Here is a 60,948-nt window from a genome sequence, read left to right as displayed (position 1 = left end):
TGCAAATCACCATAGGCAGGATAACAGAAATTAGCATAGATGTTAGGGTAACAACCAAACCTTCAAACATTTTATATTGAAACACCAAAATGTTGAACAAAGTGTCATTCCGTGAAAACAAAAAATATACTAGCTAATTGCTAACATATAAAACACAATAGAAGGGCTAATGGAAATTAGCATATGTGTGTTTTTAACACGTGGGCGGCTGTGTGTGCATTTCAGTTTTACAGTGTGCCAGTGGGTGGAAGAAAAGAAAGTGCCTCAATTTCATCTTTATTTTCAAAGCATCCTGTGTGCCCAGCGGTGGTGACGGTAGGGGTGCGAGGGGGTGGGAGGTTCTCCTCTATCCACCACAACCCCACATAAAAAAAAAAACAGCCTAAAAGAAAAGTTACTTGCCGACTTACCGGAGGATCAACTTACATCAGGCAGCTTCACATCCTTGCATTTTTCTGCTGCTGACGACCCGTCAATCATCTTCTCTCCTCGTACTCGCTACCTCATACCCCACGACAACAACACGGCTTCATTATCGTCACTCCTCACACACCAGGAGGAACACATAATTAATGCACAGTGTGTGGAAAGTTGTGAATAAAACCCGATTTCCCCCCCTTCATTTTTACTGCCGCCGCTCCTGCTGCTTGACGCTTTAGCTTCGTTCCAGCTTCAGTTAGCATCAGTGGCAGTTTGTGGCATTTGCAACATGTGCGACCTCACGGGGCATGTAGCAGATGAATTATTTTATACTGTTTGTTTCCATAATGGTCCAGAACAGTTCCACATATAACAAACCTAGCACTAACAGCGCAGTTGCGTCTGGAACAATTGCTTACTTAGTTATTATTATATCTTTTTTTCTCCTTTCTACCATCACAGCGAATAATTAGCTAGCTAGCTAAGCCTACACCCTGAAATTATGTCTACCCTAGATGCCACAATTTACAGAACAGCTCACTGTCGTTATATTTCCAAGCAAGTAGGTGAAACCGCCAGCTGGAAGGATGCCCATTAGCCTGTTAGCTCGCAAGCTAGTTGGTGGCTAGCATCTCTGATAGCGTCATCAAAAGCCTTGGCTAGCCTGTGATTTATTTTCCGTAACTCAATGTAGGATTTATAGACTTAAGAAAGTTGTTATATTAAGTAGTAAACATTTTGCTGGTATTAGTTGTATTTGATTGACAGTTGACTTTGGACATCTGTAAGGGGCCCTCTTTGCCTGTTAGCTCGCAAGCTAGCTTTTGGCTAGCACCTCTGGTTGCGCCATGAAACGCCCTGGATAGCCTGTGAATTTTTTATTTTTTTATTTTTTTAACTCAATGTAGGATTGTGTGGGCTTAACAAAGTTACTAGATGAAGTAGTAAAAAATTTTCTGGTATTGTATTTGTTTGACAATTGACCGTGGACGTCTGTTGGCCAGAAGGAGCCCTCGTTGCCTGTTAACTCGCAAGCTAGCTGATGGCTAGCACCTCTGGTCGCGCCATGAAAAGCCTCGGATAGCCTGTGATTTATTTTCGTAACTTAATGTAGGATTTTGTAGGCTTAAGAAAGTTGCAAAATGAAGTAGTAAACATTTTTCTGGTATTAGTTGTATTTGATTGACAGTTGACTGTGGACATCTGTCGTGCCAGAAGGAGCCCTTGTTGCCTGTTAGCTCGCAAGCTAGCTGGTGGCTAGCACCACTGGTAGCGTAATGAAAAAGCCTTGGCTAGCTTGTGATTTATTTTTGAAGCGCAATTTAGGTTTGTGTTGGGAAAACAGATAGATGAGGTAGTATCCATTTTTTCTGGTATTAGTGTTATTTGATTGGCAGTTGACAATAGCTTAATTTGACACACTTTACAGTTTTTTTTGTTTTTTTTAAGTCATTCAAATTTGGCAAGGTTGTTAACATTCTTCACTCTAGTGTGTTTACTTTAGAGGGACTTTTATAACTTTAAATTCACGAGTTGTGCATATTTGACTTCCTCACACCTCTGTTTTATCTTCAATTTAATTATTTAGGTGAAGTTATTTGTGATTGTTCTTGTCATGGAAGTCGAGCTAACTCCTCCCCTACAGTACGCACTCGCACACGCACACACACATGCTCCTCAGACCACTTGCGAGCTGCATACTCCAGCACAACTTGGCGAAAAACAAGTCGAGGATGGGGTATGTTCCGGCGCACGTCTTTGTGCTCTTCTGCTGTTCTCTACTGACAGGAAGTGGAAGCGGTGCTGAGCAGAAGCAGCAGGCGGGGGGGCTGACGCAGGGGTTGACTTGGCGCCACAACGGGCAAGTCTTCAGCATCCTGAGTCAGGGGTCCCGCTACCAGCCTCGCGCCCAGACCAGGAGCTCCTCCGGTAGCCGCGTGGTGCTTCTTAGCGGAGCTAACGAGACCTCCGCTGCGATCCGAGTCGCCCCAAGAGTACCCGCGGCCAATGGCGGCGCGCAGTTACGAGCTATAGCGCGTCAGAGACCTCCATCAAGATCAGACCCAGGAGCGGAACCAAGACCAAACCCAAGAGCAGATTCTGGAGATGACGGGATGGTCGGAGACGACCCATACAACCCGTACAAGGCGTCCAACTACTACCCGTACTATAACTACTACAACTCCTACTATAGACCCAGGGCTTGGACCCGACACTGGCATGGCTACGGAACCAGGTACCACCAGAATGGTGAGAAATGACTTTTGAATATAAAAACTAATCATTATGGCTTGAAAAAGTTGGACAAAATGACTATCCTTCCCGGGAAAAGACCTCCAGTCCACTAGGGGGCAGAGTGCAGCTGGTATAGTCATGAACCTGCACATTAGAATATATTTATGTGCTTCTCATAATTTTGGAGCAAATGTTCCCCTGAGTGGCTTTGAGCACTCCCACTGTTTGTGTGTCATTGCGTGATGATGTCACGGTGATGATGTCACCGCACGCAGGTCTTCCTGATCTGGTTCCTGATGCGTACCACATCCAAGTGGGTGCATACATCCACAGAATTCCCATGTACAACCTACGCTGTGCGGCTGAGGAGAACTGCCTCGCCACGTGAGACACCATGACACAAAACACTTTAAACCAGTATAAAGGTGCTTTCATCCGCAACTTAATCCAGTCCGAATCTGTTTTAATACACTCCAAAACTATCATTCCCTTTAATCTCAATTCAAACCCACTAAATCTGCTTTAAATTAAAATTGACACCTATCCAGTACAAATTTGGCTAAATCCAGACAAGTGTACTTTAATTCATCCATTAAATCTATGTAATCCTCTCTAACTCATTTTTAGTCAGTTTAAAGAAATTTAATCCAGTTTGGATCTACTTCAATCCTGTCTAAAACTACTTGAATTCATATAATCCCAATTCCAACCCCAAATCTACTTCAATCCAGTCTGAATTTGGTTAAATCCTAATCTAGTTTAATTCAGTCTAAATCTGTTTAATGTTGGATGAATCTACTTCAGTCCAATCTAAATCAGTTTAATCCAGTCTGAATATGATTTAATTCAATCTAAAGCTATTTTATTCGTCTAAATACCAGTGCTAACTGAATAAATCTACTTTAAATCTACTTCATTCCACTCCAAATCAAGTTAAATCTCTTGAAATAACTTTTTTGTTTTTTTATCTGAATACACTTCAATCCCGTTTTCATTAATTCCAGTCTAAATATGGTTCATGTGGTTTTCTTCCTTTTTTTTATTCACATGAATTAGGTGTAAATCAATTTCACACAGTCTAAACCCACTTTTATCCATCCTAAATATATGTTTTAAATCTATTTTAATTCTATTGAATACAGTCCAAATCAGTGTAATCTGGTATAAATCCAGTTTTATCCATTCTAAATCACTTTAATCTGGTATAAATCCATGTTACAGTATATCAGTCTAAATCTATGTACTTCAATTTTAAATGTAATTTGATCCAGTCTAAATGTAGATTAATCACCTTTATTCTACTCTTAAAATCTTCTTCAATTCACTTGGACTCATTCATCTGAATCCAGTCTAAACCTACTTTAATTGTATGAATACCAGTTCCAAATGAATAAATCTACTTTAAATCTAAATCTACTTCAATTCTCTCTAAATCAAGTTAAATCTCTTGAAATCTCACTTGTTTATCTGAATCCACTTCAATCCTGTTTTCATTCATTCCAGTCTAAATCTGGTTAATTTGGTTTTCTTCTTCTTCTTTTTTTAAATTCAATTTAATTAAGTGTAAATCAATTTCACACAGTCTAAACCCACTTTTATCCATCCTAAATATATGTTCTAAATCTATTTTAATTCTATTTAATCCAGTCCAAATCAGTGTAATCTGGTATAAATTTGTGTTTGATCCATTCTAAATCACTTTAATCTTGTATAAATCCACTTTATGTCTGTCTAAATTGACTGCAATGTTGTTTAAATGTACTTGAATCTAGTCTAAATGTAGATTAATCCACTTTATCAGACTAAAATTTACTTGAATTCACATGGACTCACTTTCATCTGAATCCAGTCAAAACCTACTTCAGTACACCTCAATCTAGGCCAAATTGACTTTAGTCCATTTTAATCCACTATCAGTCCAATTGCAATCTAGTTTAATATAATCTATTCTCATCTAACTTAATTAACATGAGTCGAGTACCCAGTAGTGATTACGACTTCTATGGTACGTTGTACTCGTTAGCTAGAATGTGGAATGCCAAGATAACGGCTATCTTGTCTTGTTGTTGAGTTCTGCGAGGTCTGCTGGAGATTACGACATGAGAGTTCTGCTGAGGTTCCCTCAGCGTGTGAAGAACCAGGGAACCGCCGACTTTCTGCCGAGCAAAGCGCCGTACTCCTGGGAGTGGCACAGCTGTCACAAGTAAGAAACAGGGGGATGTCGGTAATATTTGTCAACCATGGGTCTGTGAAGCCCTCTCGGACTCTTCATTTAAATCTAATGTTGTACACTAGTATTACTAGTCTTGTCCAAATGTATCAAATCTGATCTACACATCCTCCACGCGTGCTGTGTTCTGATTGGCCGTGCGTCTCGTCAAGTCACTTTCACAGCATGGACGATTTCAGCCTGTACGAGTTGGCGGACGCCAAGACCGGCAAAGCGGTGGCGGAAGGACACAAGGCCAGTTTCTGTCTGGAGGACACTTCCTGTGAGGCGGGATACTACCGGAGATACGCCTGCACCTCGCACACGCAGGTCAACCTCGTCGTTTCGCCCCGTTACGTCGTCTTCTGGTTCGACGTAACGTCTGACATGCCATTCATACGTGTGTGCACGCTCAGGGTTTGAGTCCGGGCTGTTACGACACATACAACGCCGACATCGACTGTCAGTGGATCGACATCACCGACGTGGCTCCGGGCAAATACAAACTCAAGGTCACTAGCACAATTTATACCAGTAGAAGAACAGGTGCAATTTAATACAGTCTTGTCCAATTTAATCTGGTCTATATCACTTTGTACTCTAATCCAAATTAATCCAGTATAGTAGGGCTGGGAATCTTTGACTGTCTCACGATTCGATTCGATTACGATTTTTGGGTCTACGATTCGATTCAGAATCGATTTTCGATTCTCGATTCAAACGATTTTCGATTCAAAATTATTTGATTGACAAATGATTTCTGCTTCAATTTACAGATATGCACAACATTGTCATGATCTCTGTGTAATCTAGGGCAGTGTAGTTAATTTAGTCTAGGCCAGTATAAACTAGTGATAATAGTCTAAAATGGTTTAATCCAGTGTAGTCTGGTTTTGTTCAATGTTAACTAGCCTATTAGAGTTTCATCAGTCTAGTCCAATTTAATGTAATCTTAACTGTCAACGCAGTTTTATTTATGTAGCACTTTTAAAGACATCAGAACAATTAAAACATTGTTTTATGAATTTTAAATGAAGTTAAACAGTCTTAACTGTAAAAAGTAAAAGTCAGTCATATGAAGTACATCAATGTTATGATAGCTTTAGCGATTGACATTAGCAACATGCTACGATGGTTGAGTGTACTGTTTTTTTTTTTTTTTTTTGTTGTCAGGTGACCGTCAATCCCAAGAAGAAAATTCAGGAATCAAACTTTGCCAACAACGTGGTCCAATGTGACGTCCACTACACGGGAAACGCTGCCCACGTGTCGGCATGCAAGACCACAGCGTAAGAGAGGAATAGCACGTCATACAAATCATTTTTGATGTAATCAAAATCTACTGCAGGTCAATTTAATCTCTCGTAGTCTCATTTTATCTACTCTAGTGCAGTTTGATTTAGTCCAGTGACGTCAAAAATAAATGTAGTGTAGTCCGGTTTAATCTCGTCACGTTTAAACTAGTGTACTACAGTTTAATCTAGACTATACTGATATAAACTTGTCTAGTTTAGACACGTTTAATTAAATGAAGTCTAGACCATTGTAATCTAGTCTAGACCATATTACTCTAATGTAGTTTAGTATTATCTGGACAGTTCCAGTTCAATCTAAGTAGTTAAATCTAGGCTAGACCATTTTAATAGTAGTCCTTGGTCATTTTTTTTTTCATTTAATTTAATGTAGTCTAGTGCTGTTTAATCAGTTGTAGTCCAGTTTAATCTAATCTAGACAAATTTAATCTGGTGGAATTTGAAACATATACTGCCATACAAATGTAAAAATAAGTTAATCTTTTGTTGTTTGTCTTTCAGGAGCTGAGACTCAACCTGGGGCACAAAACATTTTTAAACATCGACAGTTGACTTGAAGGTTTCATATGAACAATACCAACATGTACTGTATTTTAACTGAATTTTAAATGCCACCATCAAATAAACTTGACGCCAATATTCATATTGGTTGCGTGAGGTCACCAAAAAATCGTCTGCTTTGCTCCTCGCGCCAGTGTTGTTCACATTGACCACCAGGGGGCGTTGCTGCAACGTGTTTGTCTGGTGTTTGTGTGTTGAAATGAGGGCAGAAAGCCTTTTCGACAGACAGGCTGTTATTATGTAGTCTAATTATAGTTTCATACACTTGCATAATTATACTTGCATAATTCTAAAAGTGTAATTATAATCGCGTAAACTAAGGACATGAAGTCAACTGTCATGTGACTCATGTCGCACCAAACAAGTCAAATTTCACATCATTCACATTAAACTATCGTATGCATTAAACGACACAACTCTACACTACTTAAATAAATGAGTCATATTTTTCCCGTATTTTAATTAGTTATTTTTATTCTTAAGGGAATAAACCCGTCTAACGGAACCTCTACGAAGATCGTCAATTCGGACGAAGCTCATCTCCTCGGACCAATCTGCTTACACTACAGTTGTAGCTTTAACATTAGTTAAAAAAAAAAAATCTTATTTTGGACCCAAAGAACTATATTCGATTATTATGTGATTTTTTAATTATTATTTTTTTAACTTGAATCGATACAAAACATTACTTTATTGTACTTCGTATATCGAACAACCACACCAAAACCACGACCAGTCACGTTCTCGTGCAAAGTTGCATCAAATCAAACTTTTTACGCCTTGTAAACATGTTTTGAGATACAAAGAGATGAATTTCATCATTCATCAAGTTCAATATTTAAAGGGCGCTTGGCAAGTGAAAGTGAGCGGCGTCAGGAAAAAAAAAAAGTGCAGAGTGAGCTATCGTTCTTCGGCGCCGCTCTATGAGGACATATGTCAAAGTCTTTGTGCTGCTAGCATCAACGAGCAAAAAAAAAAAAAAAAAAAAGGTGGGGGAAAAAACACAACATTTGCATTTGAACCTTCCCGTCAGCCGCTCTCCTCTCTGCAGTCCACCCGTCCGCCAGGTAATGTATACACTTTAGCACCTGCGCACGTTTAAAAAGTACTCCTTTTTTCCCCCCCGACTTCCACTTTCTCCTGTCGCCTCCTTTTCCAGCTGTCCGGCTGGCTGTTAGCTAGCAGGCTAATCCGTTAGAGTCCCTGGATGCTGATTAGCCTGCTAGCATTCGCCAATTAGCCTCAATCGAACCGATTATAGGAGCACAAGAAACTCACTTTTTAATCACACTAAATACTCAACGAAAAGCTATAAAGAAATGAAAAAATATATATACTCAAAATAGACTTGTAAATATAACTGTTTGCCTTTCAACGTGTTGCACGCGTCTTTCTCTTAAACTTGAATTCTGACCATTTATTTATGATATGCTGGAGAATAACGTATTTTTCTTTCAATTGCAGACTTTTGTCTGCGCTATATTATCAAGTATAATGTTTTCAGACTGCCCCTGAAGGCTACACGTCAAGTCCAGCGCTGCCTGCGGGGACGGATTCAACGTCCCTACAATTTTCCACTAAACAACTAAGAATTAAAAAAAAAATCTCTAAAACTTTAATTTATAGTTTTGTCTGAACTTTGATGTGTGTGCATAATGGAGGATAATGATGCCTTTCATTTGAAAGCTACAACCCTAACATTGATTTATGGACTTAGTCGTTGTTTGTGCGGTCCTGGAACAATACATTTAAAAAAAAAATGTGAACCTGAACGCAACATAACTTTTACTTTTGCATGCTAGCCAGGGGATTAGCAAATGGTGGCTCGTGATTAGCTGGGGCATGAGCTTGTTTATAGTGATTAGCATGTTGTGTAATATTGTTCTCATGTTGTACTCGTGTGACGTAATGTTACTGCGCTTTAATGAATGTCATGTTTCATTTTCGTTGGATGCTGTGGAGAGATAATGTGATGTTGAATTATGTTGTCGTGTATTAGTGTTAATTTTGTCTGCCATTTTTAAATTTAGTCTCAGCTTTAGTCCAATTTCAGTCACACTGGTTAGTTTTTTATCACAATTGGTCAACCTCATCCCGTTTTTATTTAGTCCATTTTAGTCGACTATAAATCTAGCATTTTAGTCCAAGAAAACGTAATTTTATTCCTCTAGTTATTGTCACCATTTTGCCCTTGTAATTTTTTTTGTCAGCAGATTTATTGAACCTTTTCGGGTCTAAAACTATTTCACATCAAATTTTCTCATCTTTTTGATGGAAAAACAACTTGACACACAATTAAAGTGGCTACTATGGCTCCATGCTATGAGCTAGTAAGTTAGCCAGCATTAATTAGCAGTCGCATTAACATTATTGTTGCAACGTTATAGCTGTTGGATTAATGTTAAATTATAACAATAATTTATTCTTTTTTTTTTTTTTTTTTAAACCTTTCACCGTGAATCCACCTCCTGTATGTCCCATATCTTTGTGCTGTGTGTCACATAACAGTCTCACAGACGTGACAGATTACCAGAGACAAGATTTTACAAAATCATATAATTTTCATCTCGTTTTTGTTCATGAACTAAATTGTCCATAGATTTTAGTCCAGTTTTTATTACATGAAGTACATTTACATCTTGTCTTCATTAGTCGCCGAAAATGCAGACTGATTTAGTCCCAGTTATTGTTTATTAATGAGAGTTTTAGTCTAGTCTAGTCTAGTTTTAGTCCGGTGAAAAATGTGTGTTGACGAAATTATTTTTGTTTAGTTTTTGTTGCAGAATTTACACTATCATGTAGGTGTTGTGAGGGTTGGGGTCAGGCTTGAATGAGTTCTAAACATATTGTTTGTTGTCATTTTGTCACATCTTGTGCAGGGTTGGAGGTGATGAGGTTTGAAGATGGAGGTTCCTGAGTATTTGGACTTGGATGAGATCGACTTCTCGGATGACGCTGTGGTCAGTTACACGCATGCACGCACCTGCTGTGTCCGATATTTGGCAGAATAAAATTAAGTAAAAAAAATACAAAATAAAATATATATATTTTTTTTTTGTAGATTTGGAAAGGGCAAATATTGGCTGATGAATCAGTTGGACCCTAAAACTTATCACCATGTTGTGTTGTTTCAGTATTCCGTCTCGTCTCTGAAGAACATTCCGGAACTTTCCAGACGGAGTGATGTTCAGGCGGACGAAAGAGCTGGTAACAAATGCTTAGTGTGTTAGCTAACGTGCACTATCTGGATTTAATTCCTTCCCACTTCATTCGCTCCTCCTCCTTCCTTCGCATTCTCGCTCTGGCTCCTCCTCAGCGCCGGCCATCAACTGGAGTCGCGGCGTGGCGTCCCATGTAGTGGGAATCAAACCCGCGGGCGGGACCGAGGCGCACGGCAAGTTCCGTCCTGTGAAGCGGGTTTCTCCTCTCAAGCATCACCCCGAGACCAGAGAGGAGCCTCCGGGCTGGGACGCCAAGGTCCAGGATCAAGACCAGGAGCGAGGAGCGGGGGACGCCAGGCCGGCATCGAAGGACCACAAAATACCTTCTAGCTCGGCAGGAGGGAAGATGGTGGATGGCGCTGGTGCGGGTTCGGGTCAGTGAAACAAAGAATTTAAAGGAATACTTGACTCATTGAGCCATTTTCAGTAGTAAAAAGTGAATATTTTTTTTTATTTTTCATGTACAATTTGTACCTTTTAAAAAGTAATTTTTCTACTTGCTGTCAACTGATGATGACATCACCAATGCTGAAGAAGTAGGTAACGGCCAATCATGGTTCAGTTTGCTGACCAACCCCAGAAAGTAGGTGAGCCATGATTGGTCGTTACCTACTTCCTCAGCACAGGTGATGTCATCATCAGTCGACAGTTGAAAAATGACTTTTTAAAGGTACCTATTAATTGTACATGGAGAATTAATGAAATTATCAAATTTATTCTGGACAAAATATTAACTTTTTCACTGCTGAAAATTGTTCAATGAGTCAAATATCCATTTTTGAACTTGTCCAAAAGAAATGTTCATTCAAACATGTCTAAAAAAATTGTGCTAGCTTAATGCTAACATGTAATGTGAAATGGCATAAATGGGCTAACAGATATTAGCATCAATGTTATGATAATAATAATACTATTTTTTTTAGGGGTGTAACAGTATCCAAACAGCACGATATGATATTGTCACGATACGATAATTATCACGATATGGTGAGGTTGGCGATACAAAAAAGGTAACAATATTGTTAAAAAAAAACAAAAACAAAAAACAACTATTTTAAACATAGAAGGGCCAAAACATGCCCTGTGAAAATTTAAGGTGAGGATGAAATAGAGATTCATGTAAAAAAAATCCAAAATATCCCTTTAATATCGCGATATCACGATAATTGCCGTTATCGTTACATCCCTACTATTTAAATAAACAGTACAACAAAACTCATGCTGCTAGCTTATGCTAATATAGAATACAAAATGCCATAAAGGAGCTAAAAAAATTGCATCAATGTTACAATAATAATAAGAAACCTTCAATGAACTACTACTTGAACACATATGAAGCAGCAACACATTCAAACGGAGCAGATATCGGGTAGCTAATTGTGCATGTGCCAGCAGGCGCTAGCCAGGGAGGCAACTCGGGTGTCCTGGGAGAACTGGAGCACTACGACTTGGACATGGACGAGATCCTGGACGTGCCGTTCATCAAGTCGTCAGGCCAGCAGACGTCGACGCTGCCAAGGGCCATCGACACCAAGCGGGAGCTGAGCGCGGGCAACGTGGGCGGTGCCACACTGGAGAGGCAACGGAGGCAAAGCAACAAGAGCAGCAACAAGGAAGACGACAATGGCAACAACACGTCAACACAGGTACGCACACTAGAATTGTGACGGTATATCGATATCGGGATAAATTGTGATACTTTGTCTCCCGATAGATTATTGATATAATATATCGATATTTGTAGTTAACGGCTCCATTGTTCATGACTTATTGAGCACTTACTTGGTGGGCCGCTAAGGGGAGCATCTCATAAGAGTGGCGGGGAAATGGACGGAAGTCGTCAGGCGAAGAAGACTCATGAGCTTAATTTTATTATTACTATTATTATTATTATTATTATTATTATTATTATTGTTATTGTTTTATTTTTTTAGTTATATTTTTATATATATTTTATATTATGTATTTGTATTTATTTATATTTTAATATAATGTTATTATTTTTCATTAATTTTTATATTTGTATTTATTATTTTTCTTTACTATTTTTTTTTAAATGATTTGATATTTATTTTAGTTATTTGTTTATCTTTTTCTTATTATTATTACTGTAATAATTATTATTATATTTATTTCTGTTTATGTATCTTTTTCTTCTTCTTCTTCTTCTTCTTCTTCTTATTATTATTATTATTATATACATTTTTTTATTATTTTTTAGTTTACATTTTTATATATTTTATATTTTATTATGTATTTGTATTACATTTGTATTTATTTATATTATTTTTGTTATAGTATTATGAATATTTTTATTAATGATTTATTTTGTATTATTTATTGATATTTATTTATATTATTAATAATAATAATAATAATGATGATGATAATAATAATATTTTGTTTGTGTTTATGATTAGTTTTGTCGTAGATTATCGTGGATTTATTACCTGAACAATATATCGATAATCGTTATCGTGAGCCTTGTATCGCATATCGTATCGTATCATGAGATACCCACAAGTTCCCACCCCTAATGTATACACTTTAGCAAAATAATCTTCTCTTTATCTTTTTTTTTTTTTTTGGTCCTCCATCTCAACTCCTCCTCCCCCTCCCTTAGATGTGTGTCCTGTCCCCGCTGAAGTGGTCGGACTTGAGGAAGTCCAAGTCCCTGGATCCGGACTTGCAGCAGCACCTTCCTCGCTCTCAGTCTTCGGGAGGTTTCCAGCATCATCTTCATCATCATCATCATCATCATCATCATCAGGAGCTGGGGCTCTCCTCGTCCTCCTCGCTGCTCAGCTGCTCCTCGTCACTCTCCTCCTTCCCTGAGGGAGGTAAGAGCCTCGTGCGGTCTCATGGTGGATTGTCAAGACACGCCCCTTTATTACAATAGCTTCAGTTGTCTGGCAAAAAAATGTAATAGAGCTTCAATAGCAGTAGATACAAAAAGATCTAGAATACCTAGCTCTCGAATATGTAAAAGGCTACGCGCAGACCTAGGACTGTATGTAACATACAAGATTGAGTGCTAGATCGAGATGAGAAAGCTCCAATATAAATATATAGCAATAGGATAGATACTGTGGAAGACAAAAAACTGCCAAATAAATAAATGACTAAATAAAAAAATAAATGACTAAAATTGAAAATAAAAATGGATATAAAAAATATAATTCAAAAATTATATCCACAAAAATAAATATACCGTAAATGGAAATAAAAAGAGCAATATATATATAGCGATATAACCCGAATTTCGACTTCAGTTGAGTTTAATAATAATAATAATAATAATAATAATAATAAATTTATTTTATTTATTTATTTTAGAGGTGGATGGATAAAAGGGGGGGAGGCTGATGTGGAAAAAAAAAAGAGGGCGAAAAAGCCAATGATACTCTCACAAGTGCGCTCGCACTAGCTAAGGGCTAAATAGCGACGAGAGGAAAACACTATATGGTGGACAAGGAACCAAAATGGTTGACAGGGCCAAAATGACAGACCGGGCGTAACTGTTGTAAAGTCGAAATGCCTGAGGTCGAATGCGCCTTTACTCGAGGACTCCCTCTAGTTGTTGAATAGAAGGATGGAGAATCGAAATATGGCTATAAAGACACTTTCTCTGCCATACAAGCTGACCTGCTAATAATCAATCCATTAATCGATATGTTCTTGATTAACCCAGACAAGCTGCTGTCAGCCAGGGTGTATCCGGAAGCACAGAACCACAACCAGAACCAGAGGCCCGGCCTGGAGCCTCCAGCAGGGGGCGCCGGCGTCTTGTTCCCCCTGCTGGCCAAGCAGGACGCTGCCAAGCCGTGGAGCCCTGCAGGAGGACAACATGGAGGAGCGTCAGGAGGAGGAGGAGGAGGAGCAGGAGCAGGAGCAAGGAGGGGAGGAGGAGCGGAGGTGGATGAGGAAACCAAAAAGAAGCACAACATCATCAACATCGTCAGGGAAGGTCAAATTTCGCTTCTGGTGAGAGACGCTCGCTCGTCTGGATTGATAACCGGCATGGCGCTGCGCCGCAGCTAGGGGGTGCCCTGTCAGACTTTTGTTGAGCCCACTGACCTCTATTTATGACTGGATAGCCGATAGCCCATACAGGCCAATGCAAACCGTTGAAGTCACAGGGCGGCCATCTTGTTACTCCCACCTTGCGAGCAGACTACTATATCTTTTGTTGAATTACAGTTATAATTATTTAATTTAAAAAATATATAGAGATCTGTAGTGGAGCCCCAGTTAAGCACCTCCATGTTTTATTTGACATTTTAAAATATTTTGTATTTATTAGTGTTGTTCCGATACCGTTTTTGGCCCCCGATTCCGATACCCAGCTTTGCAGTATCGGCCGATACGGATACCTAAGTTTTTTTTTTTTTTTCCTTAACATGAAAAAGCTGTCCTGCCATTGGTTCAGATCATTCAAGGGCCAATAGGATATCTTAGGTCGGTATGCAGTGAACATGTCACATATCAGTGAATGTTGTGCACGAGCAAGACACAAGATCCAAAATCCTATATTAGTGTTGGAATTAATGGTATCGGCATGTTACTTGTGAGTACTCACCGATACCGATACCAGTATCGGTTTAGTATCCATCCATCCATTTTCTTGACCGCTTATTCCTCACAAGGGTCGCGGGGGGTGCTGGCGCCTATCTCAGCTGGCTCTGGGCAGTAGGCGGGGGACACCCTGGACTGGTTGCCAGCCAATCGCAGCGGTTTAGTATTTATTAAATTAATTACAAAAATGGTAAGAAGTTCACAAGTCGCCATTCTGTTCCTGACTTTTTTTTTTCGTTTTAACTACTGTATTTTGTTGAATGTTCTGTGGCTAACACCTGTGACGTTTCCCCCGTCAGCCTCACCTGGCCGCCGACAACCTCTCGCTGATCCGCGACGAGGCGGGCAACAACCTCCTGCACGTGTCGGCGTCTCAGGGCCACGCCGAGTGCCTCCAGCATCTCACGTCGCTGATGGGGGAGGACGGACTGAACGAGCGCAACCAGCAGCAGCTCACGCCCGCCGGGCTCGCCGTCAAGGTCCGTCTGGGGCCCCCCCCGGGGCGGCCATCTTGTTTTGTTGTTTACAACTTGGTGTCGTGCTTGAATTGCGTGTTATAGAACGGCCATCTGGAGTGCGTGCGTTGGATGGTGAGCGAGACGGAAGCCATCGCCGAGTTGAGCTGCACCAGGGAACATCCGAGTTTGATACACTACGCCGCTCGCTACGGACAGGTGACGACACTTCCTGGAATTATACTTCCTGGGACCCTCCAAGCTTTATGTTTGTTTGTTTGTGTAGGAGAAGGTGTTGCTGTGGCTGCTTCAGTTTATGCAGGAACAGGCCATTTCTCTGGATGAGGTGGACCACAACGGCAACACGGGCGTACACGTGGCCGCACAGTACGGACACCTCACATGTATACAGGTACGCACGCGGATTCTAATTACGTGTATGCAGGTACGAGTACCGTATATATATTAGGGATAGTCCGATTCGGCATCAGCCTTTTTAGAAATCTGAAGGCCGATTAAAGCTGATATCTCACTAGCGGTAAATGCTTGCGAACGTGGCAAATTTAGGCTTTTCGTCTGGATTTCTAAGGCATTCACAGATAGTTTGTACTTTTTGCAAAAGAGTTTTGAACACATTCAGACAATTACAATTTATTTATTTATTTATTTTTTACACTGTCTGCGAAGATATTTTGGAACCTTTTACGAACCCTGACGAAAACGCCAAATTAACTACGTTCACGTGCATGTGTCGCTCAGTGGGATACAGGGAGTTTTTCATTTATGGATTTATTTACATTTCCGCTTTATTAAAAAAAACTTGATGACACTGGGAACTCCCTACACTTTTTATTAATAAATAAATAAATAAATAAATACAATTTAAATTAAATAATAAATAAATAAAATAAATTAATTTATTTATTTATTAAAATACAAATAAATACAATTAAGAAATTATGTCGAAATTTTGGAAAACTTTATTTACTGCAGATAACTTTAGGGAACTATTTACTTGGTAGTTTTTAACTCTTTTACTACCAAAATTTCTCCAAAAGCACCCCCAAGGGTGCCAGCCAGTTTCAAGCATTTTCACTCATCTTTCAAGGCAAACAGAATATTGTGTGCTATGACTACGTAAATATGGTGGGATACCATATGAAAAGATTGTATTGCATTCTCTCATTAGAACAAAAAGTATGATCCTTATTCCGTTCTTTAGTAATCACCATTTGAAAATAAGTTATGAGCCACACCAAGCTACAATGGGGAAAAAAATGAGAAAACCAGGTTTTTGTCAAAAGGTACATTTTCTGCACATAATTTTTGTTTAGTGATGCTCTGTGAATCAAGATTCAATGTGCAAACGCTTTGATCATTCACGACATCTGTAAAAACATATTTCCTAAGATTATCCATGTTTTCATATTATTTGATCCGTGGGTGCCCATTGAAAAGAGATACAACGCTGCCATCTGCTGGCCATAATTTTTAGTGGGTGTTTTTATTAAAAAAATAAAAATAAAAAATTAGCTCATTCATCAAACTAGAGATGCCCATTGGAAATGTTTTTTTAAAAACATAGTTGACGTCAATTAACGTGATCGGCGGTACTCGTTAGGATTTCCGTTAACGTTAATGGCAGGAAAATAGTTCATTTTACTTAACGCATGCTGATGACTCCGGAAGCTCCCTGCAATTTTTGGTAGAATTTTTAACCAAAGCAATTCATTATGTTTAAAATTAAAATAAAAAGTGTAAAAAAATGTTTTTAAAAAGTATAAAAAACATTTTGTATTATTGACAGCAACTGCTGCTAAGAAATGCATACTTAAGAACTGGAAAAGTGTTGATCCACCTAAAGAAAAACACTGGATTAATGAGCTTCTGTCTTATTGTACACCAGAAAAAAAAATATGTTCAGTTCAAGGAAAGATAATTTTTGTTTTTGTGGTATTTATTTACTTATTTATTATTTTTAATTTGTTTTTTTTTGTTTTTTGTTTTGGTTTTTTTTTCGTTTTTTTTTTTTTTTAGGTCCTTTTTTTGTGAATTGTTTTTTGTTTGTTATTGAAAACCTTGAAAATTATAAATAAAATATTGGGGGGAAAAATTAAAAGAAAAAGTACATTTTTTAAATTTTGACTAATATTTTCTCATTTACTGCAAATGAATATGGGCTTGAAATATCAGCCTTAACAAGCATTGGTCCGTGAATATGAGTATCCACAATAAATGTGACGGTTGCTGCCGCCACCTAGTGGCGGGTGACTGAAGCACACTCAAGGCAAGACTCCCCTGTGCATTGTGTAATGACTTATGTTTTTTGTTTTTTTTTGCAACGTACAGCCAAACGTGCTGACCTGATGTGTGTGCGTGTGTGCTTAGACGCTGGTGGAATACGGCTCAAACGTGACCGTGTCAAACCAGCAGGGCGAGCGACCCTCGCAGCTGGCCGAGCGACAAGGTCACAGCCCCTGCGCTCGCTACCTGGTCGTCGTGGAGACGTGCATGTCCTTGGCGTCGCAGGTCGTCAAGCTGACCAAGCAGCTCACCGAGTCAGTGCGGGGAAAAAAAAACATTTAACTCTCAAATCGTGAAGCTTATTGAGTAAATGTGCGTGCGTGTGTTGCAGGCAAGCAGCCGAGAAGGCAACGCTACAGAAGCAACTCCACAAACTTGACGCCGGCGTGGAGGCGTGGCCCGAGATGATGCTGAGCGTGGAGGGGACATCAGCGGACAGCGATTGGCTGGTGCGCCAGGAGGCGGGGCTACAGAAGGACGCCTGCGACCCCTCCAGGGGGGCGGGGGGTCCGCGGCGCAGTGGCGGCGCGCTGGCGTCGGCGGAGAAGCGCGAACAGAAACTGGCGCGTCTGAAGCAGATGATGCAACGCTCGCTCAGCGAATCGGATTCCGATGCCCCTCCCAAGCCCGATAGGCCGGCGCACCTGCCAATCAACGACGAGGAGCCCGCCTCCAAGCACCTGCACCTGGTGATGAAGAAGCACCTCCCCCCGCCGCCTGAGAGGAAGCTGATCTCCAAGCCCCTCAACGGCGCGGCCTTCGGCCCCCCGGAGGCGGCGGACTCGACGGGCGACGCCGACTCCGCCCCCGACTCTGCCCCCGACGCCGCCAGCCCGCCCAAGGCGGCGGCCACCAGCCCCAAGAGCGCTCTCAAGTCGCCGTCGTCGCGCAGGAAGACGGCGCACAGCCTCAAGCTCAGGGTCACCTTCAACGAGCACCTGCACCAGGAGGCGGAGCCGAGCAGGGCGCCTCCCGCCAGCAAGGAGACCACTACGAGCTCGGAGGCCAAGAGGCCCTTCGGGGCGCTCAGGTCCATTATGGAGACGCTCAGTGGAAACGCAAACAACAACAACAACAGCGCGCACAATACGACACACGGCCAGCACAAGAACAAGAACAGAAGCGGCAATGTGTGAACACGTTCTGTTGCCATGGCAACAACAATTTTTATAATCATATACTTTTATACATGTCACCCTTTTTTTAAACACAACTTTATTTAATGCAGGCGGTCTAGTTTGTCACTATTGCAAATTTGCAATGTAATTCATGTTGCCGTTTTAAAACTTATTTAAACCAGGCTGTCACCATTAGCAACAATCATCCTACTTTAATCACGATTATAAAAAAAACAACTTTATTTAAACCAGGCTGCCATTTAACATGACACTATTCACTTTAAAGCACAACTTTACTTAAACTGTTTCCATTGCAATACTCATCATGAGCTCACATTCTTTTGCTTTATTTAAACCAGGCTGCCATGACAACACTATTCCTGATGTCATTTTTATTAAAACCCTTCGGCGTTATTGTGACCGGTTTTCGGCTTTTGATGGTTCTGACCAAGTCATTTCAAAATAAGATAATGCCCAGGGGTTTTAAGTTGTTACATGACCGGCCACCGCCACTATTCATGAATTCAACTCACTTGTTTTTAAACAACTTTATTTAAAACAAGATGTTGCCGTAGCAAGAATGTCATTGTCACATTATTAAATTTTTTTTTAAAAAGATTTGCCTGTTGGCATGGCAACGCTTCGTGGCCAAGCAGTCAAGTGACCTGGCACTATGACATTGTTTTTATTGCACATTGGTGTCACTTTTTTATTTTTTATTTTTTTTTACACTTTGTCCAAGACATCACTTTTCAAACTGTGTTGGAAAAAAAAAAAGCCTTTCATGTTATGTCACATTTTTGGTATTTTAATTCTGCTTGACCTTTTGCTATGGTAACAACACTTTATTCATTACGTCACATTTTATACACCATAAAGTATTTTTTTTTCACACAACTTTATTTAAACAACTACCTGTGTCTTCATCCTGCGCCTCCTAGTGGACGCCAGACTCACTACACAGTACAATTGCTTCACAGTCGCGCCAGTCCGTTAGGGGGCAGCAGTTGAATGAATCCAAATTTTTCTCCCCCTAATGGCTCCGCTGACATCTGAGAAATCTGATTGGACGCTTGGAGACATGGGCCAATGAGTGCCGCTGATACTAATGGCTGGGTGGTGACATGACAAAAATGAACAGATGTCCTGAATGTGTTTTTAGTCAATTCATCAAAATGGCAAAAAAAAGGAAGAGGCAAATTAGCTGAAATAACGCAAATGAATTTTATCACTTCTTTTCTGACAAAAACAAAAAACACATTAAAGGTTTAATTATATTTCTCATGACTTGTGCTCTTTTATTTCAGACTGTTTGATGCCATGCTGGCAGCTAGCCACATTAGCATGTTACCTGTATCGGTGTTAGGCTGGTAAGTAACTTGTTGGCATTTCACTAGTGTGACTCATATTATGTAAATTAACATTTAATTATGACTGTAATATGTCCGCATATAATTTATCCCACAATTTCCCCAGTTTTCAGGCTCGCATTTATTTAGCCTTTGAGGCTGTTAATGTTTCAAACTTACATTAGTATGTAGCATTTAGCTAGTGGTGCTATTTAGCTTGTGTGACAAACTCCTAGCAATAGTTTATCTTTTCGTGTTAGCATTTAGTTTGTGGTACTCCCTTATTAGTATGTTAGTGTGTGTGTGGCTACCACTATTTAGCTTATATTAGCAATTTGCTAGTTTTACTAGGCAAAGTATGGCCCAGGGGCCACATCTGGCCCAGCCACAGTCTCTGATCTGTCCAGTCCCTCAGAATGACTATGAAGTCAAAGTAAAATGAAAACTATGTGTTGCTCTTATTTTAAAAGTTGTCTTTTTTTCTTTCTTTTTTTTATAAACACGTGTAGACGCCAGTACAAGCAAGCTAATGAGCAAGACTTATCTATATATTCCCACTTTATCTATTTGTGAGTCCTGACTAGGAACAGCTAATTTGAGTTAGCGGTCAGAGCACAAAATTATTGTGATAATTTTTAAAGTGTAAACATCATTTTAATGGACTCTAATATATAAAAAATAAAATAAAATAATAGGTCAGCATGCTAGCCAATTTCTCATGTCCCTTCACAAAATTCATTGAACACCCCTGTTGTAGGTGGAATTAATTAGCATGTAGCATTTATGTGACTCCCAGTGCCTAGCTTATTTTAGCACATAGCAATTTTTACTGTTTAGCTCTTTAGCATGTGACCTGGAAATGGTCCTGAGCAACAGCTGTTTTCCTATTGTTTGCAATTGTTAGCTGAATCGTCGTAGCTGAACTGTTTAGGTTAGCTTGTAGCAGTTATGTGACTCCCAGTGCCTATAGCTTATTTTAGCGCATACTGCATAGCATCTTTGACTGTTTAGCTCATTAGCACGTGACCTTGAATTGGTCCCGAGCAACACCTGTTTTCCTATTGTTTGTTTAGCTTGCTAATGTTTAGCTCGTGTTTAGGTTAGAATTTAGCCAGTGTAACTGCCAGTTTTAGTTCCTGCTAGCGTGTAGCCTTTAACTGGATACATGGTCTCTTAAGTGCTGTCCAATCGATGAGGTTGAATTTATCACTTTGACTTGAGCGCCTTTGTGCCCCCACAGGTGTCGATGTCGAAAACTAGCATCTTGTTTTTGTCCCCTCCTGCTAAAGCTCGTTTGGCTAATTGTCACGTTTTATATTCGCGCGTGATGGAGGGCGCCATTAGGCTGGCACCCATTAGGGCCCTGTGGGAGTTGGGGGGCCAGTCAGGGGCCAGCATCAAAGGCCAATTTGCCAGGCAGACATCATCAATTGAGCCAGCTAAGTGGACCTTTTTGACGTCTTTTAAACAAGCGCAGCTTGGCGAATCAATCTCACTAGCTCGCGGCTTAGCAAACGTCTCGGTGGACTTTTCAAAGATTTGTGACGGCGAAAACATTTTTCACTTTGAACACAAAAAAAAGATTCGAGTTCAGTTTTCACTTTATGATCCAGCAGTGGGGCACTAGGTTGATAATCGTTGGCCAGCGGCTAAAAGATGACAACGATGACTCATCACCACACGACCGCAACGTCAATAAAAAGCCTCGCCCAGCATGCTAATGTGGCTAGTTGCTAGACTGGAAACGTGTTACAAACATTAAAATGTGACAAGTTGCTAGCTTGGGAACAAAAACAACATGCTAATGTGGCTAGTTGCTAGACGAGAAATGTGTTACAAACATTATATTGTGACAAGTTGTCAGCTTGGGAACAAAACAACATGCTAATGTGGCTAGTTGCTAGACTAGAAACGTGTTACAATGTGACAAGTTGTCAGCCTGGGAACAAAACAACATGCTAATGTGGCTAGTTGCTAGACTAGAAACGTATTAAAAACATTATAATGTGACAAGTTGCCAGCTTGGGAACAAAACAACATGCTAATGTGGCTAACTGCTATGCAGACAGCATGATATGCTAACAATGCCAAGCAAGGAGTTTACAAAGTTCGCTGCACGGTTTTCGTTTTATGTACAAGGTTTTAAAAAAAATCTTTTCAATATTTTTAGCATATTTTTGAACAATATGACATTTTTAATGAACATTAAAAAAGGAAATGTTAAATGGTACCAGACATATTTTTAACAAGAAAAAAAGCTTAAATACAAAAAAAAAACATTTTTAAATAATTTAAAATTTGGCACAATTTTTTAAAATTGTAATATATATATCGCTATTACATTACAAGATGTTAATTTTTCTTAATTAGAAAAGTTGAAAATTTCAATTGATTTTTCTTTTCAATACATTTTGAATGTAGATTACAAGATTACCGTACACACTAAAAACAAATCAAATACATTTAAGAGGTTAACATTTAGTGAATGGATTTCAGCATGTTTTGTGGTCACAAAATGAGCTGGCCCTCCACCTCTTTCCTTCCATTTTGTGTGTTGGAAAAAATGGGGACATCACAACGCTACTTACACTGCTAACTACATATGCTAAGCGCAACGGGGGTTAACTCAAGCGCTAAATTGCAACTTGTTTTTTGGACAACACTTGACGTTTTGAAGTCGGGCGGCGACTGGAATGCTGTTAATTGGTTGAGGGTTCAGTGAGGAGGCGGGACTTAGGTTGACAGGCGGGTGAGGAAGGGGGCAAGACAGGATGGTGGTGTGGTGGGGGGGAATATATAGATTTTCCCTTCTGTTTTTTTTTTTTTTGTGTTTATGTGCTGCTGTTAGCCAGTCAATCACATTTAATTGACAGCTCTGCGCTGGGGGGCCAAGCTGGGATGACAGGACTTTAATGCCAGAAGGGGGGTGCGAACTGAGCGGGAAGGGGGTGTTCCCCGCCGCCGTCAACAGCATTAATTGATGTAACCTCGGCCATGATGGATGCTAATCAAAACAACCTTTCAGAAAAAGTCGTTAACGAAACGCAAAATGGCTGCCGGATACCAGCAGGGGGCGGCATCCAAGCGTCTTCTTGTTGCCGGGCGTTAGCCTTTGGGGATGGGGTCTGTGGGTTGTCGCGTCACGCGGTCGATTGCGGTTGACGGCGAGCATGAGAACACCTTGTTAGCGTGTTTGTTCGCCCGCTCCCGCAGGACGCCGCTAAGCTACGCTAAGATACACTCATTCTCGGCACATCGACCCCCGCAACTGAGACGACGTTAAGCTAGTGGAAAATGTCAGAAGGGCTACATATTTTTTTAAATGAATTTTTGTGGCTATGTTAGCGTACGGTGCGAATGTTTAGCAACACAAATCAAACATGAAAACGTTTGGCAAAATGCTAATATTGGCTACACAATGGGAGTGGAGTCTGTGGCTAAATGCAAAGATAATCTTAACATTGGGAGTCCCTGGCTAAATGCAAAGATAAGTTAAAAGTGGGCCATATTGGTATGAATATAAAACACTGGGTTTCCCTGCTAAAATGTTAACATAAGCTAAATATCTGGGAGCCACAAGCTAAATGCTAAAACAAGTTTTAACACTTGTAATGACATAGGGTAGATAATAGATGCTAACAAAAGAAAAACATGTCAGCCACACAAGCTAAAAGTTAATAGAAATTTAACATTGGGCACACAGGCTATCCTAAATGCTAACATTAAGTGAGAGTGCCTGATAATGCTAACAAAAGGCTAAACACTTGGGAGCTAAATAAATGTTGGCGCATGGTGTCACACATCAGCACCTGCGATGCATGTTTTGAGAGGAAAAAAAATTCGAGAAACATAATCTTCAAATTTAGAATTACTTGTAAAAAAATACAAATAAATAAAACATTGAAAATTAGCGTTTACTTTCCAGTCACATAGAGCCATAGCAGAATGACGTTAAGATCTACCCACGCTAGCGAAATGCTAACATAAGCTCCACATTTGGACACCATGCAAGTGAAATGGTAGTAACAGCCAACCCCATAACAGCATAAACTAATGCTAGCTTATCTATGAAACCAGCACAAAGACATTGTCAGCTGAAAATGATTTTAATTTTGAACTTTAATACACAAAATACAAATAAAATTCATCTTCTGTCAAGTAATATTTCGATGCTATGCCAACTAGCATTAGCGCGCTCAGCGAGTGGGACAGAAGGGGCACGAGTTGTTGCCGCTGGACTGGATCCAGACCCGGATGCAGTCACTGTGGATGGCGTGGGCGCAGGGGAAGGGGTGGCGGCTTTCGGCGTCCACGCCCATCTGGCACATCAGGCACAGTTTAGGCGGCGGCGGCGGCCTGTGCACATCACCCCGTGCCAGTGCCAGGCCCACCTGATCGCCAACCTGCTCCACCGACATGCCCGCCAGGGTTCCGCGGGCGCTTTTCACTTGCTGCAGCAGCTGCGTCAGCTGCGCCCTGGTGCATTGTGGGAAGCGCACCCCCAGCTTGTCCAGGACCTTGTCCAGGGGGCCGGAAGAGGCGGCGGCCGGCGGGGTCGGAACGGCCGGCTGGGCGGGTGGTGGCGGCGGTGAGTAGCTGAGAGGCGGGGTCGATCTGGCATGGGGCGGCGGGTGGCGCTGCAGGTATATAGAGGGCGGAGCGTAGTAGCGCTGTGGGGGCGGAGGCATGCGATACAGGGGTGCTCTCTGGGGTGGCAGCATCGGATTTAGTGATTTCATCGTCTGTCTGAACTTCAGCTCGGCCTGGAGGGGTGGAAAAAATAAAAACCATCAAAAGCTTGTAGCGTATTATCTCGATTGGCTGCAGTTGGTGAGGTGTGCGTGGTGGTACCGTGGGTATGTAGGGCAGCGCAGGGACGTTGATACGTGGCAGGGACTCCAACTCGTGTCCTTCCTGCAAGTGTGCCAGGACCTCCTCGAATCGCTTCTCCAGCTCTGCCTGGTTCCTTCTCACCGCTGCCTCCTTGGTCGCCCAGCTAGCCCTCTCCTGGGGATGGGCGGGCCGCAGTGACAACACGTACTCAGACACCTGGAACACATGTAGCATTTAGCCACTGTCTAGTTGTGTTAAATGTATGTTAGCATGTAGCATTTAGCCACTGAATCCCAGTGTTAAGCGTATGTTAGCATGTAGCCACTGACTCCCAGTGTTTAGTGTGTTAGCATGTAGCATTTAGCCACTGACTCCCAGTGTTAAATGTATGTTAGCATGTAGCATTTAGGCACTGATTCCCAGTGTTAAGCGTGTTAGCATGTAGCATTTAGCCACTGTCTAGTTATCTTAAATGTTATGTTAGCATGTAGCATTTAGCCACTGACTCCTACTATATAAATAAAGTTTGATTGATTGATTGATAGTGTTAAGCGTATGTTAGCATGTAGCATTTAGCCACTGTCTAGTTGTGTTAAATGTATGTTAGCATGTAGCATATAGCCACTGATTCCCAGTGTTAAGCGTTTGTTAGCATGTAGCATTTAGCCACTGTCTAGTTGTGTTAAATGTTATGTTCGCATGTAGCATTTAGCCACTCTCTAGTTGTATTAAATGTTATGTTAGCGTGTAGCATTTAACCACTGACTCCTAGTGTTAAGCGTATGTTATGTTAGCATGTAGCATTTACCCACTATCTAGTTGTGTTAAATGTAATGTTAGCATGTAGCATTTAGCCACTGACTCCCAATGTTAAGCGTATGTTAGCATGTAGCATTTAGCCACTGTCTAGTTGTGTTAAATTTAATGTTAGCGTGTAGCATTTAACCACTGACTCCTAGTGTTAAGCATATGTTATGTTAGCATGTAGCATTTAGCCACTGTCTAGTTGTGTTAAATTTAATGTTAGCGTGTAGCATTTAACCACTGACTCCTAGTGTTAAGCATATGTTATGTTAACATGTAGCATTTAGCCACTGACTCCCACTGTTAAGCGTATGTTAGCATGTAGCATTTAACTACTGACTCCCAGTGTTAAGCGTATGCTAGCATGTAGCATTTAGCCACTGTCTAGTTGTGTTAAATGTAATGTTAGCATATAGCATTTAGCCACTGACTCCCAATGATAAGCGTATGTTAGCATGTAGCATTTAGCCACTGTCTAGTTATGTTAAATGTTATGTTAACATGTAGCACTTAACCACTGACTCTTTGTGTAAAGCGTATGTTAGCATGTAGCATTTAGCCACTGACTCCCAGTGTTAAGCGTATGCTAGCATGTAGCATTTAACTACTGACTCCCAGTGTTAAGCGTATGCTAGCATGTAGCATTTAGCCACTGACTCCCATTGTTACGCGTATGTTAGCATTTAGCCACTGTCTAGTTGTGTTAAATGTATGTTAGCATGTAACATTTAGCCACTGACGCCCAGTATTAAGCGTATGTTGGCATGTAGCATTTGGCCAATGACTGCCAGTATCTTGCCCATGTTAGCATTTAGCCCGTGATGGTCTCCCAGTACCTCTTCGAGCCAGGCCTTTATGCGCTCCATGGCGACATCTCGCTGCGCCTCCACAGCACTGAATTGGTCTTGCAAAGCGAGGTTCTCGGCGTCTTTGGCCTCCTGCCTTACTCTGTCCAGCTCTTCCTTCAGAGCGTCCATCTCCTGCTGGCTGGTTCGCTGGTCCTCATCCTGCTCACGCGTCAGCTCCGATAGCTTATCGGCGCTCTCCTGCAGCTCCTTGGTTAGTCTGTGGGCAGCAAAGGCTATCATTTTAGCAGCTAGCAGCTATTTAGCCAGCATCCTGTTAACCCAGTGGTTCCCAGTTATGCTAGCATTTCGCACATAACTAGGCAGTAGTCACTCCTCATTTTAGTATGTGTTTATCATTTAACCAGTTGACCCACAATCTTTTGTTCGCATTCAGGAGGAAGTAGCCCGTAAGTTTAGCACGTACTTGTTTCTTTCGTCCTCTGCGCGGCTTTTCTCGGCACAGACTTCCATCTTCTTGGACAGGAAGTTCTTGCGTGTGCTTTTGGAGTTGTTGAGTTGCAGCTTCACTCGCAGCGTGTCCATCTTGTCCAGCAGAACCTGCACCAACAAAGTTTTTAGCTTGTTTTAGCATGTTTATGACTCATAGTATTTAGCTACTGTTAGCACATAGCCAGTGACTCGTATATAGCATTTATCTTGTTCAGTTATGTGTTCGTACAATTGCATGTAGCATTTAATTAGAGACGCCCAGTTTACAGCATGTTAGCATTCAAGTCTGCATGGATTTGGAACCCAGTATTGAACTGGAGGTAGCATTAGCATTTTAACTGGTGCATCGTTTAATGTTAGCCGTTGACCTGATGCTGGCGGATGGTATCAGCCTTCTTCTTTTGCATCTCAGCTGTCTTCTTTTGTCGCTCAACATACTCGCGTTGCCGCTGCTTGACCAGGTTGTTATGCTCCTCCGCTAGTGCGTCGCCACACTCCAACATGGTTCCCAGCTGCTCCTCCCAGTCCGCTTCCACGTTGACGCCGGCGTCGGCGGTGGTGACGGCATCCGGCGCCATGACATCTGTCTGCACAGACTTGTCATGGCTGATGGTGTCTGTCGCGAGAGAGCGTGTGTTTGCATTTAGACAGTCATGTCCAGTCTGGAAACTGCCTTGCATCCTTATGTTAAAGCATAAGTTCCAGTTCAGGTGACTGGCGACTCAGTCCTCGTTGTGTCTTATATAAATACAAGTTAGTAGGTAGATAACAACACTGTTTTTCTACAATACTGCAATAATAATAATAACAACAACAATAATAAATAATACCTACATAACACTACGCCAGTGACCTGAACCGGAAGGAATTGCTTCGTTTTGTTTTGCCTAACTTATTACGTTTTAATTAAGTGAAACTTAATTTAGTTTGGTATGCAATACTTTTCCGTGCAAAAATTTTGATAGAGACCTATTGACATGAACACGCACTTTACCTGCCGTGGTTTCGTTCTCGAAGTTTGTGTTTTCGAACATCAGCTTCTTAGCCTTCATGCTAACAGCGCGACACCAAAACGACCTTTCGCTTTCTTGGACCGAATGGAATTGTTTTCCTCACGCTGCTAATTAACTATAACAACCCGGACTGATCGGTTCTTTAAAAAAACAAAAAACGTTTTTACGTTTAATGTTGGGTAAGTTTGTCAAAGAAGTCGCATTGAAAACGTATGCCTGTTTGCTATTCCGCTTCCCGACTAACCCAAGTCACTTCCTGTCACATGACTACGCCGGGCACCCCACATGACTCCTCCGCCCCGCCCATCCTGCTTGTCAGTTACACCGCCGCGGAGGTTAGCTCCTGGCTGTAGCCGTTAGCCGTCATTGTGAGTTCAACGTTAGTTAGATCAAAGCAAAACCCCGCAGAAACCACGTACACAGGCAATGGCGAGCACAGCCAGGGACCATCCGCCGAACTACAGCGACTTCCAGGAGGTGGAGAACGCTGAGGACCTGTTCCAGGAGCTGGCAGTCGGCCCTCGCGAGGTGAGGAGTCGGGGATTGGAGAGGGGCTGGGGCTGGACTTGTGTTGTCAAGCTAGCACGCGGACGGAGGAGGGGGACCTCTAAAACAATTTCTTCATTAGCTCCTTTGGTATAATACGACTGTGTGTCAACAAATAAAGCTGTTTCTAAAACGGTTTATAATCAAATAATATAACGTGACTTTAATGTGTCTACGGAAGCCGCCGAGGATGTCCTGTTTTGACGCGAAAAAGCAGGACAGATGAGGTGCGCGCGCATATCAGTGGCCGTGCGTCAGGTGACAGTCACGCAGGTACCGACATTGGGGGAAGACGTTTTAGGATTTTTTTTCCTTGTTGATTTGGTAGTTTGGATCAATTTGACTGACTAGTCTGCCAAAGTTCAGAGGTCATCAGGTGTCTCATGATGAGAAATCCAATTTCACTTGACTAGTACAAAAATACTGTATCTTTGTTTATCGATCAATGCCAGTGAAGTATATTGACAGGTAGAAGAATTAACATGTGCTTAAGTTCTACTAGATGACAGAAAGTACACCATTAACCTTTTTGTCCACTTTTTGTGACATCTTTCTTTGATCAATAAAGATTGTGAAACACTGGTTTGGATTGACAAGTTCACTCCTTTGTTTCACGTTTTTGCCCAGTCAGCAGTTGAAATTCTTTCCTGCTCATGTTTGTCTTCCTGTTTTGTGTGTTTGTGCTGAGTCAGGAGTCAAGGAAGCTCCTGGTTGTCATTTTCTTCTCTTGAACGGTCAGCGACACAATCAAGTGAAATGTGTCGTTCATGTGGGGAACTTTTACTATCTCAAACATTTTTAAATCATTGTTTTTTTTTTTATTTGTTTGTGCAGTATTCATGAAAGTTTGAATAAAATGTTGCACGCCTCGAGTGTTATGCCATGCCATGTTATGCCACAACAGAAGAGGCGAAGAAGGTCCCTAACTAGTAATGGTTGTTCTTCCAACAGAGCATTTATACCTGTGAGTGTTTTTGTATGCTCTCTGTATGTCTTGCCACTCTGTATGGGTAAAGTAGGAGTTATTTAAGATAAATGGTTTTGTGAAACATACTTTTTACTTGAGTATCTTTTAATCAATCTTTTATTATGCAATCTATTTGGTATATATGCTTTAGTTTAAAAAGAAAAACAAATCAAACGTACTTGAGTCATGTGCATTTCACTGAATATTTACTGTTAGCGTTAAGCTAGCAGACCATTTTGCTGTTTAAATATTCAATTTTCTTCATTTATGTGCCAAATGCCAATGTTGTTTTGCATAATTATGTTAGCATTAAGCTCAGACATGATTTGGTTTAGCCTTTTGCTTTCTAAATATATGATTTGTGGTATGCTCCGTTTGTATGTGATCCTGCTTTGGCTGTATAAAAGAAGCGGTTGTTTAAAATTACCGTAATACCGATATATGCTAATATCTGTTAGCCGTCTATGACCTTTGCCATTATATGTTAGCATTAAGCTACCAGTTATTGTTTGATCATTTTGTTGTGTATAGCTACATTTGCATGAGGAAAGACTAAAACTACAAAGAAAAGTTGTTTTTATTTGGTCTCTCCCTGTTTGGATCTTATCCTCCATGATAAACTGGTCTTCCCTTTCTTGTTACGTTTCGAACCGACCTTGCCTGCCAAAGTGACATCAAAGGAAGCGTTTGCATGCGAAAAGACACGTCGGCACCTCACTTCTGTCAATATTGAAAGACACTAACCGCCGTGTGACAGTTAATGTAACGTCAAGACACGCCTCCGGTGCTTTGGATGAGCGTCTTACCACGTGTCGAGCTCGTTTCTCTGTGTCACTTACAGTCTGTCTGTCCCACTTCAGGAAGGTGACCAAAGCAGCGGGAGGTCCAACGGGCCCAAGCAGGACTTTGACGATGACGCAGACGACCTGTTGGCGGGTAAGCAAGCGCTCACTCGACGACGTCATAAAAGTTAATTCTGTGACCAAGCCTGCGCTATTTATTTGTATATCAAATCAATATTCCCCATTGAAATAAATTTGTTCTAGTTCCCCCCAAAAAATAACTGCCATTTTTTTGTTGTTTTTATTAAATGATAAAAAATATCACTCTATTGCATACAAATATTCAAACAAAATATAAGACAGTAAATCAGAATGTATGTACTGTATTATTTGTGAGTTGAAATCAAAATGAAAGGGGCGTGGCCTAGTAAATACTGCCTGGAGATGGAGTTGCTTTTGCAAGTGTATTCATTTTGTATTTGCCATTCAATAAATGGCTTAAAGTGCATGGGCGAATGTGGCTCTCCTTGCCCACATGTGAGGGGATCGCAGTGCCAGACTTACCGTACATAAAATCTAAGCGTAAATAAATGAATGAAAACAAATGGTTCTAAAAGATAAAATGCACATATTTTTTTACTATAAAACTTAAATATAACGGAACTATAATAACTACATGTACTCTATACCGTATCATGCACAATTTCAACATTTAATTCAGTTATACCTTTCTATACCACAAGAGGGCGCCCGCTTGCCACATTCAAACAGCACTACAAAATGGCCGACTCGCTAGCGGACACTAGTGGATAAAAAATATTTCCAACACTGTGTGCGCGCCAAGGTTATTTTAGTTAACTACAACTAATGAAACAACTAAAACTAAAATTCAAAAAACAATTCCGTTAACGAAATAAAATAAAAATGAAAATGCTTTTTCAAAAAATGAAACCTAACTGAAACTACATATTATGTTTACAAGACTAACTATAACTACAGCAAAAAACTATATAACTAGGTTTGTAACGATATCCAAACGTCACGATACGATATCACGATGTGAAGGTGACAATACGATAATTATCATGATATTGTGGGGAGGTTGACAATACACAAAAAGGTTACATTATTGTAAAAAAAAAAAAAAAAGAGGTCATATTAAAAAAAAATATGTATATCTTGTTCTTTTGTACATTACAGCATTGCATATAAACAACCTACAACCTCTAATAACACTTAATATTGAGACACTTACTTGCTTATGTGCGCACATATTGAGTTCCTCCACATATTGACTCGCTCCACAAGCATATTGCGTTCCCCTTCATATGACCATTAATGTGGATTTTAAACATAGAAGGGCCAAAACATGCCTTGTGAAAATTAAACTGCACTAAAAAAATTAGCCACCAGACAGTGGTAGAACTTCTTATGCATGCACACATTGAGTTCCTCCACATATTGACTCGCTACACAAGCATATTACGACGATCATCTAATGATTAGCATAGATTTTAAACATAGAAGGGCCAAAACATTCCTAATGAAAATTAAACTGCACTAAAAAACTAGCCACCAGAGGGTGCTAGAATTGCAGAAAGGGAAATCAACCTTTTTTCTTAACAGATGTGCTACTTTTAATATGGAGACATGACGACGATATATATGTTGTGGCAGTTTTAATATCATGATATCGTGATATTGCCATTATCGTTACATCCCTAATATTAACCTTGGTGTGCGCGTCATAGAAGCCACAGAGGAAGTTTCGCTGGACAGTCCGGAGAGAGACGTGCTGCTGTCGGACGGCCCGTCGCCCGCCATCACCCCCATCACGCCGCCCATCTCCATCATCGCGCCACGCTTGGGACACGCCCACGATGACATGTTTACACACTCCTCCTTTGACGAGGTAAACATCCGCAAACAACAAAACGAGCGGACACGTGCGCTGTTGTCGTGTCGCCGTATGTTGCCGTATCCATTTTGTTCAGCTAGAAGAAGAAGAGTCCAGCGACACGTTGGACGTTCTCATCTCCGTGTCGGACCCCGAGAAAGTTGGTGAGTCCTTCCTCGTCTTCACCCGACGTTCCTTAACTCCATGGCCGCCATTTCTCGCCGTCAAATGACCGCGTTTTTTGTGCCGTTTGCCAGGCGACGGCATGAACGCGTACATGGCCTACAAGGTTACCACCAAAGTGCCGGCGGCGGCGGCGCTGTTCCGGCTCCCCGAGTTCTCGGTCAAGCGCCGCTTTAGCGACTTCCTGGGCCTTCACGGCAAGCTGGCGTCCAAATACATGCACGTGGGCTACATCGTGCCCCCGGCGCCCGAGAAGAGCATCGTGGGTACGTTCCTATGGTGGCACAAACACGTTGACATATATCGACGCCTTCTTAAAATAAAGTCATTTTTCTCAGGATTTTTTTAGGAAACACAAAAAAAAATTGAATCGTTTGCATCATGAGGAGATGATTTAGGCAAATTGTAATGTGTTGTATGTAGGAATGACCAAGGTGAAGGTCGGGAAGGAGGACCAGTCGTCAAATGAGTTTGTGGAGAAGAGACGGTTGGCCTTGGAGAGGTACGATGATGTCACCTCTTTGATGTCAAGTGTTCTTAATGTGATGAACGAGTGTTATCGTTGATTTCACATTCGGAACTATTTGATGTAAAGATAGGCCGATATGTTTTTTGTTTTTTTCACCAGGGCCAATATCGCTAACGATTATTAACTCATTCACTCACAGACATTTTCACTGCAGCAAACCCTTTGCTCCCGGCTGTTTTACTGGGTTTTGACTGATTTTGTAAGGCCCACAGAATATTGTGTTCTATTGCTATAAAACATGGAACCTACCAAAACAAGATAAGAGTCTCTTCTTTCATCAGGGAAAAAACGTACATTTTATCTGTTTACATTTTGCAGCAATTAGCATTAGAATATAGTAGGGGTGTGAATTGCCTAGTACCTGACGATTCGATTCGTATCACGATTCACAGGTCACGATTCGATTCGATACCGATTAATCCAGATACAAATTTATAAGTCGATTGTTGCGATTTTTTTTCATTCAAATTTAGAAAATACTAATCAGTAAGCTTGTAGAGTGTAACATTTATATGAAAATGTATTATTTATTTATCTGAAATTTCAGTCTTATAGAGGTTGTAATCTGTTTCATATTTGAACAGCATTAAAATAAAATATTAAGGCTTAATGTTCCGTTCATATAACATTCTTCCATGCTCAAGGTGTGAATCCTAACCCGAAGTCAGACGTTTTGTTGAATATTTTTCCATTAAAAATGGAAGTTTAAAAATCGATTCACACACACACACACAAAAAAAAAAGGCAATGATGATAAGACGTTGAATCGGTAAGACTACCGAATGAACAATTCTGAGCTCTTTAAAAAAAAAAAAAAAAAAAAAAAAAAAAGATTTTTTTTTTATTGAACCGATTCGAGAATCGTGCGATGTAGTATCGCGATATATCGCCGAATCGATTTTTTTTTAACACCCCTAGAATATAGCTAAGTTTCATCATCTTAATATTTGTTTAAAACAGTGGAGAAAAGAGCTTTTTGCAACATGGCCCTGATTGATCTCTTATACTCTGCTGCCACCTGATGGCTGTTTTTGTAATAATAATAATACTTATATATATATATATATATATATATATTTACACACACAAACTTACAGTACATGGGCACACGAATGTATTTACATTTATACCTGATTTACATATTTTTGTAACATTATCTTATTTACTGGTAACCTCTTTTTTTTTTTTTTTAAATATAGTAATTGATTCACGTTTTTTTCACTTCAGTTTCATAATTGTTCCACAGTTTCATAATCCCTTTAACAGAAACACACATTTGTTTTATTTGCGGAAAAGTAAAATATTGGTGTAAAAAAAATGCAAACTCCAGCTTTTTAAAAATGTATTTATTTATTTTTTTATAATTTGTAAGCATTTGTTTGTTGAACGTCCCCTGCCTACTGCCCAGAGCCAGCTGAGATCGGCGCCAGCACCCCCCGTGACCCTTGCGAGGATTAAGCGGTCAAAAAAATGGATGGATGGATGGATGTTTGTTGAACAACATTTAGGGTTTATAAAATATTGGAAAAAATAATCTTAGTCAATAGACATCTTTATTTTTTGACAAATCTAACAAACTAGTTAGCATGTTTTCAAAAGTGAAATAAAAACTTAATATCTCCCTCTTATTTGATACAGTAAAGTTGTTTTTAAATTTCAAAATATCTCAAGTATTAAAAATTTCCTTTTCTAGTTTTAATTTCTAACAATGTATCTATCAAAATAGAAATAATTAGTTCCCTATTTTTTTTCCGCCCCTGAACACCTTTTTTTTTCTTTTTTTTTTTTTAAATGGCTCTATTATTGACCGTATGATTCTTCAGAATGGCCGATGTCGATATTCGTCAAAATGCTGAATATCGGCGCCGATAACCGGCCCAACCGATAATCGCTCTATCCCTAATTTGATGAACAATTGTTGCCCTCTTTGATTTCACATTTTCCTAATGTGACGTATTTGTGTTGACCTCTTCGAGGTCACGTTCTCACCTCATTATCTCTTTGATATCACGTTGTTCACCTGATGAGTTACCACCGCACATCACATGCTCTGAACAACCTCTTTGATGTGGCGGCGCAGGTACCTGATGCGCACGGTGCAGCATCCCGTCCTGCTCAAGGATCCCGACCTGGTGCAATTCCTGGAGAGTCCCGAGGTAAACAAACAAACATCTCAAACACCCTCTGGGAGTGGGGCTGGCGTGTGTGTGGGGGCGTGGCCTAGAAAATAAATGGCCGTCTGTCAGCGACTTAACAGATGAATTGTGGGACGCTTGAGTGAGCGCGGCGTCCCGTCCGGCCCACTTAATGAAACACAACCAGGAGGGGGGCTATAAATGAAAAGCACCCCGTGGTCCCTAACACCCCCCGCCCCCTCTCCTCCCTTCATTTAGCCTCAACAAGGACCCCCGAGACCCCGCCTCCGCTTAAATGGCTTTTTTTTGGGGGGGTGCGACCACCACCACGTGCGAAAGTAAACTTTTTGCGAAATGAAGAAAAATGAGCTCTCAACTGGCGGCGCTCGGATTGAATCTGGAAGGCGGACGACGTTCCAATCGCTTTGAGGGGAGGCGGTGCGGAATGACGGGAATTAACGAGGGGGAGGGCGAGAAGGCGACAAAGCGATTGTGTCTAACGCCAGGCGGCGGCGGTCGGCTAATTAAACGGAGGAGAAACAAACGTCACAAGTCATTTTGTGTCATCAAACAGTCCGGCACGACGCCAGCTTCTTCCATCGGGGGGCGCCGTCACGCCACCGCATTAGCTTAGCGTCAGCTGTATGCTTTTAGCTGGCCACACGGAGACGCAACAGAAGAGACGGAATTTATCCGCCTTTAACACAGAGCTCAGATAAACATAAAATGAAGTTTCAGTTAGTTTTTGTTTTTTTTAAAATATTTTTGTTTTTATTGTATTTTGTTAACGAAATTGGTTTTTGAATTTTAGTTTTAGTTTTTTTGTTAGTTTTAGTTAATTAAAATAACCTTGGCAGTTGGATAATTAGATGACCCAGCATCTGGCATGACATAAAATACACCCGAGGTCGAGATGGAATTTATACCACCTGCACCTTTCACACGAACCCAGCGAAAATCTGAATTTGTTGTGACTGTTCAGATTAACACAAAGACACAGAAAAATAGATAATGTTAATATGGTGTGACGTACGTAAAATACATCTGGCAAATTATTAAAGCCAACGTTTGAAACTTGAAATGATTACACGACGTAATCAATGCCAAATTATATATATTTTTTGGTCTCATGTATCGGAGGCAGTGTTAATTTTGACAAAACATTTTAATTTAGTTTGTTGTCGTCTTTTAACTAAAATTAATTCAAAACATTTTCAAGAGCAATTTTAGTTGACTAAATTGACAGTTTAGTCGATATTTTCCTTCAGCATACATTTTAACTTTTATACAGAAAATGATAACAAACCTATTTGTAACTGTAGTTTAACACACAAGACACATTTAATACAACTGTGTCTCTTATTAATTGTTTGAGTGAAACATGTTGAACTGACAATAACATTAAACTTTAATTTTCACCTAAATTGATTGGATTATGTGAATTTTCGTCACTGTTGTTTCCATTTTTTTTTTTTTGTCATTGACGAAATTGTCAATTTTAGTCATCGTTTTTATCTGATGATCTGATGAATGTCTTCTCTTTCAGTTTTCGTTTCATTTTTGTCTGGAAAAAAAAAAATTCTTGACGCAAATTATGACGACAATTTTTCGGCGCCGAAATTATCACTGATCACAGGCTAGTATCGACGGCCTCCATGAGTACCCGCTACTTAGTATCTGTACTCGCCGATCCCTAATCAGTACGTCTCTGCCTTGGCTTTCCGCTATTATTCCTTCTCTCCTGTTTTCTTCATCACCCCTTGCTACCTTTCATGCTGAATAGCAACACCAGGGGGAAAAGGGGTCTTTGCTGACTTTTTTTTTTTGGTCTGTTTTATGCGTTGCAGTTGCCGCGGGCCGTCAACACGCAAGCTCTGAGCAGCGCGGGCCTCCTCCGGATGGTCAACAAGGCGGCCGACGCCGTCAACAAGATGACCATCAAGATGAACGAGTCGGATGCCGTGAGTTGCCCGGGGGGGGGGGGGGTTGGGGGGGGGGGGTAACCTTGTTAACTGTGATGGACGGCTTCACTTCATGCGTGTTTGTGTTTTGCGTGTCAGTGGTTCGAGGAGAAGCAACAACATTTTGACAATCTCGACATCCAACTGAGGAAACTTCACGCCAGCGTCGAGTCGCTTGTGTGTCACAGGAAAGGTACGCAAGTATGCGGATGCACGAGCGGGATCGATGACATCATGAATAGTGCGGAATGTCTTGTCGTCGGCTCATTGCGTGTGTTTGTGTGTGCGCGCGCACGCGGGCCAGAGTTGTCCCAGAACACGGCGCAGTTCGCCAAGTCGGCGGCCATGTTGGGCAACAGCGAGGACCACACGGCGCTGTCGCGAGCCTTGTCCCAGCTGGCCGAGGTGGAGGAGAAGCTGGAGCAGCAGTACCAGCAGCAGGCCAACGCCGACTTCTACCTGCTGGCCGAGCTGCTCGGCGACTACGTGCGCCTCCTCGCTGCCGTCAAGGTGCGCCGGTCAATGACACGCGGCGTCCGCTTCTTCTTGGTGTTAATTGAACAACCCACCCCCGCCCCCTCCTTCGTCTTTTCCAGTCGAGCTCACTGCTTTCCTAGCACGTTATGGCACAAATGTAGTACTGCACTGACAGCTCAAAATGTCAAAAACATTGAAACATGACGGTCGCTTTAATGCGGGAACGATGGAGCGCGCCGTAGCAGGCGGTTGGTTCGCTGCATGCCAAGTATGATCCGTGTCTGACGATGTGACGCATGTTGCGTGTGCAGGGCGTGTTTGAGCAGCGCGTGAAGACCTGGCAGAAGTGGCAGGACACTCAGCTGCTCCTGCAGAAGAAACGAGAGGCGGAAGTCAAACTGCAGTTTTCAAACAAGCCTGACAAATTGCAGCAGGCCAAAGAAGACATCAAAGAGGTGAGAAGGAGCACATGGTGTCAAAGAGGCAACATAAATGCGTCGTGTTGTTCGTGCGCTAACTCAGCACATGATCTAACTAACTTATTACATTGTCATATACCGGTAACTAAGCTGTTTTTAAAAACGACACTAGTAACAGTTAGTGTTGTTCCGATACCGTTTTTTTGGCTCCCGATACCGATACCGATACCCAGCTTTGCAGTATCGGCCGATACCGATACCATACCGATGCTTAAGTTAATTTTTTTTCCTCAACACGGAAAAGCTGTCCTGCCATTGGTTCAGAGCATTCAAGGGCCAATAGGATATGACATGCAGTGTACATGTCACATACCAGTGAATGTCGTGCACGAGCAAGACACAAGATGCTGCATCCAAAATCCTATATTAGCGTTGGAATTAATGGTATCGGCATGTTACTTGTGAGTACTCACCGATACCGATACCACTGTTTTAATGCAGTATCGACACCTCTGCCGATACAAGTATCGGAACAACACTAGTAACAGTAGCTCATCACATTGTAACGTTAAAGAGGTAACATTAGCAACATCCAAGAGGCAACACTAGTGCTTCACACTGGAAAAACATGTAGCATCAAAGAGGTAACACTAGCTTATTACATTGTTAAAACGTTTTACATCAGAGAGAAAACACGAGCTCATAACATTGTTATAACATAACATCAAAGAGGTAACACTTACCACATGGAAATGTGACACTAAAGAGTTCACGCTAACTCATCACATGCTCTAACGAACTTATTACATTGTCATATAACTAAGTTATTTTTAAAAATGACACTAGTAACAGTAGCTCATCACATTGTAACATCAAGGAGGTAGCATTAGCAACATCCAACACTCGCGCTTCACACTGTGAAAAAAACATGTAACATCAAAGAGGTGACACTTATCACATGGAAATGTGGCATCAAAGAGGTAACACTAGCTCATCACATCGGTATGTTTTACATCAAACAGGCTAAGTTAACATACCATTAGAATATTTTACATCAAAGAGGTAACACTGGTGTCACAAAGGCGAGGCTAGCTTATGACTGTTAGAACATGCCACATCAAAGGGGTGAGACGCATCGAGGTAGCTTTTCACATTGTTACATGTTGCATCAAAAAAGTAGCGCTAGCTCTCAACCTTGTTTGATAAGGTCAAAGAGGTTTGAACATGTAGCATCGAGGTAACACGTTTGCGATCAAAGAGGTAACACTAGCTTTATCACATTGTTAAACATGTTACATCAAAGATGAGCTACTCTTTGACGAGCTGGAAATGTGACATCAAAGAGGTAACACTACCTGAATCGCATCACCGTTAGAAAGGTAACACTAGTGTCAAAGGCGACGCTAGCTTAGGACTGTTGACATGCCACATCAAAGGGGTGAGACGCAACATCAGTGAGGTAACATGCATAAAAAAGGTAGCACTAGCTCTCAACCTTGTTTGATAAGGTCAAAGAGGTTTGAACATGTAACATCCAAGAGGTACCACTATTATCGCATTAACTTCATGCATCAAAGAGGTAATGCTAGTGACAACAAAGAGGCGGTATGAGTGAGTTAAGAAGTAACACGATTGTTGGAATATTTTATATCAGAGGCCAAAGTAGCTCATCATATTGTTAGAACGTGTTGCACTAAAGACGTAGCACTAGCAACATCAAAGAGGCAAAACTACTTCATGCATTGACATTTTTTCATCCGCCAAGTACCGATAGTGCTGACTTCATTGTCTGTGTGTTAAAAAAACAAAACAACAACAACAACATAGCGGGAGCACTAGCCCCGCCCCTCCCAGACTCGCACGTCGCACGGACTGGCACGTCCAGTGGAATGAAAGAAACGCACCTTTGCTACTCACTCAAGTGAAAAGTTTTTGTTTTTGCGGCTGAGGAATTTTACCAAGCGAAGAAGAAGAAAAAATACTTTTATTAGCCCGTCAGCCCACAAATTCGGCCTGCGAGCCGTCTGTCAGAAAGCGTGCACACGCACACGCTGTCGGGGGTCCGCTGTTAGTGGAGGAGCCGCTGGGGGGGGAGCTTTTGATGGTGTTTGCTGTCAAAAGTCAACGTTTGTCAGTAGAGTTACAACAAGCCTTTATTTACTACGCACAGACACGCCTCGCGCAACTGCACACGCACACTCATTAAAAAAAACAAATGTCGTGAGTTGTGATGGGCTAATTGACCACCTTGTTATGTGAAAAATAACATTACATAATAAAAATAAGAAGAGTGAGAAATGTAAAATACATTTTTACATTATTGAAAAAACTAAAAGTGAACAAATGTACTAATATAAAGACTTAATTTTCTTATCCTTTTTTTTTTTTTACATTTTGCCTCTGACACGGACATGAGGGGACAAAAAATTTTTTTATCAGGTACATTGCTATTTTATTTTAATTGATACTCTGACAGTAAACTCAAAATGACTTTGGCTATTATGCTTTTAGGCTAACAATGTGGTAATATTCATATTTTTAAGTTTGTGTCTGCAGCCACAATGCCCCCTGGGGGCCATGCATGAAAATTACATCTTCTCCTCTTTCTCTTAAAAAAAAAAAAAGCCCCAAAACAAAACAGTATGATCGAATTTGCAGCTGTCCTCATTGTGACCCAATGAAGAAAAACATTATTCATTATTTTTTACTTTCAGCAATTTTTGAGGCACTGATAATGATTTTTATTTTATTTTTTTTAATTTGCTGGAATTTTTTTTCCCCCATCATGCCTCGCTGCACCAGGAAATTGAAGAGGTAGGACTCTAAGCTCCGCCCACATGAGCCTCTTATGTTGAGCATAGTTTTTCTCTTTTTCATCATTTTCTGATCGCATTTGCATCATGTTCTCAATTTTAATAATTTTTTGGTCTCATTTACAGCATGTTTAATCAAATTGTCATCATTTCAGAGTTTCATCATATTTTTTATTTTTTATCACATTGCCTCTTTTGATCTTATTTTCATCATGTTTTTAAATCAATTTTCATCCTATTTTTGTTACCAGTATCATATTTCTGTCTCATTGTTATCATTTTAAAGTCACATTTTAGTATTTATTGTATATTATCTACATTTCTTATCTCCATCATATTTGCCTTATTTTTCTATCATGTCAACATATTTTTCTCTTATTTGTCATTTGCTGTCATCTGTCATGTTTTTAAATGACATTTTCATAATTATACTATTATTTCCATCATATTTTTGAAAATCTCATGTCATATTTTTAATCATAATTTCATACTTTAATGCTATTTTTATCATTTTTTTATATCATGTTGTTCTTTTGTAAATTACATTTTCATATTTGTCATATTAAATGTTATATTTTAATCACTTTTACAATTCAATTTTTATCAGTACCTTCTTTTTTTTAAATGATAATTTGATCTTTTGCCTCATTTTCATTACTTGCTGCTGTTTGGAAAAAGAGAAACATTTCTGAGTTTGATAGTGAAACAAATTATGTATTGTTCATAACATTATTCTTATTTATAATATTTTATATATGAAAAGTATTGTCGAGGTTATTTCTATGTTTTACTTCAAGAAGTTTTTTTGTGTTTACTGGAACATTAACAACAAAACATTTGACAATTCTGCTGTTGAAACTCAGAATACGCGTTTTGCTCTATTCATATTTATTTTATAATAGTTGTATTTTTGCCCTGAGTAAAGATAGTTTTTTGTGTATGACACATGACAACCGACAATTATTACATGCATGCGCTTCTTCACATCATTTTCCAAATACTAAATAAGAGATCACATGCTGTCCATTGACATTTTTTTTAATTATTGAATAAATCAGAAAAATAACAAAATGTCCGCAGCCAAAGGCACACCTGTCCAATAAAGGTGTCTCATCGAAGTAGAAAAGCTCACTAGCACACCTGTGTTTTGTACTAACAAGTTAAATACAACTAAAAACTGTGCTTAAGCAGTGATTCCTTCTTGTACCACCGGAGGGAGTCGGCGTCTCACTCAGCGGTATTAATACCACCGTTTGAGAATCGCTGGCCTTAAGGGCGAGTTAAGGTTCTTGGTTCTAGTAATGCTAACAATGCTAACGGCGCTAACGTTCCTGTGTTGCAGTTGGAGGGCAAAGTGCAGCAGGGAGAGCGAGACTTTGAGCAGATTTCCAGAGTCATCCGCCGGGAAGTGAGTCGCTTCGAGGTAAGCCACCAGCAGACATGGCCGCCTGGGCTACTCCCACTTTGCCGTTTTTTTTTTTTTTTTTTTTTTTTTGGTAACCAACCTTGTCGTCGTTTGCATCATCGCAGAAGGATCGCGTCAATGACTTCAAGAGCATTATCACCAAATACTTGGAAGCCCTCGCGCTCACGCAACAGCAGGTAACACAACTGTATACTTAAATATTTGAATATATTGAATTGCACTTTTTTTTTACATATTAAATAGCTTATACTTTTGTATATAAACATATTTTACAAAAGAATTCATTAACTTATTTCTACAAAAATCAGAATAAAAAAAAACAACTACCCTTTTATATCAAAAATATATGCCAACATGTTTTAGTCTATTTTTGTCTATAGAATATTTGAAAATTTTCATTGCATTTTTGTATCTACAGATACAATTTTATTAAACTTACAATTTTATTACATATATTTAAACATGATTTAGTACACTTTTATACTTGCGCATTCAACTTGTACGAATATCTTCAAAGGGGAGTATTTCAGTTTATAATAAAAAAAAAAATGTATTGAAGCATCTTTTATTAATTTTTGCCCACATTGTATTGACACATTTTTACTGTTGTCATATTTACAAAATATTTCAACTCTGTCACTGCACCTCAGCTGTAATTATAGATTCAAACATGTTTTTTTTACAGTATTATTTCTTAAAATATCTATGAAATATTTAAAAATCTCATGTATAGGAAGCTTTTAAATATATATACTGTAATTAATACAATAAATGCTTGGTCGCTACTTTGCGGTTTTCACCGAATACCTGGTCTGGAATATAACCCCTACGATGAACGAGGTATTACTGTGTAATATAAATGAATGATAAATATCAGGAAGCACAACAGATAACATATACCATTATATATTTACCTAAAATATATTTCAATTATTTATTTTGCATTTATATTTTTTTTACCGTTTTATGTCATATACAAGTATATTATTCTTATAAAAGTGTATAATAATAATAATAATAATAATAATAATATTTATATCTGTGTTTGTGAACAGCTGATAAAGTACTGGGAAGCGTTCTTACCAGAGGCCAAGGCCATCTCATAAGACCACCCACAATGCACCTGGCCTCCTTGTTTCCATGCTAACCGGGAGTTAACATGCTCATCAAACACTGTCGGAACTCTTATGCCTCCTCCTCTTTTTCTTCTTCTTCTTCTTCTTCTTCTTCTTCTTCTTCTTCTTTTTCACCTGACCGGGGCGCTGATTCTTTCTCCCCCTTTCTGACACTTGAACGACAACATCCATTTTTTCTGTTTTCGTGAGTTCAGAATCTTTGTCAATTTTTCTTTTTTCGCCAAACTTTCCTGTTGTGTTAAACAACGACCACGTGAAAAGGTTCAAAGTAAGGCCGTCTTTGCTCTCTAATTACTGAAGTGATCACACTAATCTTACAATGCTTCTTTTTGTTTACAATTAATTAATTACCCCATATTTATTTTAGAGGTTTTCATGAGATGTCTAACTAAATGCTAACACTAGCGACAATGCAGAATTGTAGAAGTAGCATATTTCTGTCTTTTGGGAGCAGCTAACTTAATCAACAAAATGCTAATTTATTTCCACCAAAATGTGAAACCAGAAGAATGTTCATAAAAATGTGGTGCAGCCTTGACATTTTATTTTTTTTCCACTTACATTAACCACTCAAATGTTAGGCTAACTAAGCTAGCTAGCGTGAAAGAACATTTCAATATTCTAAAATTGTTTTTCACCACCTTATCTTAATTTTGTGATAATTTTCTTTGTCATAATGTTCCTTGATTTGAGAACTAGTTATTTAAAAAAAAAAAAAAAAACCTGCTAACGTTCAAGCTAGTTAACTAAGCACTAACTAGCTCGCGGCTGGAAAGATTCTAGCCTATTTGCGCTAGGTCCATTGCTTATAGTACCACAGCAATTTTAAATTGTCAATGTCAAGTTGACTAGTATAAGCTTCACATGCTAATCAAGAAATATTTTACTTTTGAGAGCAGCTAAGCGTACCAAGCTAATTAGTTGTCACCAAAACATGAAACGAGAAAGCCGTCGACTAGTTTTCCAAAACGTCACTAACTGATGAACAGATCAGAATGTTTTTTTTTTTGTTTTTTTTTAAATATATCATCATTACTCACTTTAATGCTTCGTTAGTTAGCTCGCAACTACGATAAATCATGTTACATGTATTTATTATTCAACGTGCTTAGGTGGCTAATGGAGCGCTAATTAGCTTGTAGCAGTTTATTCAGGTGGAATTTGCCTAAGCCAATGTAAGGTCTCTCTATGCTAGCCTGTTTGCTTCTAGCAACTTTTCTTCTATCTCTTTGAATTAGCGCAACACGCTAATCGAGTGGGATAGTGAGATGTCGTTTTCTTTTTTTCAGCAGCAGGTAAGCTAATCAGCAAAATGCTAATTTATTATTGCCGAAATGTGAAACGAGAACAGCCATCCTGTATTGTTGGTAACCGGGAATAATGTTTGTAACATGATGAAGACGCCTCAACTTGTTAAACCACTGGAATGCTATGCTAACTAGCAACTTGCTAGTGTGACCCTGATACAAAATATGTAACGATTGAAGAGCAGATTTGTAATGATAACATTTCAATGGATTTTCACCACTTCGTCTTAAGTTCCCTTTTTTTTCTCCTTAATTTGACTTGATTTGGACATTTTGTCTTTATTGTTGCCAATGATGAACTTTTTCATATTTTGTATCTTTGCTGTCAAATGACATTTACATGTGAAGAAAATAAAGAATGTATCCTCGTCACTTGATTTGAACTCATTTCAATGTCTAATATTTGTAGATACGTTCTAAGATGACGTTTGTTTGTTTCATTAGCAGCTTCATACTTTGCTAACATTTTCGGTTGATGATTTTTCGGATTAAAAAACAAAAATGCTATCATGGTCGCTCCAAGCTAGCCCCACTTACGTCTTTGCGCTAATGCCTGCGTACGGAACGTCCGCCGCTATCGTCTTCCCGCCTTGTGTTGTAATCTTGGCCCTGCTTACGCGCGCGCCCCATTTTCATGTTCTCACTTTTTTGTTGAGTAAGCGTCCGGCGGCAGATAATGGCCATGATGATGAGGAAGATGATGATGATGATGATGATGATGATGTCGGTGTTGTTGTGACCTTGTTCCGTTTGTTTATCATATCAGCTGATGTAGCACACAACCCCTCCCCCCTCCCTTTCACCCAACTAAATGATCAAGAGCCCCCAGCAGCTGATAAGAAACAACACAGAAAACTTTAATTATTTCTGCTCTGTCACTAGGGGAACCCCAACCCCCCCCCCCCCCCCCCCAGCCACCTCCTGTGCCCCCCTCCCTCCCCAACGCCAAACACACACTCTCACATACACTGTACCCCCCCAAAGACCACCACCCCGTCTGCCCCCTTCTCCACCCGATCCACATCTGACATGAGCTAAAAAAGAAAAGGGGGGGGAGACAAATCTCAGAAGACCACCACGATGAAATTGGACCAGTTTGTCATGCACGACGTGCGTGTGTGTGTGCGTTTAGTGAGAACATGAACGCTTTAATTTACTTTTTTTTTGGTACTTTGGCTTTAAACTTTTCCTGTCGTAGCGAGTGCTTTTGGTTCTAAGATACTGGTCTTCAAGAGTACTTGTGGGGGGGTTAAGGTCTTTCAATGTCCTTTAGGTTCTAAAGGACTAAGATGAGGTCTTTTGGTGTACCATACCATTATAGTCCTAAGACTACCTATGGTTCTTACGTCTTCGGTAAGGTACTTCATTTTCTACTAAATGGTTTACTTCGAGTCAGTCCTACTCGTCTTTTACGCATCTGACAGTTTCTGACAGTACTGTTCTAAGGTACCTAGAGGAGTCCAGGTTTCATTTTCTGAGGTTGCCTAGTCTTGTTTACTTCAGGTTGTAGTAATGTCTTTAAGTGTCCTGAGGTACAAGTCTTTAGTTTACGTTTGGATTACTCAAGTCTCCTTCGGCTTCTGAGTTGTTTAAGAGTACTTCCTTTTTCTAAGGTTTTTAAGGGTACTGGGGGGGTCTAAGGTCTTTTAATGTCCTTTAGGTTCTAAAGGACTAAGAGGTCTTTAGGGTGTACTGTGCTAACTCTCCTAGGATGACTTAAGGTTCTTACGTCTTAGGTAAGGTACTTCATCTTCTTCTACTAAAAGGTTTACTTTGAGTCTGAAGATGGTCTTCAGGTCTTTAAGTGTCCTTTGCGTACTAAAAGTCCTTCAAGGTTACTCGTCTTTTAAGCATCTGACAGTTTCTGACAGTACTGTTGTATGGTACCTAGAGGAGTCCAGGTTTCATTTTCTGAAGTGCGAGTCTTGTTTACTTCAGGTGCTAGTAATGTCTTTACGTGTCCAGAGGTACGAGTCTTTTCATTACTTTTGGATTATTTAAGTCTCCTTTGGCTTCTGTGTTGTTTAAGAGCACTTCCGTTTTTCTAAGGTTTTTAAATGCCCTCGGGTTCAAAGGTCCTTAAGTGTCCTTCAGGTTCTAGTCTTACAGTGTACTTCAAGTTGCGAGCGCCGAGTACTTTAGTGAACTTAGGTTCGAAGATATTTAAAGGTCCTTCAGTGATTCCGCGATTCTTGTCTTCACGATTACTCAGTTTTCACAGCTATTTCAGTGCTCTTCAGTTTCTAAGGTACTTCGGATTTAGTCTTTAGTGTACTTCAGTTTCTTTAAGTATGTCCATTAAAAAAAAAAAACAGATGTGCGTGAAGGCGAAAAGAAACATGAAACCCAAACACAACAAGTCTTTGTCCTCGTCTTGGGCAAATTTCTATGAAAAGTGGTAGGCGGGGAGATAAGCGCTGGCCGGCCAATAACAATCATCCATTTCCTGACTTATCTCCTCCTCATGAAAAAACACACACTCTTTCCTCCATATATGATGTATTATTTTTACACTTATGATATTTTTACCTCCTGCGTCCTCGTGTCATTTTGCTTTTTCTGCCTTGTTAATGAGCGACTGACAGTCGCATGCTAGATTTTATCATTAAATAAATCAAAGATGAATACAATGATCGTCAAGAAATACAAATACATTCAGAAAATGCCTAAAAAAAAGGCATAAAACATATTGGTCAACCAAAAATAAAGTCATAAACGTATTAATGCTGATTTCGCTAAAATGGCCGTCATTGTCGGCATGGATGTTGTTCACTTTTTGTTTTTTTTGTTTTTTTGGTGTAATCTCTTAAAACAACATTGATTGTTTCCACAACGACTTCCTGTCGCCGCGCTAACGATTATGCAAAGCGGCCGCAACCTTTACGTTTGACGGGCGGCTGCCTCCCCAGGGGAGGCGGAGGCCGGTGACGGGGCGCGCAACGTCGTCACCACGACAGGCTCCGACATGCCGGGACACGCCCTCCACTGGCCAAACGACAGCTAAAAAAAATAACTCTCCTGCTTAGTCGGCCTTTTCGTGACGTTGACTACAAAAAAAAAAAAAACAGCTAAGTTGGCAAAACTGTCACGTCGACTTAGAAATTATTGTGTGACTGCTGTGAAGCATTCACATATAAGTTATTTGTTATTCTGACTCTTTATTGTTATTATTATGCTCACTAATTTTGTCCCGTTTCAACTCCCACATAAAACATCCGATTTACACCATTCCAATATCAATATGCTCCAAAAATAAATATCTTGCAGGCTATAATTTTTCTCAACCCACACCACTATTTAATATTTTACATGAAAAAAAAAAATCCCCATTAATTTTCAATTGGAGAGCCATTCAATTTCATTTCGAATCCCAACTCCGAATCAACATTGCAAATGTTCAACCCATAAAATCCGCCTTCATCTTGAGTGGCAGCTTTCAGTATTTTTCCACATTATTCAATACAAATACTCAATGTTTCAAAGTTTTAGTCATGACACCGATAGCACAGTGGTTAGAGCAAATGACGAATGCGTGGGAGACCAGGGTTCATACCCCGGTTGGATCAGATTTGAGTCCCAAGTTCAATTTCGCATAATAATCATTGTCTATTCAATGTCATTTCACATATATTTTTTTTCAATTATCATTTACAGTACAAGTTCAGTTTATTATTTAATTTAATTATTTAGTATCATTCAATTACATTTAATAGTTAATAATCCCGTGAAAAGTATTCCACAGCATTCAAATATTAGCATTCAGTTTTCAGCATTCACACAAAATTTCTCCAAAAATTGTGCGTTAATTTAACTTGCATAATCGTGATCATTTTCAAAGTGGTTTCATGACAACATAAACTCAACCTTTCACCAATTGCAAATATTGCTAATCTTGCAAATTTTATGATGTCACTCGTAGGGATGTAACTATAATGGCAATATTGTGATATTGCGATATTAAAACTGCCACAATATCGTCGTCGTCATGTTCACGATATTTAAATGCAACACATCTGTTAAAAAAAGTCAGGTTGGTTTCCATTTGTGCAGTTCTAGCACCCTCTGGTGGCTAGTTTTTTAGTATAGTTTAATTTTCATTAGGGATGTTTTGGCCCTTCTATGTTTAAAATCTATGCTAATCGTTAGATGATTGTCGTAATATGCTTGTGTAGTGAGTCAATATGTGGAGGAAATCAATGTGTGTGTGCATTAGTTGAGTAAGTGCCTCAATATGAAGTGTTATTAAAGATTGTAGGTCATTTATATGTATTGCTGTTATGTACAAAAGCACAATATTGTGCTTTTTTTTAGTATGAGCTCATTTTTTTTACAATTTTGTGACCTTTTTTAAATATCACCAACCTCCCCACAACATCGTGATAATTATCGTATCGTGAGCTTCATATCGTGATATCGTATTGTGATATTTGGATATCGTTACATCCCTAGTAACTCGTTTACTTTTATCGTCATTTGCGTGGTTTATTGCTCCTAATGGCTGAGCATTGCAGTCAGCTGTCATCTAATCATAGGCCAGCAAGTTATTATGCAGCAAGATTGTAGTTTTGCTCTTATTGGCTGACAACTGTCGCATTTGTCCTATCACAGGCCAGCGTTAACAATTGAAAGATGAGCTACTATCTAAACGAATATCGCTGACTTTGCATACTTTTTTAAAATAGTTTTGAATTGTCAGGTTGTTAGTCTGAGGAGCCTGTTGCTTGTCTCTCATCCAATCAGAAACCAGAGTCTCCTCTTTCTCCGTGCTGATTGGCTCTTGCATTGACAAGTCTTCTTCCCGGTCTCCCCCCCCCCACATCATTTTTCCGCTCATAACCACTTTTTTCTCCCTGACCGCGGACAGGAAGCGCGTAGGCCTCGATCTTCGTCTTCTCCGTCGCCCGACCGTCGTCTTTTTCTCTCGCTCGCTGGCCTTGGCGCGGCTCATAGATCTGCGCCGTTGTCAGACGCCATCGAGCGCGCGCATTTGCATACATAAATCCATGGCGGCGCGCTGACACGTGCCAATAGTGCGGGGCGGCGCTGCTGAGTCGGTCGCTCGGCGTCACGGCTGATGGAGCTTTCATGAAGTCTGACAGCACGAAAAAACGAAAAAAAAAAAAAAAAAACTACTTTCACCTTGTGCGCCTGGAAATAACAAACAACCTGACACTGTGTCGTCTTTACTAAACATCGGGCCTAGTTGGATTTGACGACTCTTTGAGAATACTAATTTCAAATATATATTTTTTTCTTTATTTTATTTTTTACATGAAATTGCACTCTTGTTCCAAAACTGATCATGTCATCTGTTAGTAGACGTGAAAAATTGAATTTAAAGGGTTGAGTTAAAAAGGAAACTTATTACCCAAATTGTGTGATTATAAATCCAGGAGAATTTTTATAAGTTTTTTTTTTTTTTTTTTAATTGGTAGTGTGCTACTTAATTTGCTTTACAACTCTTTAATAAGTTTGTATGGTTGTTTTCTAATAGAAAATAGAAACGGTCTAATTTGTTCACGCTGTTGTTTATTAGTTAGTGAGTTTGTTAGTTGGTTGTTTTTCCTCACATAACTTTTTTTTTTTTATCTCTTAATTACTGTAAGTTACTGACAACACATTTGTTGGTAAGTTAGTGTATCGTGTATAGTGTCGTCGCTCTGCCGTTGTTTGCGCACGATAGTTTTTATTTCGTTTCATTGGTTAATTTGTTCCTTATTTTTTTTGTTTATTCGTTAATTTTTGCTCATTTATATTTTTTCTGTTACATTTGATCATTGGTGCATTAGCTTCTTGCTTGTTCGATCATCCATTCATTAGCTTGTTCATTTATTGGTAGCTGTTAGTGTGTTTCTTAGTTACTTAGTTTGTTTCATTTGCCGTTTTTTAATTAGTTGCAATTGTATGTTGGGTTGGTTGTTCTGAGTTATTTTGTGTTGTTGTTGCATTGTTGAAACGAAGCAGGCGTCTTGGATTTGGATTCTGAAACGCTAACAGTATCTATGCTAATATAGCAAGATGGCTCCCTCGGTACAGAAAACAAAGACGTTGTTTTTTTGTTTTTTTAACATTTTGTATTAGCTGCATTGCTGAGTAGCACTGGTCAACATGCTAACAAGCATAATGCTAATGACTCTGGTCAACAAGTTAATTGCGCTCATGTCAGCGGTATCGCTAGCGAGGCGCTAGCTGGATCGCTACGAGCAAACTGGCGCACGTTGACGCGCTGTTGTTTTTAGCGTTTGTTTTGCCCCGTCAGCTTTTTTTGCCCCCCGTTTTCATTTAGTGGCAACTTTTAAGTCATTAACACCGCGTGGGCCGTTAGCGTGAGAGGTGAACTCTGGGTAATTCCCGTCAGCGGCGGTGGCGGCGGCGGCGATCGATGCGGGCGGACGCATTTACATTTTGATTCAAGTCATCAGGAGAAAAGGTTAAGCTGCGCCTCTTCCTGTGGAGATGTCACCAAACATCAGGCACACTTTGCGCCGGACGCCACGCTGACGCACCGCTAGCTGACGGCTCGTCAATAAATGGATCGCCGCTGCCTCGGCCTCGCTACACACAAAAATGTACTTTTACGCCGGCCCTGCCGTGTGGCGTAATTATGGACGGCAGATTCCCGCCAAGACATCTGGAGAACGCAAAGGAGAAGACGCGTGATTGGATGCCGATGATGGGCCGTGCGTTTGGTGCTTGAGAAAACGCAATATGACAGCACACAACTGTCATGGTTGGCAGCCATTTTGTGCTAATAATTGAACATTCTGACGCTTAACGTATGCTAAAGCTAATGCTTCCAAATGTGACACGTCTGTCTGACTTCTCTTGAAATTCTACTCCAGTCCTGTAGGGGGCGGTAGGGCATGCTGATTGTAACCATACCCGATATGCACCAAATTTCTGAGCTAGCATGTTCGCAAAAACAATTTTTGCTAACATGCTAATATACTGACATCTCCTTTTTTTCTTCTTTTTTTTCCCCCTAAGACTAATATACTGCTAATACATAATATACATGCTAATATACTGACATTTACTGACCCGACGTGGCCACCGTTGAAAATGAAATGAAACCACCAAAAAGTGGGAATACATTCCCCAATTTTCACTTTAATCCTGTTCTGCACATGCTAACAAGCTAGCTGTTTGGTTGCCAGTTAGGGGTACGTCCCCTGAATACAAAAACACATACAGTACATTCACATACACACAGTGATTCTAAAAAGTCTACACACTCCTGTTTAAATGTAAGTTTTGTGTTTAAAAATAAAAAATGAGATAATTAAATGTAAAGCTTGAAAACAGACTGATTAGCTTATCTTAGCTTAGCATAAAATGAAAGGGCTTGTGTGTTGTACACGTTAAGTATCGTAACACTTTTATCCTGGAATTGATGAGCCCACATTTGTCTTGACATTGATGCATGCTGGGATGGGATTGAGGGTACCTAGGGGGGTTCAGTTGGGAACCGTGAGCTGGGATAGGGTTAAGGGGGCGGAAGGACTCTTTTTAGACTTAACCAAGAAAGATGAACCTTGAAGATGGAATTCACCAGAAGTGAAATAATAATCATGTTAGCAGGATGCTAAGCTAATGTGACAACATGAAAAGAGCACTTAAGCTAACTGCCATAGCGCTAGCAAGTGTGTCATTAGCCGGCATTCATCTCTGTCTGAGGTGTTGACCTCTCAACTTTGAACTCTCAGCCAAGCGCACCGAGGGTCATCAGTAGCACTTTCGGGGGGGCTTTTGGGGTCCACAGACACTCCTCCAGTTCTATCCATATATATTTACATTACAGGATTTATGTTATATGCTATACACTTCATATAAAGTCTTTAGTGCAGTTTTTAGTTACTTAATTTTTGATTTATTAATATAAAGTATTGTTACAGTATCTGTTAGGGAAAGTCAAGTTATCTTTATTTATATGAAGAAATGCATTATGATTGAATTCTAATATTTCATTATAGTACCACAATTAAGTTATAATATTTGGAAGTCAAAAACAATTTCTAAAGCATATCATAAATCGTAGTTTTGGGGGGAAAACAACTATTTTTAAACAGACTAGTATTTAACGTGTTTTTTGCAAGTATATATATATATATATATATATATATATATATATATATATATATATATATATATATAATTTTTTTTTTTTTTACCAATGTTTTTTTTTTTTTTTCCCCTCCGGATTTCAAAAATCATAATTTTACAATAGTCTTTTACATAATATCCAAAAACATTTGGGGGTGGATTTAAAAAAAAATAAAAATAATTGCAAACATTCAGCGTAAAATAAACAAGGTAACATTCACATTAATGTACAGTGTCAATTTTGAATCTCAATGAAAAATATTGTCATGGAAATTTGGTTATCGTTCTTGTTATTGTTCTTACATGGAACTATGAATGAATGAAAGCGGATATATTATCAGGATGACTATGATGTGTTATATTCTTTTCTCTGAGCTGTCAATCAAAGTCAGAAAGTGGTAGAAATTCCCCCTCAGCTTTTCCATCTGTCACTTTTATTATTGATCACAACCCAGGGGTCACGAACCCACACATGCACACACGCACACATACACACGCGCTGTGATGTGACAGCTGTTTTCCCAGCGAAGCTGCTTGTCACCTGTGTCAAAGACCCGGACCTCCGAGTGGGCCAGGACCTCTTGCTGCGTGACATCATCAAGATGAGACACAGGTGGGCGGACCTGCTGGGAGTATGGTGGGCGGGAAGGTTCGTGTGGGTGTGGGTGTGTGCGGGTGTGTGTGTGTGTGTGTGTGTGTGTGTGTGTGTGGGGGGGGGGGGGTCTGTTAATCAACTCTATTACATGCTTACAATTTGGAATGCTAGCGTGGAGAAAGGGCTACAGCAGCTTGGTAACATGACAACTAGCAATTTAAGTTAATATATCATGCTAGCGTTTGATATGCTAATAAGGTAGCAAGCTAGCATCCTGAGTAGAAAAGCCCCAAGGTAGATTGGATTTTGTATTTTGCAAGGTAGTCAGGTATTGATGTAGTCGTGTACTGTATTTCTATAACATTCTATCAGTCGCTATGCTAACATCCGAGCAAGATAGCAATCCAGTTCGAGAAAGTTCTGAGGCCGATCAACTGTCCCTGCTAGCCAAGTACTGTTTCAATGAGAGGTGATGTAAAGCTAAGATTAACAGTTGCTGTTCTAAGATATAGCGAGATGACAACACATAATGAGAATTGATAAAATGCTAACCAGCTAGCCATTGTAATGCTAACATGTAGGAACTTAAGTAGAGAAAGCGCTAAGGGTTACGGTTAGGCCACATCTTGCCCTGAAGTTGGGTAGTATTTTAAATGAATCGAATTAGGAATTAATCGAATGCTATGCTAGTCTTTGCAATGCTCACATATTGTACCAATTCATGTTGTGTCTTGTTGTCAGCTAATATTTCAATGGAGAATTTGTGAAATGTTAACTTGATAAGTGGTGCTAACATAACACCGATGCTAACATTCATGGATAACAACACTTATACATTAAAATATGAATTGATGTATTTCAACTTTTCTACCAGTAGATGGTGCCACTGGAGTGGATGACCTCATACTGCGCGCTAATCTGCTAACAAGACACGGGGAGGTAAGACCATGCAAAAACATGAAAGTCACAACACGCTTGTACAACAGTGTGAATGTCACATGACCAAACCAAGAAAACAGGTGAGCTGCGATTGGTTACCTGAGCCCTTGTATTGCCGTTTTCAGTCGACAGCAAGTTCCAAATGTGTTTATAAAGGTACTAATTGTACGTGAAAAATAATGAAAGTAGCAAATTAATTATAGAAAAAAGATGAACTTTTTATTGCTAAAATGGGCTAAATAAGTGAAGGATCCCTTTAACTCATTCAAACCAAAAAACGTATATATATATATTTTTTTTTAATAGTTTGTCCTTCACTTATGTTTTTTTATTTTTTTTATGCTAGACCATACAGAAGGCTTTGATACAGCTTCAGACATGGAGCGGTTGCTTAAAGCAATGGTAGTTATTACAAAAACGGCCAGCAGGGGGAAGCAGAGTATAAGACATCAGCCAGGGCCATGTTGCAACAAGCTCTTTTTTTGCCATTGTTTTCACCAGGAATATGAATAAAGACACTTAGCTATATTCTAATGCTAGCGGAACGGAAACAGATACAAAAATACTTCTTCTCCTGATGAAAGAAGAGACTTTAATCTCTTGTAATTTCTTTTGATAGGTTCCATGTTTTTATAGCAATAGAACAGAATATTCTGTGGACCTTGCAAAATTCGTCAAAATCCAGTAAACAGCCAGGAGCGAAGTGGGTTGCTTGAGTGAAAATGGTTGGGAGTGAATGAGTTAAGCTATATGCATGATCTAGCGAGGCCTTGGTGCCACCCCCATGCTAATCTAAGCTATGTTAACAGCCTATTGTGGCCCCGCTCCCACAGATGATGCTAAGCTAAGCTATATTAATGACCTAGTGAGGCCGCTGATGCTAAGTTTAACAATGTTAATGACCTAGCCTGGCCCCACTTGCCACTGATAATAAACTAAACCACATTAACCACTATGAACCCCCCCCCCCCCGATGTTAATGCTAAGCTAAGCTACATTAACGACAAAGCTACTGATGCTAAGCTTGAGTACCTCGCCATCTATCGCAGGTCTGGTGCCGCTGGTACCGAGCGAAGCCCTGGTCTCACCCCCGATGCTAAGCTAGTCTATGTTCGAGGCCCCACTGCATCCGCTAAAGCTAAACTACGGTAAAGCAACGCTTGTTCCCCCGGCCCGGCTCGGTTCGCTCGCTCTTGCGCTGACGTCGCCGGCCGATGCTATCGCCGCCTTTAATAAGTTGATTAGCGGCCGGGCGTGCTATCTGCTAACTGCATCTAGATGATGATGCTGATTGGCCGCCGCGCTGCGCCATCCATCTTTTTGATTGGCTAATAACTGGAATCCATCACTGCTGCTGCGTGTGTGTATGTGGGAGAGCTTTATCTGTGCCACTTCATTTGATTGCTCTTCTTTTCTGTGTTCTGTGTCCTATCTACAATGTGCGTGTGGATGTGTATCTATAGTGTATATAAATCCATAATTTTTGTCAACAATTCTCCCACGTCAACAAGATTTTTTTTCATAATTTTTACATGCATTTTTCTTCTCCAATGGTGGTGAGAATGAAGACAAAAAAAAACTTGAGGGGAATTTTTTTTTTACTAATTTTACAGGAAATAAGTTATTGTCTTCATAGTGAAATAGTTTGTTTTTTTTCCGTTTTTTTCCAAAGGAAAAAACTTGTGCGTTTGCTGATGAGAAGAAACAAGATGAACACACATTGCTCTTCATTTGGAACAACACAACACTAATAGACACACTGTGTGTGCGCGTGTGTGTGAGCAGCACTGCCCTAATTAGGCAGGTCAGACAATTGACCTTGTGTGGCCAGAGCGTGTTAGCTGATTGCTAACGTTAGCCAAGTGGCTAGCAGTGATGGATGCACTTGTTACGCAAGACAGAACGCAACACAAAAAGAGAAAAACAGGACAAAAAGATAAAGTAGAAAGTCATTATGTTACTGAGGGGGAATGGTCAATTATCGAAAAAAGGTTTTTAAGGCAATAAACAATCCTTTTAATTAAAAAGTCAATTAATGAGCAAAAAGTATTCTTGAATAATTAAGAATTATGTTATTTATTTATTTATTTTTTTACAAGGATACTGACGGAACAAGTTAAAACAATATGGGTAAAGTTATAGCAAAGTTTTTAGAAAGCAATTGAAAATTATGTCTTTGTAATCTATTTAAAAATAAAAATACTGGTACTATTGTACACAAACCTACAAGATCGTGGGGAAAAAAAACCTTGAATTTATTTATTTTGTTCTAGCAAAGTTTTTAGAGAGTAATTAAAAATTATGTCTCTGTAAAAAATAAAAAATAAAAAATTTCAAAATTACAAAAAAAGTTCGTTTTCATGTAAAGCTATTCATTGCATACACCATTTTAATGTTTAACTAATACTTCCTCTGTTATTAATTAATATCAAGCAAAGAATGCTGTATTATCCACCCTCAAAAAAGTTTTAATACCACAATTAAAAAAAAGTTACAATATTAGAAAATAATGAAAAGCAGGGACCCCGGGATGGAACCCTGTGGTACACCTTTTAAAAATTGAATTCTCCAAATTAATAAAAAAAAAAAATAATGTTCAGGGGATTGCAAAAAAATATTGTAATAATAGGATTTAAAAGTCAGACTATTACAATACCAAATTAAAAATTAATACATAAATAAGATAAAATAAAAAATACATAAATTTTTGAAATTTTAATTCTTTTGTTTGTCTTTATTCTAAATTGCGCTTAAAATGCTAAAAAAAAAAAATTTTTTTTTTTTTTTTAAATAATACATAAATAAAATAAAAATAAAAAATACATTATTTTTTAAATTTTAATTCTTATTTTTTTGGTAATTATTTATTTTAAATTTCGCTTCAAATGCTAAAAAATAAAAAATGATTGTAGTTGTGTGGCTTGGTCTTACTATCGAACGCGGCACATGGCTAACAAATAGCTAACAAATGTCCCCTTCACACCATGTGCACTTGACTACACTACACCCCCCTCCCTTTCCCTTTATGGAAGCCCCTCCCCCCACCTCCCACAAGATGGATGTGTGTGCGTGTGGCCTATGACACACTCATGCTAGTTGGCTTTATTAGCGCAAACTAGTTATTTCTCAGTGTGTGCGTGTGATAGATTCAGGTGATTGGGTTCATTTGTCAAAGAGTTCATCACTTCCTGTTCTATTTGTCATCTCTGTATCTTCCTTCCTCCCTCCCCGCCAAATTAAAAGCATCCTTTGTCGACGTGCACACACTCACACACCTGCTGCACGTGCGCGCACACACATAGCTCGTGTTGTCATTTGTCATCGACATTTAGCGTGAGCTAAAATAGGACACACACAATCATAGAAGTGTCATGGTAAAAAAACAAATGAGTTAAAAAAAAAAGTAACTTTTTCTTAGATTTAATTTTTTTGTGAAGATCGAAAGAAAATTGGTTTAGTCGTAATGATGAACACAGAAAACAGTTAAATCACTTCTAGGTATTGCAAATCATCGTTAACATAATGTTTTTTTTTCTGTGAATTGCTGCTGGAGGTCACATGATCCTACATCCTTATATGGTCATCCTCATCTTCAAATGACCAAAGATGAGAGCTGTATCTTTTTTTTTTTTTTTTTTTCATGTTTTGAAAAGAAGTTGTGTTTTTGCAATGATTCATAATCATGGATATGTAAGATTTTTTTTTAATGTGTTAATTAGAATGTAATCTAGATGATCAACAGAACATTACATACAGTAATACATAGTTGTATTATTTTCAGCAAAAAATAGTATAATTGATTTTTTATATATATAAAAACACCATTCTGATATTTTCCTAAACCAAGAAAAAAAAAGAATTTTAAGTAATTTATATAATAATTTACAACGTAATAATTATTAATTAAAGGCGAGCCTATACATTGTATGTTATTTGGGAGGGGTTCTTAATGTAATTTGAATTAAAATATATAATATGTGATGAAAATCCTCTTTACTTACCTAAAATTATTATAAATACAAAAATGAACATGTAGATTGATATTATTTTTATAAAGACACCTTCTAGATATTTTCTTAAACCAAAATAGAAAATTAAGTAATTTATATAATCATTTATAATATAATAATTATTAATAAAAGGCGAGCCTATACATTGCATATTGTTGGGGAGGGGCTCTTATGTAATTTGAATTCAAATATATAATCTGTGATGAAAATCGTTTTTACTTACCTAAAATCATTATCAATAAAAAATTAACATGTAAATTCCTTATGTCATTTCAATTTAACATATTCCTCATTGGCTGTAAAATTGATCATGTATTCACATACATTAGTGTATAATAATCATAACAAATTCATTGTGTAGTTTGAATTAAAATGGAAATTATTTAAATATATTCGTTTTTATTCATGAATGTATCTTTTATTTCTTTCAATAGTGAAAATTCAAGTATATCTTGAAAAATTAATTCTCTTCAAAATGATCATTTCTCATAATACCTCAAAATTCAAATAATGTGTATTATTAAATCTGAGCGAAAGACAAAGGTACGAAAAGAATTCGAAACTCCATCGGAGGAGAGAAAAAGAAAAGAGGAGGAAGAAAACAGCAGTTGTCTCTCTCTCTTTCTCGCTCTCTCTTGCCGTGCGCGTGTTCATTAGTTTGGCGCCTGGCTGGTCCCGTCATGTGTGAACGTATCGATTTGCCAGCGTTTTAAACATCAAACACAAGCAAACCCCCCAAAAGTCACTCACGCACGCACACACGCAGACCGACAGAACCCAAAGAGGGGGTTGCCAAACAGAGCATGAGGGGGAGAGAGAGAGAGGACACAAAAAAAAAGAAAAGAAAAAAGAGCTGAACGTGTGCTTGACCTTCATCAGCCGCTGATGGACAGCGACAAACAGCACTGACCATCAATTACAAACTCAATTCTCATATTTGTCTCATGGATTTGTATGCATTTTTCAGCATTCCCACGTATTATTCGGATTCTTTATTATTTTAGGCACATTTTATTATCCGCCCTTTTTTTGATGTGCAAAAACTCCCACATAATACATCCGATTTACACTGTTCAAATTTCAACTTGCTGAAAAAATTCACACCATCTTGCGTATATATCATCTGATTTCACATAACTTACAATACTCACACAATTTAGCCTTAAATATCAACTTTTCCCCATTCAACTTCAATGGGACTTGACATTGGACTTTTTCCCAAGTCCCACTTTCCACGCCCACTTCCATACATACATGTACAATTGACCATCGTTACCAACTCTCTGATACTGCTCGGCAAATCTCGCTTGGGAAATGTTTTATTAGCATTCAGCTTTCAGCATTCCCATGCAATTTCTGCAGAAATTGCAGTAATTCTATTTACAATCAGTATTCTCACCACTTTTTTGTCCAATTAGAGTTCAGCCTCTTTTTATTGCCATGCCAATCTAATCTGCCCAGGACCTTCACAATCGGTAGTGCTGGTCCATACAACTTCATCTAGAATAGGAATGTTAATCTTAATTCTTTAACCAATCATATTTCAAATTGATCCTCAGCAGCATTTTCAGCAGACTAAAACTGTTTCAATAGATTGCGCACATTTTAGAGTTTACAACATAGTTACTGTATATTAAAAGAATACTTGACTCATTGAGCCATTTTCAGCAGTAAAAAGTTAATATTTTGTCTATAATTATTGTGGTAACCTCATTATTTTTAATGTGTAATTATTACCTTTAAAAAGTACTTGCTGTCGACTGATGATGACATCACCTGTGCTGAGGAAGTAAGTAACGACCAATCATGGCTCAGTTTACTGACCAAACCCAGAAAACAGGTGAGCCATGATTGGGCGTTAACTACTTCCTCAGCACGTGATGTCATCATCAGTCGACAGCAAGTACAACTTCAACTTCAACTTCAACTTTATTCCAGACTCTAAGTCCAATACAAACGAATAACAAAATATACACCATCAAAAAACAATAAAAGAACAATAAAAAACAATAAAAAACATTAAAAACCAATAAAAAACAGGGGGACTGTTATACAGTCATCAGGCAGTCATACCAATGTTTCCACATCCTAGACTGATACCGTACAGCACTACACTTAATATCAGTCAAAGACAGCACAACTTCATTCATAGTCCTATTCAAGCGACAAATAAAACTGTATACAAGCTTTCGCAAAAATTACTTTTAAAAAGTATTAATTGTACATGAAAAGTAATTGAAGTTATCAAATTCATTCTGGATAAAATATCAACTTTTCACGACTGAAAATTGTTCAATGTGTCACGTATCCCTTTAAACAAGATAAAGCAAAGAATGCTGCAATATAACAATAGAAAAATAATACAATGAAAAGACTAAAAAATCTAAATATGCTCAAAAGTTGCAGTATTTTATCAATTAAAAAAAATCCTGATTTAATAATAAATACCGTACTGTAAAATTATGTAAATTTTGCTAAATGGGCAAATGAAGAAGAGCAGGGTCCCCAAGCTGGAGCCCTAGGGTATACTTGGATGAAAAGTTTTTAATTCTAATTCTCCTTTTTTATGGAAAAATACGACTTTATAGTAATATCATTTAATATCAGTTGTTTTGTCGGTTGCATCGTCAGTTGCCATTGTCGGGTATGTTGCCGGTTGCGATTCAGTTTGGTTGTCAGTTGTGTTTTTAGCTTTTTTTTTTCTTCTTTTTTTTTTTTAGTTTTCGTCCAAAACGAGGTTGTCGAATGATTTATTTATTTATTTATTTTGGTTGAATTTGAGTTGTGATTTTATTTGTGCTGTGTTGTCGTTCGCAAGGGCGCAAGAATGTGATAGCGAGGTTCCTCTCTGCAAAGTGTTTACTTGGATCCGGATGATGACGTCGTGATAGCATCGACGTTTGCGTACGAGCCGTATCAAGCTAGCACCCCCAAAATAATAAATGTGACAGGAAGCAGGAAGTAGTGTTTTTTTTGGTTCATTTTTCGTCGGGAGTGAGGTTGACCCGGCCTGAA

The 60,948-nt window shown here is 39.4% G+C and overlaps 4 protein-coding genes and 1 long non-coding RNA gene across 6 annotated transcripts in view; 4 read left to right on the top strand and 1 right to left on the bottom strand.

Moving 5' to 3' along the window:
* The first annotated feature begins 373 nt into the window (after positions 1-373).
* On the top strand, positions 374-6,821 carry lox (lysyl oxidase). Its single transcript, XM_077521791.1, has 7 exons — positions 374-2,670; positions 2,931-3,039; positions 4,727-4,858; positions 5,038-5,194; positions 5,281-5,376; positions 6,038-6,153; positions 6,679-6,821. The coding sequence occupies exons 1-7, from the start codon at positions 2,091-2,093 to the stop codon at positions 6,683-6,685; spliced, it is 1,197 nt and encodes a 398-aa protein (XP_077377917.1). The 5' UTR covers positions 374-2,090; the 3' UTR covers positions 6,686-6,821.
* Positions 6,822-7,670: 849 nt separating this feature from the next.
* sncaip (synuclein, alpha interacting protein) lies at positions 7,671-19,688 on the top strand. Its single transcript, XM_077521693.1, has 12 exons — positions 7,671-7,805; positions 9,618-9,698; positions 9,873-9,945; positions 10,055-10,333; positions 11,355-11,605; positions 12,583-12,799; positions 13,651-13,943; positions 14,834-15,013; positions 15,095-15,208; positions 15,276-15,401; positions 17,378-17,547; positions 17,625-19,688. The coding sequence occupies exons 2-12, from the start codon at positions 9,642-9,644 to the stop codon at positions 18,427-18,429; spliced, it is 2,565 nt and encodes an 854-aa protein (XP_077377819.1). The 5' UTR covers positions 7,671-7,805; positions 9,618-9,641; the 3' UTR covers positions 18,430-19,688.
* Positions 19,689-23,847: 4,159 nt separating this feature from the next.
* rnf214 (ring finger protein 214) lies at positions 23,848-28,470 on the bottom strand. Of its 2 annotated transcripts, none has more exons than XM_077521765.1 (6): positions 28,128-28,470; positions 27,064-27,311; positions 26,670-26,803; positions 26,234-26,462; positions 24,612-24,809; positions 23,848-24,523 (listed from the first exon to the last, which is right to left on the bottom strand). In XM_077521765.1, the coding sequence occupies exons 1-6, from the start codon at positions 28,156-28,158 to the stop codon at positions 23,957-23,959; spliced, it is 1,407 nt and encodes a 468-aa protein (XP_077377891.1). In that variant the 5' UTR covers positions 28,159-28,470; the 3' UTR covers positions 23,848-23,956. The 2 variants fall into 2 exon arrangements, with proteins under 2 accessions (XP_077377891.1, XP_077377890.1); XM_077521764.1 differs by lacking the exon at positions 28,128-28,470 and adding an exon at positions 27,690-28,061.
* Positions 27,888-44,663, top strand: snx2 (sorting nexin 2). The gene is made up of 14 exons (XM_077521757.1): positions 27,888-28,236; positions 30,082-30,157; positions 31,755-31,915; positions 31,998-32,064; positions 32,158-32,349; positions 32,507-32,585; positions 34,693-34,768; positions 36,595-36,708; positions 36,808-36,901; positions 37,013-37,218; positions 37,497-37,640; positions 41,760-41,840; positions 41,948-42,019; positions 42,899-44,663. The coding sequence occupies exons 1-14, from the start codon at positions 28,135-28,137 to the stop codon at positions 42,947-42,949; spliced, it is 1,515 nt and encodes a 504-aa protein (XP_077377883.1). The 5' UTR covers positions 27,888-28,134; the 3' UTR covers positions 42,950-44,663.
* A 9,198-nt stretch (positions 44,664-53,861) lies between these two features.
* Positions 53,862-60,948, top strand: part of LOC144019074 (uncharacterized) — a 13,046-nt gene continuing 5,959 nt past the window's right edge. Inside the window, exon 1 of the long non-coding RNA XR_013283591.1 lies at positions 53,862-53,923. This is a non-coding gene — a long non-coding RNA (uncharacterized LOC144019074). The remainder of the gene's footprint in view (positions 53,924-60,948) is intronic.

Source organism: Festucalex cinctus, chromosome 5 (assembly GCF_051991245.1).
Source record: "Festucalex cinctus isolate MCC-2025b chromosome 5, RoL_Fcin_1.0, whole genome shotgun sequence".
Lineage (NCBI taxonomy): Eukaryota > Metazoa > Chordata > Actinopteri > Syngnathiformes > Syngnathidae > Festucalex > Festucalex cinctus.
This window is presented reverse-complemented; position numbering and strand designations above follow the sequence as displayed.

Excerpts from the sequence above, each read along its gene's own strand:
- snx2 (XM_077521757.1), top strand. The coding sequence starts at position 28,135 with ATGGCGAGCACAGCCAGGGACCATCCGCCGAACTACAGCGACTTCCAG. Across the intron at positions 32,350-32,506 it reads GCCCGAGAAGAGCATCGTGG|GAATGACCAAGGTGAAGGTC; the intron begins GTACGTTCCTAT and ends TGTTGTATGTAG. Across the intron at positions 42,020-42,898 it reads TCGCGCTCACGCAACAGCAG|CTGATAAAGTACTGGGAAGC; the intron begins GTAACACAACTG and ends GTTTGTGAACAG.
- sncaip (XM_077521693.1), top strand. The coding sequence starts at position 9,642 with ATGGAGGTTCCTGAGTATTTGGACTTGGATGAGATCGACTTCTCGGAT. Across the intron at positions 11,606-12,582 it reads GCAACAACACGTCAACACAG|ATGTGTGTCCTGTCCCCGCT; the intron begins GTACGCACACTA and ends CCCCTCCCTTAG. Across the intron at positions 15,209-15,275 it reads ACGCCGCTCGCTACGGACAG|GAGAAGGTGTTGCTGTGGCT; the intron begins GTGACGACACTT and ends TTGTTTGTGTAG.
- rnf214 (XM_077521764.1), bottom strand. The coding sequence starts at position 27,747 with ATGAAGGCTAAGAAGCTGATGTTCGAAAACACAAACTTCGAGAACGAA. Across the intron at positions 27,312-27,689 it reads CGAGAACGAAACCACGGCAG|ACACCATCAGCCATGACAAG; the intron begins GTAAAGTGCGTG and ends CTCTCGCGACAG. Across the intron at positions 24,810-26,233 it reads TAAAGGCCTGGCTCGAAGAG|GTGTCTGAGTACGTGTTGTC; the intron begins GTACTGGGAGAC and ends CATGTGTTCCAG.
- lox (XM_077521791.1), top strand. The coding sequence starts at position 2,091 with ATGCTCCTCAGACCACTTGCGAGCTGCATACTCCAGCACAACTTGGCG. Across the intron at positions 3,040-4,726 it reads GAGGAGAACTGCCTCGCCAC|TTCTGCGAGGTCTGCTGGAG; the intron begins GTGAGACACCAT and ends CTTGTTGTTGAG. Across the intron at positions 4,859-5,037 it reads GAGTGGCACAGCTGTCACAA|TCACTTTCACAGCATGGACG; the intron begins GTAAGAAACAGG and ends CGTCTCGTCAAG.